Below are 70,892 nucleotides of genomic sequence, written 5' to 3'. Positions count from 1 at the left end.
AAAAACTCAAACCAGCTTTCTCTCACTCGCGTTTTTGCTCAAGAGCTCAGGATTTCTCGATCTCTTTGCTCAGCCCAGATTTCTGTCTGAAATTTGGCACATTTGCTCTCCGGTATGTGACTCCTCCGATTATCCAAGTAGAATTTTGTTTGGTTGAGTATATCTTGAATATTTTGCTGCAGTAGGTAACATGTTTAGTGAGCTTTCATGCTTGTTCTAAGTTGTATAAACGAGTTTTGATGCATGATTAGCACTCTAGCAAGTTCCTATAGTAGTTCCCCTTGATTATATGTCACCAAATCAAATTTTATATTGTTTGTTGAAAAATTTCAGAAAATGGAGTGGAATAGATATCAACTAAACCAACAAGAATTGGAGGTGCAACAAGTCATGAGAGTGAACCGCGAAGAGGGAGTATACCCCTCTTACTACCCGTGCACAGATTTCATGAGAAGCGCAGGAATATTGGAAGATGTTCAGAGTCTAATTTCTCGTGCAGGGTTGAATGGTTTTGTTGATGGAGAACCATGCCAATATGTAAAATTAACTATGTCTGTTGTGCAGGACTTCCAGTTCAATTGGTCGCGATCTAACCCCACGGTTCAGTATAAGATTTATAATAAAACTATCAACTTGCCATTCAATGATTTTTGTACAACAATTAGAGTACCGCAATGGGGATCGTGCGAGAAGATACGGGGATCGCCGCGAGAGCTCTTAAGCCTCTTCGAGATGATTTGTTATGGAAGGAGTTTTTCAGAGGATGGTGGTAAAATTACTAGCATTCAACTCCCAGCTATCCGCTACTTTGCTTATTTCATTACTAAATGCGTTCTTGCTAGAAAAAGTGGTGGTAAACTATCTATCCAAGATTTAGCTTTTCTAGCTGCTGCACTGCAAGGTAGTAAGACTTATAATTTGGGGGCATTGATAGCTTATAGACTTGCTACTAACCGTGAGAAAGGTGGAATTTGTGGAGGTCTCGTCGCCTCTCGTTTGCTAGCTTTGCATAATGTAGAACCTCACCATCTTGATATTCAACTTTCCATAGAAAAACTTGACATAGTCTCTATGATTAAACATGAATTTGTTTCTGCTTCATCTAATTTGGGTAACCTGCTCTACAAGATGACATTTTATAAGAAAGTTTGGAGAATAACTAAGAAAACTGAGAAACTAGTAAGATTGCCTGCGCCTGTTCTATTTAGCCTTGATTCCAGGGAAGATTGGTCAGTCACAGAAGGTGCACTGAATGCACACATAGAGGGAGGAGGCCATCATGGAAGAGGCAACACGGAGGAGGCCGAGGAACACCTCGACTCATCATCCGATGCAGCAAGTTCCTCGCATCAACATGTTGGATATGTGGAGCCTCCACGCTTTTCTTCTGCACAGGAACCTTACTATGACTACGCCATGCATTATCCACCGGCGAGGAACAGCGACCCTCGCTGGGGTTGAACTCCACTTAGGCCAAAAGCCTAAGCTTGGGGGGAGGTATACCGGCATCACTCATTCTTTGCATATTATGATTGCTGGATACTTGTATATACTTGTTTAGTTTGTTTGAGTGGTTTTCTAATGAGAGGGAGATGATATTTGGGGAAGTGCTGCCTGAAAACAGATTCTGGACTGTTACCGAAAAAATTCCCAAAAATAGCCAGAACAGTATTTTGCGAAGCCAATTTTTTTGCATGTTCTCCAGGTTGTTATCTAACTTTCATTAGTTGAACACTTTTCGATTTGAGCAGTGGAAGAATTTATTAAAAATCGGGTACTGTACTGCTGTCAAGTTTGACGAATTTCTGCTGCTTTGTGTTTATGTGACTTTTCTAGTTTGCCGTTTCTTATTTTTGCTTTGTTTCCTTCCCAAAATACAAAAAGACCAAAAATATTTCTGTTGTTTCTCTTCACCATTTGTTTGCTTTGGTTTCTTGCATTTGTTTCGCTTTATTTGCTATAAGAAAACCCAAAAAGATTTTGCTTTGTTCGCTTGTTTCCTTTTGTTCTCGTTTCCAATTCGAAAACACCAAAAATATTTGCTGTTCTTCTTTGGTTCGTAAAGTTCATCTTGAGTTCAATGGTCTTCGGTGGCTGGAGCGTGACTTTCATTTCATATTATCCAAGCTACACAAGTGAAAGGCAATAATGACGATCTACGACAATTGGATTGTGGTGAGAGGCTGGTATGAACTCTATTTGTTTTCATTTTTGTACATATACTCTTCCATGTGAGCATGCTTAGTTGGTTCATGTGAGGTATATGTCATTTGAGAAAGTCTAGTAGTTCATGATCTCTCATGTTTAGCTCCAATTTATTAATATGAGTAGCATGTCATGGATGTTTGTTTGCATTGTTTTATTCATAAGTAAGTATGGCATTGTGGTATCCTCCTCTGAATAATTCATTTATATCGACTTGGCACATGCTCACGCATGCATATGACTGAATAAAAGTCAATTAAGCCTCGATGATTTATATTGCTTCAGAGTTCTTGTATCACTTTTATGCCTCCGTTAATTTATTTTGCCGCAAGCATGATTATGACAAGCATCGCTCTCTTGATTTGTCGCTCCCCAGTCTTTTGCTAGCCTTCACTTGTACTGAGCGGGAACGCTGCTCGTGCTTCCAAACACCTTAAAACCAAGTTGTTCCAAAGTGTCCACCATAAATACCTATGCATGGCATTTCAAACCATTCCAAGTAAATTCTCATGCGCTACCTTTAAAACTTTCAAAATGCTTCTCAATTTGTGTTTATGTTTCATAGCTCATGAGGAAGTATGTGGTGTTTAACTTTCAACCTTGTCATTTACTCTTGACGGACTTTCCTATGGACTAGTGGCACATCCGCTTATCCAATAATTTTGCAAAAAGAGCTGGCAATGGGATTCCCAGTCCCGAATTAATTAATCTAAATAGACACTCCTCCATGGTATGTGATTGTTGGATGGCACCCGAAGGATTCGGTTAGCCATGGCTTGTGTAAGCAAAGGTTGGGGGGAGTGTCATCATAATAAAACTAAAATAAAAAGGCACTCCTTCATGGTATGAGATTGTTGGCAGGCACCCGAGGATTCGGTTAGCCATGGTTTGTGAAAGAAAGGTTGGAATTAGTGCCGCATAAACATAAAAATAATTCATGGGAGCCGCTCTTGGAAGTCCGGTTGGCGAGGTAGTTGGTGTACCCATTACCATTCGTTGACAACAACAAACACCTCTCAAAATAATTTTACTCCTGTTTTAAAGATGAAAAGCTCTAGCGCATGTTAATCCCTGCTTCCCTCTGCGAAGGGTCAATCTTTTACTTTTTGTGTTGGGTCTCCATTCTTTCTTTGAGCACTATCTTGAGAGCACAACTGTCATTCTTAGTATAATATGCTTGTCTCAAAATATGATTGATTGTGGTATAACTTTGATGCTTTTATCTTTGACAATCACTACTTCTAGTCTTTCTATGAACTCCAGAGGTGCCTGGGCATTTATGTTTTGCCGATCAAATACGGGCAAGCGAGATACCACTTTATCATACTCTCTTATGAACATTGCAATCCTGCTTATATACATGATTCATGATGCTTATTATTAATTGTTGGTACATCTCCATGATTGATATAGCTATTAGATGATCTTATTTGCATGTATCTCATTATGAACTGCTTAAGTATTAGCCATAGCATGAGAATATATACATCATATGAGCAAATGTGTTCGTGAAAGTTCTTTTATCGCTCAGTTGTTAACTGAATTGCTTGAGGACAAGCAATAAGCTAAGCTTGGGGGGAGTTGATACGTCCAAAAAGTATCTACTTTCCCGAACACTTTTGCTATTGTTTTGCCTCTAATTTGTGTATTTTGGATGCAACTAACACGGACTAACGCTGTTTTCAAGAATCGCTCAGTGTCTCGTTTTTGTGCAGAAATCCAACTTTCAGGAAAATCCTCGGAATTTATGCAAAAGGCCCTATTTTCCCAGAAAACTGACGGAGCCAGAAGGACAAGTCAGGTGGAGGCCCGAGGGCCCCACACCATAAGGCGGCGCGGCCCAGGGGGGGCCCGCGCGGCCCTGTGGTGTGGCCCCCTCGGCCGGCCTCCGACGCCCTCCTTCGGACTATATATTGCCTTCGACCTAAAAACGCACGGGGAGAAATCGAAGTCGCCAGAAAGCCTCCAGAACGCTGCCACATCACGAAACTCCGTCTCGGGAGCCAGAAGTCTCCGTTCTGGCACTCCGCCGGGACGGGGAATTGGAGGAGATCATCGCCATCATCACCACCGACGCCTCTCCATCAACCAGCCATGTTTCCCCCATCCATGTGTGAGTAATTCCCTCGCTGTAGGCCGAAGGGGATGGTAGGGATTGGATGAGATTGGTCATGTAATAGCATAAGATTGTTAGGGCATAGTGCCTAGTGTCCGTAATTGGTACTTTGATGATATTGTTGCAACTTGTTATGCTTAATGCTTGTCACTAGGGCCCGAGTGCCATGATCTCAGATCTGAACATGTTATTGTTTCATCATGATATTCATTGTTTTATGATCTTACCTGCAAGTTGTATACACATGTCGCTGTCCGGAACCAATGGCCCCGAAGTGACAGAAATCGGGACAACCGGAGGGGATGGTAGTGATGTGAGGATCACATGTGTTCACGGAGTGTTAATGCTTTGCTCCGGTACTCTATTAAAAGGAGTACCTTAATATCCAGTAGATTCCCTTGAGGCCCGGCTGCCACCGGCTGGTAGGACAAAAGATGTTGTGCAAGTTTCTCATTGCGAGCACGTACGACTATAATTGGAACACATGCCTATTGATTGCTTTGTACTTGGACACCATTTTATTATCTGCAAATGCCCTGCTATGATTGTTACATGAGTTTCTCTCATCCATGCAACGCCCGTTATCCGTCCCCGTGCCTACAGTATTTTAATCCTGCTGTTTACTATATTTACTACTGCTGTCTCTGTTACTCTGCTGCTATTATTTCACTACTGCTACTGCCATAAAACTGTTACTACTGATAAACTCTTGCGAGCAAGTCTATTTCCAGGTGCAGCTGAATTGACAACTCCGCTATTAAGGCTTCCAAATGTTCTTTGTCTCCCCTTGTGTCGAATCAATAAATTGGGTTATACTACCCGCGAAGACTGCTGCGATCCCCTATACTTGTGGGTCATCAAACATGCAAAGTACACCATGGAAGCAGCTATGGACCAACCATGCCGGTGGCACACACCGAATCCGGCTAACCCGTCTAACCATTTGACCAAGGATTGTTCTTGGACTAAGTACCTGATGCTAAAAGGTGAGGTAAAAGATGCGCAAGCACAAGGCTGTACCACGATACTACCACCGTCGCAAGATATGTTGCATCAGCACCCCTTACCACCACCACCGCTTAACGGAGCAAATGCTCTACCGGTACAGCCTCAGCCAAACCGGTAGCAGCACCAGCAAGTTCATCAGGTGGGTGATGGCAATGGCCAACCGCCACCGCCGGCACCTTTGGGCCGGAATGTTTACCAAGATCCGGACTTGTGTTGTGTTGTGTTTGTTACTGAGCCAACTGACAAACAGAGCTTATACCGCCGCTCTATGGAAGTGAATGCAGTGATGCCGGCAGTACCAAGGTACATGCTGTGGTCAGATCAGGAAATCACCTGGTCGTTCAAGGATCATCCGAAAATCATGCCCAATCCGGGTGGATATGCTCTTGTTGTGGATCCTATCATGCATGGGCCAACGGCTCGAGTGCGGTTTAGCAAGGTGCTGATTGACAATGGAAGCAACATAAACATTATGTACCGGAACACCATGCGTACGCTGGGAATCACTGAGAACATGCTGCAACCAACTCACACTACATTCCATGGGATCGTTCCGGGTTTGTCCTGCTCGCCCATGGGAAAATTCCGGGTGGATGTGTCGTTTGGTGGACGTGACAATTGCCGGGTGGAAAATGTTCTGTTCGAAGTGGTGGACTTAGACAGTCCTTATCATGCGCTGCTGGGGAGACCGGCGTTGGCATCGTTTATGGCCTCAACTCATATGGCATATCTCAAGATGAAGATGCCGGCACCATCTGGACCCTTGACCGTAGTGGGAAACTACAAGGTCTCGCTGGAAACCGCTTCCGTCGGGTCAAATCTGGCCGAATCGTTGGTGATCGCAGAAGAAAAAAAGGAGAATGCAAATTGCAGTTGCGCTGGCTCAGTCCTCACAGTTGAGCTTAGCTGCAATGAGTGGCAACCTTGGCACACCGGCATTCAAGCCAACCAAGGAAACAAAAGACATCGTGCTGGACCCGGCTTACCCTGAGCGCACCGTTCGTATTGGTGCCGGTCTCAGTGAGGCATAGGAAAGTGCGCTCGTCAACTTCCTCCGTGAGAATCGGAATATCTTCGCCTGGTCTACTGATGACTTGGTAGGTGTTCCGAGGGAGTTGGCTGAGCACTCTCTGAATGTCCGGAAGGATGCGAAGCCCGTAAGACAGCCATTGTGCCGGTTTGCTGAAGTCATGAGAAAAATTATTGGAGAAGAGGTGACAAAGTTGTTAGTTGCCGGTTTCATTGTGGAGGTACTGCACGCTGAGTGGCTAGCCAATCCGGTGCTGGTCGAGAAGAAAAAAGAGGAGAACCTTGAGGCAAAAGCTCCAAAGGTGTGGCGCATGTGCATCGACTACACCAACCTGAACAAGGCTTGTTCGAAAGATCCTTTCCCTTTACCCAGGATCGATCAAGTGATTGATTCCACTACTGGATGTGAACTGCTGTCGTTCCTGGATGCCTATTCCGGTTCCACCAAATTCCCTTGAAAAAGGAAGATCAAATAAAAACTACGTTTATCACCCCGCACGGGGCTTATTGCTATGTTACTATGCCTTTCGGTTTGCACAACGCTGGTGCAACGTACCAGCGCTGCATGCAAAATTGTTTGTTTGATCAAATCGGTAAGAATGTGCAAGTCTATGTGGATGACATTGTGATAAAAACGAAGGTCAAGGAAACCTTGATCGATGATTTGAGGCAAACGTTTGATAACCTAAGAAGGTTCCGGATGAAACTCAATCCAGCAAAATGCACTTTCGGTGTTCCAGCCGGAAAATTGCATGGTTTTCTCGTGTCTAGCCGGGGTATTGAGGTTAATCCGGTAAAGATCCGTGCCATAGAAAGAATGGCAATACCGCAAGAGCTCAAAGATGTGCAAAATTTTACCGGAAGCTTGGCATCGCTAAGCCGGTTCATAAGCAGGTTGGGGGAAAAGGCCCTACCACTCTATGCTTTGATGAAAAAATCCGACACCTTCGTCTGGACCCCTCAGGCAGACACAGCGTTTAAAGAGCTGAAAACAATGCTAGCCACTGCGCCGATATTGGCTTCGCCTCTAGAAAGAGAGCCCATGCTGTTGTACATAGCAGCAACGAACCGGGTTGTGAGTGTGGTAGTTGTGGTCGAAAGAGAAGAGGAAGGAAAAACCGTGCAGAGACCGGTATACTACTTGAGCGAGGTGCTCTCCCTCTCAAAACAAAACTACCCTCACTTCCAGAAAATGACCTATGGCGTGTTCATGGCCGCCACAAAGCTCAAGCACTACTTTGAAGAACATCCCATGAAGGTAGTGAGTGAGGCACCAATTTCCGATATCATGGGCAACAAGGACGCTAGCGGCAGGATTGCCAAGTGGGCAATTCAGGTATCACCATACGTACCGGAATACGAAAGAAGGGACGCCATAAAATCACAGGCTTTAGCTGATTTTTTGGTTGATTGGGCGGAAATGCAATACAAACCGCCGGAACATAAGATAGAGTACTGGAAGATGCACTTTGATGGATCCAAACTCAAGGAGGGTCTAGGCGCCGGAGTGGTGCTTACTTCACCTAAGGGAGATCATCTCCGGTACGTTTTACAAGTGCACTTCAGAGCATTAAACAATGTTGCTGAGTACGAGGCTCTGATCCATGGGCTCAAAGTCGCAAAAGAAATCGGTGCGCACCAGATCATTTGCTATGGAGATTCAGATCTTGTGGTGCAGCAGTGTTCCGGAGATTGGGACGCAAAAGGTGCCAACATGGCCTCATACCGGTTTCATGTGCAAAAGATTGCTGGCTTCTTTGAAGGCTGCGAGTTTCACCATGTGCCGCGCACGGAAAACGAAGCCACGGATACTCTCTCTAAGCTAGGTTCCTCCAGGCAGGAAATTCCTCCCGGAGTGGCTTTGGCTCGCCTAAGGATCATCGATCAAACCGAGTCCGGAATCAGAGTCAATTTTTGTACCGGAGTCACATGTTGTACCAATGGACGTTGACGAAGGAAACCCGGGGACTGTTCCGGTAAACCCGGGGACTGCAGTGTCAAAGCCAGAAGAAACTATGCTGGTGGACAGTATGGAGATAGACGTACCAGTATTCCTAATTCGGGAAGCACCAGCTTGGGTTGAACCTATTAAGGAATTCCTGATCAACGGCACCTTGCCAGTTGACGAAAACGAGTCGAGAAGGATCCAAAGAAGGTCCAAGGCCTACACTATCATCAATGGAGAAGTATACAAAAGAAGTGTTACCGGTGTCCTCCAGAGGTGTGTGGAACCGGAACAGGGAAAAGAAATGCTGGTAGATATTCACCAAGGAGAATGTGGGCACCATGCCTCTTCAAGGGCCTTAGTGGCAAAAGTGTTCCGGCATGGGTTCTATTGGCCCACAGCTTTGGAAAATGCTGAGGACTTGGTACGAAAGTGCAACGACTGCCAGCGGTACGCCAAGCAAAATCATACCCCATCGTCTGGTCTCAAAACTATACCATTGACTTGGCCATTTGCTGTTTGGTGCCTTGATATGGTTGGTCCATTTAAAACCGCAAGGGGCAACATGACACATGTACTGGTAATGGTGGATAAGTTCACCAAATGGTTGGAAGTGAAGCCTATCGCAAAGTGTGATGGACATACGACTGTGAAATTCTTAAAATATGTGATCTTGCGGTATGGATACCCGCATAGCATCATCACTGACAATGGCACAAACTTTCCTCAAGGTGAGTTCAAAAGGTTTTGTGAGGATAATAATATCCGGTTGGATTTGTGCTCCGTAGCACACCCGCAAGGCAATGGCCAGGTTGAAAGGACAAATGCTCTGGTACTTTCCGGTATCAAGCCAAGGCTGATTGAACCGCTTGAAAAGTCACTAGGATGTTGGCTAGATGAGCTACCATCCGTGCTGTGGAGCATCCGAACGAGACCGAACCGGTCTACCGGATACACTCCGTTTTTCATGGTTTATGGGGCAGAAGCCGTAATCCCAACCGATATCATACATGATTCACCAAGGGTTCAACTCTATACCGAAGAAGAGGTAAAAGAGGCCCGAGAAAATGATGTGGACTTGCTAGAAGAAGCGAGAGAGCTGGCTTTGGCAAGAACATCCATATACCAACAGAACCTCAGACGCTATCATAGCCGGAAGGTTAACCCAAGGGTTTTCCGGGAAGGAGATCTGGTGTTACGCCTAGTGCAGCGCACTGAGGGACGCCACAAGCTCTCACCCCTGTGGGAAGGACCTTTCATTGTGAGCAAGGCTCTGCACAATGATGCCTACTACTTAATTGATGCACAGGAATCGAAGAAAGGCAAGGCGGACAGGTCCGGAGAAGAAACTAAGCGCCCATGGAACATAGCATTACTGCGTCCCTTCTATTCCTGAAGTTGTGCTGTAAGAAGTTCTTTTTTGTACCTTAAATGCTATGAATAAAGATGCCGGCACCTCGAATGAACCTCGGGGACTGCCTCTACCGAAAATTGCATGTAATGTGTTTATTTTTTCAGTTTACCGGCTGCTTGGTGAACATTTTTTCTTTCCGGTTTAGTAACGTGCTAAATCTACCGGAGTCTTCGACTATGCTGTTTTCCGCAGACCGGCTTCATGGCAAGCAAGATAAACCGGTAGGAACTAAGCACGTGAAACACGAAGAGGATGAATGGGAACAATCAATCCGGAAAAATTTAACTAACCCCGGTTATACCGGTTTTTTGTGAAAATTTCGAATTATTTCTAAGTTCAAGAAAGTGCTTGCTTGGCAAAAGAACTTTGTGACTCATACGCCAAAAAACCCAGAGAGGTAGGCAGAGACAAAGCAAAAGAACCAAGTGTGCATCGGATTGGATGCCGAAACAATTCCGGAATCTTCACATTGCAAGATCAAAGCAAACGATATGCAAAATGCTAAGTTAGCACGTAAAACTTAACTTAAATAGTTACCGGTAAAGAGATACCGGCATAATTGTTGTAGCACAGCAAAAGGCATAATTGTTTTAACTTACATCTTAAACCCCGGCATTCCGGGGTAGAATTTAACAAGCTTGAAGTTTTAAGGCAACAGATAAGGGGCACAAGATAAGAGGTTCAGGCAATGGGAGGCTGCGCGCCAGCCGCAGGAGCTTCCGGAGGAGCGTCGCCTTCTTCCGGATCAGCCGCGTCCTCTTCGGCATCCTCATCCTCCTCGTCCTCGATGACTTCTTCGTCATCGGAAATTGCATCCTTGACGTCGGGAGGAGGAGGGATGAAAGTGCGCACGTGAGCGAACTCGGCAATGCGGTAGGCACGGTCCTGGCGCTTGGCGACGCGAACCGGATCCTTGTCAGCAGGCGAGTCGCCACGGAGGGCGTGGAAGGCGTCCAGGTCCAGGTCATCATACCAGGAGCATGCGATGCGCAGCGCCGCATCCGCTCCGGCACGAGCAGCTGAGCACCTCCACTCGCGGATCCTCCGGCCTGCGTCCTTCAGGCGCTCAGCAACCAGCGTGACGTTGTCCGGAATCGGCTCCCCAGGCCAGAGCACCTTCAGGACCTGGATCGCAGCATCCGGAAGATCGGCAAGATGCCGGTCCACGAAACGCATGTGCTGGATCCGGGCGGAGAGTGCGACCAGGTAATCATAGCCATCCCAGGGCGCATCCGGGCTCGACAGAGTTTGCGTGGCCCTGTGCTCTGCGACCTTGGCGACAGCATGCGCCCGGGAGTCCGGGAAGATCCCTACAAAAGGAAAAGCAACCGGTGTAAGAACATACCGGTATGAGCTAGAAGCTTTTAAGCAAGAGAAAAAGGAGGAATCACTTACTGCACGCGAGGGCATCGATCTGCATCACCATCCGATCATAGTAGGCTTGATCGGTGGTGAGCTGGGCGATCTTGTCCTGCGCAACCATCCGCGCGGCCGCCTCCTCCTCCAGCTCCTTCCGCAGCCCAGCAGTGGAGTCGGTATACTCCTTCAGAGTTTCGTCAAGTTTGGCCTCTGCTGTGGCTTTGGCCTCCTTGAGCTCACGCGCATGCCGGAGCTCAGCCTGCATGGCCTGCTCCTTCAACTCGCGGTGCGCGGAGGTGAGCTGCTCCTTTTCAGCTGCATCCGGAAAAGTTTTGTTAACAAACGGAAAACCGGTACGATGAAACATGCAAAACGAGTAAAAACAAAGAAGAGATAGTACCTTTGAGGGCGGCGAGCTCGGCGGAAAGATCCTCGAAGGAGACTTCCGGAAGCGCTGAAATGCAAAAAGTTAAGCAAGTGCTGGAAAGCAAAAGCAACCGGTAAAAAGAAGCCGGAAGAGCAAGAACTAACCTTGGCATTTGCTGTGGGCCTCGGACAGCTCCCGGTGCTCCCACAGCAGCTCTTCAAAGAGCTGCTTCCGGGTGTCCGCCGTGCTCTGTTCAAGTTGAGAAGGAGAAAAAAGTTTCGCACTAAGTGCTGCGCTCTCAACCCGAAACTCGGAGACTGGCTATGCCGGTTTTTTGCATTTCTAACAGAGTTTCGCGCTAAGTGCTGCGCTCTCAACCCGAAACTCGGGGACTGGCTATGCCGGTTTTTTGTACTTCTAACAAAGTTTCGCGCTAAGAACTACGTTCTCAACCCGAAACTCGGGGACTGGGGAGATATACATAATCTTCAAAGCTTGGAAAGATTTCGGCAAGGATGTAAAAGAGATTGAGGTCGTATGGCTTACCGTCACGTTGCTGCTGGCATCGTGCCAGGCGTTGTCAAACTCCTTGGCCGCACGCCGCAGCCGGCCAAAGTGTTGGACGGTGTTGCGGGGGCCGGAGGGGTCGACCACTTGAAGCTTGTCCTTGCCAAGGCCCCGCGTCGCCGGCGTCAGATCCGCCCGATTCCACTTCTCAGCGTAATCGAGCAGATGGCCCAGCTCGGCTCCTTGGCGTTGAAACTCCGCAATCCGGCCAATCTGGGCGGAGGCCGCCTCGGAGGCCACCACGGTGGCACGCCCGGTATGCAGGACCATCGTCCGCGAACCGGAAAAGGGATCCGTTGCCGCAGTCTCTGGCGGCGTGGGCTTGGCAGGAGCCGGCTTCCCGATGGAGGTTGCCGGAGGAGGAGTTGGCGTAGCCTTGGCAGGCTCAGGAGCTTCCGGAGCGTCCTTCGCCGGAGAGGAGCTGGCCGGCTCGGAAGAATCCGGCACGGCCTTGGAGGGGGAGGAAGGAGCCTTCTTCTTCTTCTTCTCCGGGACAGGAGGAACCAGAGGTTCCGCCTGCCCGGCATCATCGGTGCCGGCGCCGGTTTTGCTGGCGCCGGTGTCTTGGATTTCTGGAGGGGAGACAAAGTCCCCCTCCGCGCGGTGATCTGAAGGTTTTGGGGCCGCGCGCCCCGAACTTGTGTTGTCCCCCAAAGGGGAGGCAGAAAGGTTGCCAACACCAGATGGTGCCGGGCTTGGCTGAGGAGGAGGGGAGCCCCTGGCGGCGTCCCCCGAGGATTCCGGCTTCATGCCAGAGGCGCTCTTGGAGATCTTCAAGGGAGGCCTGGAAAGATAGAAAAAGAAAGTTCAGAGAGGCAACCGGAAAAAGAGAATCCGGAAACAAAAGAAAATCTGGAAGCAAAAAGACTCAAGAGACAAAAAAGTAAAAGCGGAAACTCACCCGGTAGCCACCAGCATCTCCCGTTTCCGGTAGCGCTTGGTGGTCACCGTCTTCCTGGCGATCTCAATCCGGGAGCGCTTGGCCGGAGGGATCTCACTGGAGCCGGCCTCAGGAGTGGGCGCCTTCTTCTTGCGGCCTTCGGAGGCGAGCTTCTCCATAAACTCGGCCCCGCATTTGGCCTGAAGCAGGGTGGCGCGTGATACGTCTCCAACGTATCTGTAATTTCTGATGTTCCATGCTTGTTTTATGACAATACCTACATGTTTTTCTCGCACTTTATAATGTTTTTATGCGTTTTCCGGAACTAACCTATTAACAAGATGCCGAAGTGCCAGTTCCTGTTTTCTGCTATTTTTGGTTCCAGAAAGGCTGTTCGGGCAATATTCTCAGAATTCGACGAAACGAAGACCAAATATCTTATTTTTCCCGGAAGGCTCCAGAACGCCGAAGGGGAGTCGGAGGCGGGCCAGGGGGCCACCACACCATAAGGCGGCGCGGGCCCAGGCCTGGCCGCGCCAGCCTATGGTGAGGGGGCACCAGGCACCTCCCTGCGCCGCCTCTTCGCCTATAAGACCCCTTTCGACCTAAAAACGCGATACCAATTGACGAAACTCCAAAAAGACTCCAGGGGCGCCGCCGCCATCGCAAAACTCCAATTCGGGGGACAGAATCTCTGTTCCGGCACGCCGTCGGGACCGGGAAGTGCCCCCGGAAGCCATCTCCATCGACGCCATCGCCTCCATCATGCTCCGTGAGTAGTTCCCCCATGGACTACGGGTTCTAGCAGTAGCTAGTTGGTACTCTCTATCACATGTACTTCAATACAATGATCTCATGAGCTGCCTTACATGATTGAGATCCATCTGATGTAATCGGTGTTGTGTTTGTTGGGATCCGATGGATGATACATTATGATTAGTCTATCTATAAATTTTGTGAAGTTATTGTTGCTGCAATATTGTTATGCTTAATGCTTGTCACTAGGGCCCGAGTGGCATGATCTTAGATTTAAGCTCTATAATTATTGCTTAGATTGTATCTACAAGTTGTTTGCACATATTGCTGTCCGGAACCCGAGGCCCCAAAGTGACAGAAATTGGGACAACCGGAGGGGAAGGCTGTGATATGAGGATCACATGTTTTCACCAATTGTTAATGCTTTGCTCCGGTGCTCTATTAAAAGGAGTACCTTAATAGCCAGTAGATTCCCTTGAGGCCCGGCTGCCACCGGCTGGTAGGACAAAAGATATTGTACAAGTTTCTCATTGCGAGCACGTATGATTATATATGGAAAACATGCCTACATAATTAATAATCTTGATGTTCTATCTTTATGCTATTTCAATCCTATCAATTGCCCAACTGTAATTTGTTCACCCAACACTTGTCACTTGTTATTGGAGAGTTACCACTAGTGTAGATCGCTGGGAACCCCGGTCCATCTCTCATCATCATATACTCGTTCTATATGTCATTGGAAGAAGCATCAACTATTTTCTGGTGCCATCGCCTCTGTGTTATTGCTACTGCTGCCGTGTTACTGTTACTATTGCTCTCATATTATCTTTGCTTTCACATCACCCCTGTTACTAGTGCTTTTCCAGGTGCAGCTGAATTGACAACTCAGTTGTTAAGGCTTATAAGTATTCTTTACCTCCCCTTGTGTCGAATCAATAAATTGGGTTTTACTTCCCTCGAAGACTGTTGCGATCCCCTATACTTGTGGGTTATCAGCGCGCTCCACAACCTGTGGGTTGGCGTTGGCTGAAGGAGCGGCTACAGAAAGATGTGATATATGAGAAAGCGAAGGAGCAAGATACCTCCAGTATAGTAACCTCATCATCAGAACTGGAGTCCTTGCCAGAAAAGTTACCGGGACGTGGAGTGTGGGTGCGACCAATCTGCTGCTCTCCCCTTACGTAGGGATCAGCGTCGGAGTCGTCCTGGAAGATCCGATCCGGCGCGTAGGAAGCCGGATGCTCCTGGCCGATCCGGCAGAAGTTCTGAAACAAAAACAACATGTTAGAGCGAAATACACACGGTTATATCAGAAGAAGCTTTCCGAAGATCCCAAGGCCTTACTCGCGCGGAGGAGAGTTGCGGCGGCTGTAGGGGGCCAGCCCGTATCTCCCGCTAGAACTCAACGGGTTCTGGCAAATCTGCTTGGCCTTAAGGACCAAGTCGGTAGGGCTAAGCCGGTGGGTTGTGATCCTTGTCGGGTCCATGGGCCCCGACATCTCGCTGATCTTGTGGGCGCGCCGCTGAAGGGGCAGCACCCGATGCGCGAGGAAGGCGCGAACCAGATCCTCCGCGCAGAGGTTGGTCTCCTCCTTGTTGGTGTCGATGAAGCCGGCGATCCGGATGGACTCTTTGACATCCTTGGGGTTGTGGAGCCAGTTCTTCATGGAGGGCGGCCCGAGAACATATGCCGGAAGATTGATGAAGTCTTCCGGACCGCCATTCCGGACGTAGAAAAAGGTCCTCTGTCAGGTCCGGACAGAGTCCAGACCGGAGAGTTTGTAGAAATTGCTTCCGGAGCGGGGAGACAAGATGCAGCCCCCACACCGGACAAAGGGTTTGGGTTTAGGAAGTTTCTTATGCTGGATAGAATTCTTCCGAAGGTAGTAAAAGAAAGAGAAGTTGTCGACAGAAGGAGTGATACCGCAGTATCCCTCCATGAAGGCAGTGAAGTAAGAAAGATAAAAGATAGCATTGCCCGGAAGATGGTGGGGCTGAAGCTTGTAGAAATCAAGAAAGCGCCGAAAGAAATCCGACGCTGGAAGGCCTAAGCCGCGCTCAAAATGAGCGGCGAAGACCACAACCTCACCCGGCTGAGGCTCTGGCTGGCGCTCCTCGCCAGGGATCCGGCACCAAACCTCTTCCGGAATCCTCCGGGAGCGGTAGAGCCAGTCAATTTCCGCCTGGGTCACATCGGAGCCCATCCAGGCTCCTCGCGTGTAGGAGTCCAGATCTACTCCGGCACCCTGGCTGGAGCTGCCGGCTTCTCCTTGGATACCGGTAGCAGGGGCTGAGCTACCAGTACCAGCCTCGCTCTGGGCGAGATCTGCCTCAAGCCCATCGGAGTTCGCTTCAACCGAAGTCCCTCCGGAAGAAGATGTGGGGATTATAGTGTGGCGGCTACCGGAAGAAGAGTCTGAAAGGAGGTCCTCGGAAGACATTTTCCGGAAGGTTTTGGAATCTACCTAGAAACAGTTTTTCCAAGATCTAGCCCCGCGCGAAGATCTACGAGTAAGAGGAAAAGCAAAAGAAAAGAGGAAGTAAATACCCTACCGGCCCAAGAACTGAAAGGAAAGAAAGAGGCAAACGGGATGGGAACTAACCTGAGGCGGCGGAGGCGCTGACGAAGAAGGTCGCCGGAGGAGCGATGGGCTTGCGGTCGACGGAGAAGGCCGGCGGCGTAGGTGAGCAGAGGGTGCCTGCGGGAACCCGATGCTGCAGCGGACGAGGAGCTCAAAGACCCTCTGCGCGACGGAGAGTCCTGGCGCAGCGCGAGGAACGACAGGAGTTCGTCGGAGTGGCACTTCGGCGGAGAACGGCGGCGACAGGAGCGCAGGGGGCAAGAGGCTCTGAGCGCGATAAGAAGGGGGCAAATGCGGAGAGAAGACGAAGAGGAACCGCTCCCCCCTTATATAGGAAAGAAGAGAAGTGGGACGGAAACCGCTGGGCCGCGGCGGTTCGGATCGTGGGCCGCCACGTGGCGCGAAGATACACGCGCCAAAAATACAAAGACACAGGAAGGCCACACGGATCCGGAACGGCAGCGTGGATCTGGTGCGGCGCCATAAATGCTGGCACAGAAGACGAACCGAAGTGACCACTGACACTGTCGCGCACCAGGCACAGTGCGCATGTCACTGAAAGGCACGGTACTCGAGATATTCTCAACTTCGTCGAGGAGAGGTTTAATGACAAGAGATGCCAGAGAAAACCGGTACAGAGACATAAGTTCGGCAAGGACGCCGAAGAATTTGATCCGGATTCTGGAAGGGTTAAACCAGTACCTTGAGAAAGGAAAACCTGGCATGGTCCGTTGGATAGGATCCACCGGACTATACCAGCTTCGGGGACTAATGTTGGGGGGATGACCCCCGGTATGCCAAAGTCATGCCAAACCGGATGGTTCAGGCCATCAAAGTACCGGTTTAAAGGTTGTTCCGGATAGCGAAAGTTGATTCAGAGAATCATACCGGTATCCCAAGGAGGGGGATACCGGAACTAGCTAAGAGCGTACCGGAATACCGGAACAGGCTACGCTGTAGCACGTCGGCAAAGACCAGTCAAAGATGCTCCCCAGAGCTAGAAGACAAAGATGAGCGAAGCACTTCAGCTTTAATCGAAGCCATGACGCCAAAGGCAAAGGATGACGTAAAAGGTGCCGGAGGATGTCACGGCTTCTGACTAAAGGCATACCGGCATCACCGGTAGCTAAAGTAGCTTTGTAAAGTAGTTTGTCTAGTCAAAGATCCCATTAGGGTTTCTAGGGTTCCTTCCCTTGTAAGCCACCCTCTCCCCTATATAAGGAGAGGTGGCACAGCCCTTCGCGGGCACGATGAGATGTACAATCAAACCTGTATGCACTTGTGATGAAGAAATAGAGAGATCTAGTGCTGTCCTTGTTCTTGAGTTCATCATCTTCTTCCTTCGGTCAAGGCCAAGTTCTTGAGGAATCCACCCGGAAACCTCACCATCCACATCAAAAACCCTCCCCCGAATCCTCTAGCGTCCATTCGGCCCCAAGATAAGCCATCCCATGGCATCTGTCTGTTCACCACGACGACAACACCGACCCACCAATCTTTCTGTACTTGCCATAGGCTAATTAGGATTGGAGATTATCGGGACTTTGACGTAGGCCAAGCCGGAGGTGCCGTACGACCTGCGCGGAGGGAAAGTTGGGTTCGCTCCTCACGCTTGCTGATTAAATCGTGGCGTATGACCTGCGTGGAGGGACCCAAATTTTCTCGTGACGATATGGTGCCCTCACCATATCTGTCACCATTGTTGTGTGTTGGAGATTCCCTGCTGGAGTTGACCGCTGTACACACTTTACATGTATCTGCACAAAAGGTAGTATGTAACTGTTTGGTAGTATTACTGTAGGTCAGAATTTGGTACTTATTCCTGCCCCACGCGTGTATCACCCGTCCTTTTTGGCCCAACATGGTAGCAAGCGGGTACACCAACCCGGACCACACATCCCTTTGTACTTTCCATCGCCTAATTAGGATTGGCGATTATCGGGACCTTGGCGCAGGTCAACCCGGAGGTGGCGTGCGACCTGCGCGGAGGGAAAGTTGGGTTTGCTTCTCATGCTTGCTGATTAAATCATAGCGTACGACCTGCGTGGAGGGATGCAATTTTTCTCGTGACGATATGGCACCCTCACCATATCTATCACCGTTGTTGTGTGTTGGAGATTCCCTGCTGAAGTTAACCGTTGTACACACTTTACATGTATATGCACAAAAGGCTAGTAGTATGTCACTGTTTGATAGTACTACTACATATCAGAATTTGATACTTGCTCCTGCCCCACCCATGTATCACCGTCCTTTTTAGCCCAACATAACAATAAGCGGATACACCAACCCCACCCACCCATCCCTCTGTACTTTCCATATGATAATTAGGATTGGTGATTATCGGGACCTTGGCGCAGATCAACATGGAGATGGCATACGACTTGCACGGAGGAAAAGTTTGGTTCGCTCCTTACACTTGCTGTTTAAATCGTGGCGTACGACCTCTATGGAGGGACGCAAATTTTCTCAAAACGATATGGCACCCTCCCCATATCTTTCACCGTTGTCATGTCTTGGAGATTCCCTGTTGGAGTTGATATGTCACTTTACTTGTATCTATACAAAAGCCTAGTAGTATGTCACTGTTTGGTAGTACTACTATAGGTTAGAATTTGGTACTCACTCCTGCCTCACCTGTATATCACCCGTCCTTTTTAGCCCCAGCCAACCAGAGTTCAAACTCATGTTTAACATGTGTATCTTATAAAGACGGAATATTTTATTCAGTGGAAGGCGATGTTCCCGCTAACATCGAGGCGCATGTGTTGAGTTCGTCAAATTTCAAGAACGAATCCGCCGGCTCAATCTTCCAAAAGTGCTCATAAGGGTAGGGTGTGCGTATGTGCGTTTATAGGGGTGAGTGTTTACGCGTGTATGTCAGCATCTGCGTTGTACTGTGTTTCTCAAACAAAAAGAATCCCCAAAATTCTAATTTTCTCCGGGTCTCTCATGTCTCACAAGTCAACAAACGATCGAGCGGCGGTGGCCACACAAAAGATATATGTGCTGCTGAGGATTGAGGCACTGATCGACGGGCGGCCGGGCTGGGGTGCTGATCGGCAGAAAACAGCCGACGGAAAGCTGAAGATCGAATCCACAGGTTGGTAACAGAATTCACAGATCAATGCCGAACTCACATATGCTGAAGATCGATGCAGGAACTATGCAGAAATGTGAAGTTCCTTGCTGGTAGGACCCTTGGTGGAGGTTCTGATGAATGCAATTGGGCAGATGGCTTTCTATTTATCTCCATATTATCTATCAAATGCTGGTAGAAGCTTTCTTTGATAGTGAGAATGTTAATGTGGTTGATGAGATTGATGAAGAGATGGGATTATTGAAGAAGACTTGGATTATTCCTGGAATTAATCAGATGCCTCACAACCTCTGGTTTACCTGGGCGTTGTTCAACCATTTTGCTATATCGGACCAAGTAGATCTCGAGCCACTGCAGAATCTGTTAGGTGAAAATACAAAAGGTGCGAAAACCACAAAGGATTCTGATTACTGTGACATGATTAATTTGCTGACTCTACGAATGAAGACATGTTTAAAACTAACATGAGTAATCAAGAGAAAAGCGTTCTCTAAATTTAAGGAGCATCTATCTACCAAGAAAGGCATTGCTTCAAACTTTGTATATCCATCTGCAAGTACATGCCATCTAATCATCGACTACATTGGGTTCTACTGGCTGAAATAATGATCTTGTAGTCCTTCCGTTCAACTGAAACTGCGTGATTAGTTACATCGTTCTTGTATGCGTGCTGGCTGCATCTTCCTATGCGTCATATTTGCAAAAACTGTCGAATCCCATGTACTCGTGCTGTGCCATCTTGTGACTCGTTTTGGCGATGCCGACTCCACCTACATACATCAGATTTAAGAGTGTGTTTGGTGTGACACCATATCCCACCGCGAATGGTTGCAGCGAGGCTATTCGAAGGGGGTCAAACTGTTACCTAGAGAAATCGCGCTGACGAATATCAAAGAGGACAATATGAAGATGATAAATGATGCCCGCCCTAACAGATTGATCACCTTCCTCGCGACCCGCTGGCCAATAATCGCAGCAAAAAATGCCACACCGGTGAAGAAGAGAGCTGCACGAAATTCAGATAAGAAATTATTACTCCATGCTTACCATAGAAAGAACCAAACAAAAGGAGATCGACAGTACCATATGGTACAGGGAACCGGTTCAGGAGGTAGTATTCTACTACGGCTAGGAAGACGAAAACATCATTGCAAAGGTGGCTGTAGCACTTGAGACCTGCATCAGATTAAAGAGTGAGAAACCATGATTGAGGCATTGTGTTCTTTCCATGAACAAACAAAGATTTTACCTGCGGATGGATACCAAGCTCCAGGAAGAGAGGCCCCATGACGGTGCCCCCACCGACGCCAAGAAGACCGGCAAGGACACCGGCAGTGATGCCAAAGAAGCAGTATACCAGTAGTTGGTGAGCAGGCTATGGGGGTAATCAGCAGAGGTGGACTAATCAGAACAATGGTGGAAGGGGAGGTGCTTTTCAGACACGCTTCTGGGGTTCTAATGAAGGTGTGGTTTCTGGACCAATTGATGCGGAATTGCTCCATCAGACGGTTCAGGCAGTAGTTGCGGCTGTGATGGCGGTACAGAAGGCACCCGAGGTGAATAATGTACCTGGACATGGCTCGGTTGCTGCTGCACATGCTCCGGTTCTAGCACCTGTAACTCCTAATGTGGTTGTGCAGTCGACCAACAAGGCTGCCGAGCCTCAAGTTGTTCAAGGTAATGCAAAAGATGATGAAGGATTAGGACCCGCAAAGAAGAAGAAGGAGGACAAGGAGACTTGTTTCCGTTGTAAAAAACCTGGACACTTTATTGATGATTGCACCACACCTTTTTGTGATTTATGTGAGTCCATCCATCACTTATCCTCAGCTTGCCATCTTTTGCAAGCTCCAAAACCTACTGCTATTCTGCATGGATATGCAAATGAGGCACTTATGTTCTTTGAGATGACATGTGGTGCTTTTAAAGCAAAAGTGGAGAACCCTAAGCTTGCCAAAGTGTCTGTGGAGGGTGAGGTAATGACTATACCTGAGATTATTGAGCATATGAAGAGAATTGTGCCATATGAAAATTTTTATTGGGAAGTTTATCATTATAAGGATAATATATATAGAGTGAAGTTGCCAAGCAAATATGAAGTGCAGAGGCTCAAGAATTTTGGCTCTTATGTGTGCCCAAACAAGGATACTGTTTTGTTTTTTGATTTCTGGTCTTCAGTGGAGGAGCCATTATATATGCTGCCAGAGGTATGGGTTCGTGTTGATGGAATACCTTCTGACATGAGAGCTGATTACTTGTCTCTGTGGGGGATTGGTTCTCTTTTTGGAAAAACTTTGGATGTTGATATGCCTTTTACTCGTAAAAATAAGTTGCTTCGGATAAAGATTGGGTGTTTGGATCGCACCCTTATTCCTCAGGATAGTGATGTTTTTATCAGGAGGGGTTTCTACAAACTACGTTTTGAGGTGGAAGTAGGAAATGGTATTCAAGAGGTAAATATGACGGAGGCAAATTTAGATAACAATGGGGGAGGTGACCCAAACAATGGTTTGGGCCAAGGTGAGGGACACAATGATATGGAGATGGATGTTAGAGGTATGGAGAATGAAGGAAATGCTAATGACAATGGTCAAGTTGGGAATGGTGAAAAAAATGGGGAAGAAGGGATGCAAGAACAAGGTGCACAAGTGGAGGAAATTTCTATTGGGTCTTTGAAGGTGCCTGTTTCCCCATTAGGTAATGCATTTTCTGATAATATTTTGGCTCAAAAAAATAGTGTTCTATCGCCTATATTGCATGTTACAAATAGTTCACTAAAAGACAAACACTGTTCTGATTCTGATGCTGATTCTATTCCAGGCAGATCCGCCTCGGGATCGCCGAGGACTGCTGCGCCAGGGGCTTTGTCTTCCGTGCTGTCGGCTGACAATCGGACCCGCGCAGCTGAAGGTGTCAGCGTTCGACAGCATAGTGGCGTTGCGGCGGCCAATGTTGCTCCGCCAGCGCTACAGCGAGTGGGCCATGCGGCTGTGGCGTCCCCTCGGGTAGCCAATGGCGTGCAAGGGATCAACCATGCAATGATGAGTGCTGCTGGTAACCTGGTGATCGAGCCTCTGCCGGCCAATGAGGAAGGGCGGGTCAAGCATGCAGGGGACAGGTGGGGCGGAGGTGCTTTTCACGAGCTGGGATCGGATGCGGTCACACAAGCTGGTACAGGGCAGTTTTCGACCCACGTCTCGCCGCAGAAAATCCCAGATACTGCTGTTTCTGTTGGTCTGAACATCGATGGTCAAGCTGGGCCAATGATGAGGCCAGCAGCCCTTTGTCTGGGCGGATCTTCTGTGCAGGGAGCTGGTATGAGTGCGGGTGGGTTTTCTCTGGATTGTTTTGTTCATGATTCGTGTATGTCATCTAATTTCTTGCAATCTGATCCTCATGATTGCCATTTTGCTAATGTAGCTGGTTCGTTGGAACCCGTCAAACAAGTGGAGAATGTGATGGGAAGGCCCTTGATTCATAAGAGACAGGAGATAGCCACGTTTGATTCTCAGGGAATAAGGAGGGATGCCTCCTCTATGAATTCTGCTGGTGAGTCTCCTCGTTTATCTGTGTTTTCATCTAATAATGACACACATAACGCTTCTATATCCATAGTTGACAATGGTTCTGTATCTCATTGTCCTTCATTAGAGGAGATAATCGCATTTGGGGGAATTCCGAAGCCCTCGGGAAATGTGAGGTCGAATACCCGGTTGGGTGGCCAACCTAATGCCGACATGCCTCAGATGGAAAAGGCAATGATGAAGGCGCAGTCACGCGACGATTCATTCTCTTCAGGTCAGTTCACTATTCCCATGCACTCTATTATTAATATCCCGAATTCTGAGATAGTTAAGAGGGCGGATCGTTTAGGTATATCCCTGGGCAATTCACCTGATGAAATAGGTAAATCTATTAAAGGGCTTAAAATGGTGGAAGAAGAACGTATTTTAACAATTCTGGAAAATAAAAATAGCGAAATGGATAATATGAAAGAAGGGCTGGAGACTCTTGTATTGTCAAAAGTGTCCACCCTATGTGAGGATTTGATTGATGATGAGGACATCCCTCTGGACATGGATGATCACTTGGAACATCTTAAGCCAGTGGTGAAGGTTAAAAAAATTAGACAAAGGAAAGTCTATGATACTAGTAATATCCGTAAGAGTACTAGGAAAAGAATTAAAAAACAATTTTCATAATGCAGAATCTAAAAGGTATTAATTGGAATCCTGGAGGTTTTGGTGATACTGCGAAACATTTATTTGTCAAAGAGGCGATTCGGGAACATAAATTAGATTTCATAGCTTTGTTAGAAACTGAGAGATCTAATTTCTCGATTCCTTTTTTGAATCAATTAGCGGCTGGATATAATTTCTCATGGTTTTGTTTACCACCACATGGTCGTTCGGGAGGTATTCTAGTGGGAATAAATTCTGATACGCTTCAGGTGCTAAATGTAAGTACGGGTGACTTTTGTGTTAAGCTCCATATCAAATGTAAGAGAGATGGTTTTGAGTGGATTCTGGTGCCGGTCTATGGGGCTGCCCAAGATGAGCACAAAGCTGAATTTTTGGCTGAATTAGTAAGAACTTGTGAATCAGAATCACTACCTATGTTGGTAGGGGGTGATTTCAATATTATCCGTAAAAGGGAGGAGAAAAATAATAATAATTTCAAAGCGCGTTGGCCCTTTGTTTTTAATGCAATTATTGAACATCTCAATTTGCATGAAATTGCTCTCACTGGGAGACAATTTACATGGGCAAGTAGGAGAAATGAACCTACATATGAGAAACTGGATAGAGTTTTAGCATCAACTTCGTGGGAACAGAAATTTCCTTTAGTAACTGTTAGAGCTTTAACTAGAGCTGAATCCGATCATACTCCAATACTGATTGATTCAGGTGTGAAAGCACACCTGGGGAATCAAGCAAAATTTTCTTTTGAGCTGCATTGGTTGCGTCAAGAAGGTTTTTCTGAAATGATAGTAAAGGAGTGGAACTCAGTTATAGGTGGAGCTAGTCCGATGGAGGTTTGGTTGAATAAACTAAGACATATAAGAAGATTTCTGAAGGGATGGGCAAGAAATCAGAGTGGAAAATATAAGAAAGAGAAAGAGAGATTATTAAATATTATCGATCATCTGGACCTAAAAGCGGAAACAAACTTCTTGGATACTAATGAAAGGGAAGAGTTGAAAAAGGCTAATGATAGTCTATCTAAACTAAGAAGAGAAGAGGAGTCAAAATGGGCTCAGAGAGCGAAGGTCAAGCATATTCAAGAAGGGGGTAATAATACGAGATATTTTCACCTAATAGCAAATGGTAAACATCGAAAGAAGAAAATCTTCCAGCTTGAACAGCAAGAGGGGACTATTGTTGGGGACGACAACCTAAAAGTTTATATTACCGAATTCTATAAGAAGTTATTTGGAGTACCGACTCCAACAAATATTTCTTTATCTGAAGATGAGGTTAATGATGTAACGCAAATATCGTCAATTGAGAATGAAATCTTGACGGCCCCTTTTACTGAAGAGGAGGTTCATCAAGCTATCTCACAAATGGAGCTGAATAAAGCTCCTGGACCGGATGGATTTCCAGCCGAATTTTACCAAACATTTTGGGATGTAATTAAGAAGGACTTAATGGCTCTGTTTGCGCAGTTTACTAGTGGGGACTTGCCCCTTTATAAATTGAATTTCGGAGTCATCACATTACTACCCAAAAAAGAAAATGCGGTTCAGATTCAGCAATACAGACCTATTTGTTTACTTAATGTATGTTTTAAGATATTCACTAAAGTTGGTACTAACCGCATATCTGGGATTGCCCCGAGAGTTATTAGACCAACTCAATCCGCATTCATGCCTGGGAGAAATATTTTGGAAGGAGTAGTCATACTTCATGAAACGATCCATGAACTACATAATAAAAAAATGGACGGTGTCTTATTTAAGATTGATTTTGAGAAAGCATACGATAAGGTTAAATGGCCTTTTTTACAGCAAACATTACGAATGAAAGGTTTTGCCCCGGAATGGGGTAGATTAGTGCAACAATTTGTACAAGGTGGTAGTGTTGGGGTGAAGGTTAATGATGATATTGGTCATTATTTCCAAACAAAAAAAGGTCTAAGGCAAGGGGATCCCTTGTCTCCAATACTGTTTAACATTGTGGTAGATATGCTTGCCATCTTAATTGATCGAGCCAAAGAAGATGGTCAAGTCGGAGGACTAATTCCTCATTTAGTTGAGGGAGGTCTCTCTATACTACAATATGCTGATGATACTATCCTTTTTTTGGAACATGACCTCAACAAAGCCGTCAACATGAAACTAATCTTATGTCTTTTTGAAGAACTCTCGGGACTTAAGATTAATTTTCATAAAAGTGAGATTTTTTGTTTTGGAAAGGCAAAAGAGGAGGAAGACCAGTATAAACAGATCTTTGGATGTGATGCTGGACAACTCCCTTTTAGATACTTAGGGATTCCGATCCATTACAAGAAACTCAAAAATTCAGATTGGTATCCGGTAGAAACACGGTTTGAGAGTAAATTAGGGTACTGGAAAGGGAAGTTACTATCCTATGGGGATAGGTTAGTGCTTATTAATTCAGTATTAACTAGCTTACCGATGTTTATGTTGTCTTTCCTACAAATACCCGTTGGGTTAAGGAAACGTTTGGACTTCTATAGATCTAGATTCTTTTGGCAGTCTGACGAAAACAAAAGAAAATACCGGCTTACTAAATGGAATATTGTTTGTCGTCCCAAGGATCAAGGAGGTTTAGGTATTGAAGTTCTGGAAATCAAAAATAGATGTTTATTGAGCAAATGGCTTTTTAAACTTCTAAATGAGGATGGGGTGTGGCAGGAGTTGTTACATAACAAATACCTAAGACAGAAAACATTATCAGAGGTTCAGCCAAAGCCGTCCGACTCTCCATTCTGGAAAGGATTGATGGGTGTCAAACAGGAGTTCTTCTCCAGGGGTTTTTTCAAAGTGGGTAATGGATTGCAGACCCGCTTCTGGGAAGATACCTGGTTAGGCAAGACTCCTTTGGCACAACAATATCCTTCGCTATATAATATTGTTCATCATAAGAATGTCACCGTTGCACAGGTATTAGGCCAATCACCGCTGAGTATTACATTTAGACGAGTGTTGATTGGTAATAAATGGAATTTGTGGTTGCAATTATGTAGGAAACTAATGGCTGTGCATTTGAATAATGAGGGAGACCGTTTTATTTGGGAATTGACACCAAATGGTCTGTTTACAGTAAAGTCCATGTACGAAGACCTTATGTGTGACCATACCCCCTTTCTGCGAAAATATCTTTGGAAAGTTAAAATTCCGCTAAAAATTAAGATTTTTATGTGGTTCTTAAATAATAAGGTGTTATTAACTAAGGACAACCTAGCTAAACGTCATTGGAATGGGTGTACAAAATGTGTTTTCTGTGGGGAACAGGAGACCATCCAACACCTTTTTATTGAATGCCCTTTAGCTAAACTCTTATGGCGTACGGTAAATTTTACCTATGATCTTCCACCTCCCACCAATATTACTAATATGTTTGGTAATTGGTTAAATGGAGTTGATAGACAATCTAAAGCATATATCCGTATTGGGGTTTCTGCTTTATGTTGGTCTATTTGGAGGGTCAGGAACGATATAATTTTTAATAACAAACCCTCTTTTCATTTCTTGCAGGTTATCCATATGGTCTCCCATTGGGTTCAGCTGTGGGCCCTGCTCTCTCCGGAGGGACAACGAGATGCTATGGTTACTGGATGCACACGTCTCCTGATGGTCGCTCAGGATATCTTGTGCCAGGCTGGTTGACGTCATACTAGAAGGATATGTTGAGTGTCGTCTTAGTATGTTATGTTACTTTTCCGATGGTTGATTGTTGTATCAATCATGGATGTTGCGTGAGTTGTAATACTTTTGCTACCTGATTTTTAATAAAAGGCCGTGTGCATCATCATGATGCAGAAGCCGGGGAATACCCCCATTTCGAAAAAAAAAAGTAGTTGGTGAGCTTTCAGGTTTGCCTGGTTATTTACCCTTGATGATATCACCCTCTTTCCCTGTGCCAGACCTACTGCTTGGTACATGGTCACCCCAACTGACACCGGGATCTGCTCAAATATCAAACACGTAAAGAGACTGTGTTTGTGTAACACGAGATGATAGTAATATTAAGCAGTGATAATCAGGGCCTGGTGATAATACTGGTAGGGGGAATCTCAGTTCAGATGATGCAAGCTGGCAACATGTATTTTTTTCTCGAAGCAAAAATGCAAATCGAAAGAAATTGAAGACAAACAGGATAGGGACCCAAACTTTACACCCGTTGCAAACAGCTCCAAATGGTTACAACCCATGGGAGAATAGTTCCTAAGCTATAATTGATAATAATATGTTCATGCATTTTAGTCAGTGGCATGGAAATTTTCCTGAATCCCATAACAATCTCAAATTCGTAACTATGTGTCAATTTTGTAGGCAATATATTTGAATGATGAGTTAGAGAGAGGCAGCAAAATACCTGGAGTGAGCTCAACACCCAGTACCACGGGGAGCAAATTGCCATGTAGTTCTGCGAACATCAAAATCAACATAAGAAAGACTTTCTGTCAGTGTTACAGTTTCTCAGGATTGTAAAAACCAATGGTGCTTGCCCCATGCGTAGCTACCATTATGGATAAAAAATCCAAAAATACTTAATAATATTTCACGACATACAAGTTTTTTCAGTTCTCTAAATTTCTAATGACATACATTAATGTTAAAGTTGCACTACTCTGTAAATCCTGTCAATGTATGTAGGGGTGTCATCAAAAGGAATAATTGCACGAAAGTTGACACATCTAAAACTCTTAATAAAGCAACTGATCATTGAAAACTTAAAGGGTACTAGTAGATAATTGTACTAGATGTAATGTTACGTCGTAATGCTACATTTTGAAACTGTAACTGTTTTCTCACCTTAGCGACCTGAAGCCCAAGGAATGCTACCCAAACAAAGGCAAGAAGGGCAAACTCCTTCCAGTAAATGTTCTTCCAGATGGATTCCTACATTATCAACCAAAATCAAATCTTATACATCGTACTTGAGAAGATTTTTACTACGGCTAGGGAATGTAAATATTCTTCATTTTAGTTTACCGCTTCATCTGACGGGGTTTTTGTCTCGGTAGGAGGAAGGGTGTACACAACTTCTTCACCTGGCAAATCAAGCAAATATAAGCAACAGTTTTATGTATTTTGATCAAAAAAAGTATTTTGTGAATGATGGTTAATAGCTTTATTCGTTCTTACTAGATAGTTGTGCTTGTTTTGCGGCGGCCTCCTAAAATGAGTTAGCAAATTAAGGACCCTATTAGCATCCTCATAAGGATATGCAATGACAAAGAAAATCTAATGAAAAATATTAATAAAGCCATTACCCCTTTTATGAGTGTCTCCTTCTTCCATGTTTCAACTCCCTTCAGAAAAGATTTACTCGAGGTAACTGAAGTTTAAGTTGGAAATGCATTCTGAAGTTAGCTACAGCCAGATAAGACTTAACTGTCACAGTTTCAAGACAAGTTTGAGAACCTCACATAGAAAAAGGATGATCAAGAGAACGGTGACAAGCCAATCAGGGAATATCACATTGCAAATAACCCCAATGCTGACCCCCAGCATGAGCATGGGCTGTATGAGCAGGGCTAGATCATAGTCTATCACTGGCATGTCCAAAGTTGGGTGTTTCAGCTTGAGGTTGCAGTACACGGTTGAGAGAGCAGCTCCCGTGATCATACCTGTGGAAGAGATTCTCAGAAACAATGACAAACTTAACTCATCTTTGACAGGTATGATCTTTTGTGATGATTTACCTTTTTTTGTTCTATGACACATATTAAGAGCAAATCATGTTAATTAATTGATAGAACATATTTCAGATGTTTCTTGCAGTTCAAACTACAGAAAAAACCTTAGAATGCTCGCAGTCGCAGAACAAGCTACTACTCTTAAGGAATTAGGCAGGGCGATCTCCCTCTCCCAAAAAAACAAAAGGGAGGAGCACTTCCTGACGTTTTTTTCTTTGGAAAAACAAGTGGTACTGTTTTCGTTCGTAAATACCTTACTTACAAGAAATAGTGCAGTCAACAAAATTCTAACTTTGACTACTAATATTTAAATAAATAGATTTCGTAAGTTAAAATGAATCATTATTTTTTATCATGTAAAATTATTTCACAGTAAAAAACTCCATACGTCTATATGTTCAGCAAAGATACACACTGAAGATCGTATGAGTTTCTAAGACATTATCTATTTACCAATGAGGTTAGTACTAGTAAATAATGTCACGTTGTGCAGATAAACAATAGAACATGAAGATGGACATTCATAGATAGATTGCAAATATTACAAATTCAGTGCAAATATTAAGAACAATATACTCATAAAATTAGAAACAAATTAGTAAAGTAAATGAAGTGAATCCTCACATTTTGACATCGCGGTCGATGACTTTGGATCAAAGCCCATGATCAAGGTGAGCATCGGCACGAAGATCCCACCACCACCTACTCCGCCGACGCTGCCAAACGCTGCCCCGAGGAATCCAACGAACGATCCCAACACTATTCGCCATCCAAATTTCATGGGCTACGTAGAGAAGAAAGCAACAAAACACACCAAATTAATTGCAGTTCTCGTGTCATAACGGGTCACAGCCGTCGGAGCCAACTCAAGAAAGATGGCAAGTTTCAACTAGCGCCCTACTGCGTGAACCATATGTAGCTTGGACATGTCATTGGCAAGAATGACATTGTCGACCAAACTGGGCAAACACAAAACAAAAACAGAAGGGATTCTTAATTCTACCATTACATACCGGCCACACATGGTGATAAGTTGCTCCGCCTGAACTGGCCATCTTGCCCATGGTGCTCGCTTCCGACGGCGCTGCTGCAACGGTGCCGCCGGACGAGAGGCCCTTGTCGTCGGCGGCAACAGCGGCGGCGACAATGTAGACTATGCACAGCGCCGCGACGGCGTGCCATCTCCTCCCCATTTCTCGACCCCCTGAAACTCAAAAGCACTGAGCTCCTTGGAGCGCGAAAACGTAGCGACTGTGACGGAGTTTGATGAGTTTCTCCAGATCTTTGCGTGTGCAAGGAAGAAGACTGCCGAAAGCCGGTTATAAATGCTGCTCGAGGGGTGGAGAGTGAGGGGTGTGGAACGTGGGGCAGCATCAACTGAGGGAGAAATATGGTGGGGACACAGGATTATTGCACGAGAGATTAGAAGCATGCGATACACACGTCTTTTAGTCTACATCTTTGTATATTGCAGAGTGTGCTTTATACCATTATACGGTTTTTATAATTGTTCACACTTGTAGAAGGAAAAAAATAGCACACGTTAAAGGATTGGCAAATGCAAATGGTGCTTAGAGCATCTCCAGGAGATCATCCAAATGGACATCTATACGACATGTAGAGGACCGAGTCTAAAAAACCGTCTCCAGCAGCACATGTATATGGACATGGGTCGATAGATGTCCATCCAGCTCTTGGGTGCGTCCTCCACATCTGGGTGACCAAGCCAGGATCATTGCTCCCTCGTCCGCGCGCCTCCCGCGCGATTCCGCTCGCCTACCGCGCGAATCGGAAGATGCAGGCGACGAGGAGAGAGCCGGAGGGCATGGGAGGGAGCCGCTGTCGGGCGCCGTGCTGGGAGGAAGCAGGGGAGCAGGGGCCGGCGGAGGGCATGGGGACGGGGCGGACGGATTTGTGGTCGGGGGCGCCGCCGCGGAGGAGAGTTGGGGGCGTAGCCGTGGTGAGAGGAGGATGGCGAGGGAGGGCGCCCTGCCGGTGCCGATGGAGGAGGCGGAGGTGAGGTTTGGAGGAGGTGAGGTTAGGAAATCTGTTAAATGGTAGTTATAGGATAGTATTAAAATATAGGAGAGAGAATATAGATGTCCTGGTTATGGATGATCTGCTGGAAAACTAGAGACATCTAAAAAGGAATCTTTATAGATGATCCTCTATATGGAGATATAGAGGACCAAATTTGGATGAGCTCCTGGAGATGCTCTTAGGCACCTTCCAACCCAAATATTCTAAGACTTGGTTGGAGTCAAGTTATTATTTCTGTACACCACGTCTGTGAACAGTCATCAAATTAACAGGGTGGAGCCACATGTTTCGTAAGCAAACATATAGTACTACAATACGCCACACGCAGAATCCTGACATATATAGTGACAATGTGAACATATATGAATCCTGAGCTCGGCACGTCTGCGCAGCAACGTGGTCACCAGGGCAAATTTGCTAGCTCGTATCCCCTTCGAACAAGCATGCCGGAAATCAAAGTCCTATTATTGGATGTTTTTAGGAATCTGCTTTTTTTTCGGGTAAAAGAGGATATATTAAGCAGCAGGGATTACATCTTGATCGTAAACCAGAGCCTGAACCAAACAGTCAGGTTCAGAGCCGATCCAAACCATAGTTCTAGATTCTGTTCTTGCAAAATTTGCAAGACAGTGGCTAACCCTATTCTGCGAGCGATCCATTTTTACAAAGGATATATTTCTAGTGCCATTAGCTAATAGTTTGATTTCAGAGATAATATGCCTGATGGAGGAGCGGTCTTGAGACCCGTTGTTAATCGCCGTGATGAGGACAACATAGTCTGTCTCCACTATGATAGGAAGATTACTTCGTTGCAAAGATAACTTCAAACCTTCCGCGACTGCATACGCCTCCGCCTCCAAGGCATCCTCACAATGCAAAAAATGGCGACATGCAGTGAAAATCACTTGACCATTTTCATCGGGTAGCACCATTCCAGTACCAGCAGAGCCATCCTCCAGTTTAACTGAACCATCACAATTGAGTTTAACATATCCCAGTGCTGGTTTCAACCATGCTTTATCTGGAGGTTTCTTTGGCCGGTAGACAACACGGACGTGAGGAAGTTCTAGGACATCTGTGTGTTTTCCTTTAATCGGATCTTCCGTACTTTGGCCTTTTATGTTACGCAGGATCTTGATATAGCTGCACAAGAATCGCTTTGATCCTTCGACTGACGGGAGGGGCTTTGTATGGGTTACCTCGTTGTGAGCATACCATGCCCGCCATAGAACCAACAAGATCGTGTCAATCATTTGGTCTGGTAAATTTTGCAAGATAGTTCGCAGCCAAGACTCCGGGTTCACCTGAAGGTCAGCGTCTGAAGGGAGGCACCATGTCTCACGCATGGTTTCCCATAGTCTGTATGCATGATTGCACTTGAGCAAAGCATGAGCTATATCTTCTCTCTCTGCACCACAAATGGAACAGATTCCTGTGACTTGCATACCACGGTTTAGTTTATTCGCTTCTGTCGCCAGAGCGTTCGATGATGTTTTCCATGCAAAGACTTTAACCTTAGGAGGTACTGCAGCTTTCCAGATTTTTGACCAACATGGATCACGGCCATCAGGACAAGAGCTAGCAGCCGGGAAGACGCATTGTTCAGGAGATTCATGCAACGCAAGCTTATACGCACTACGGACATAGAAGTGTCCTGATTTTTCTGGCTGCCAAGCAAGTATGTCATCCACAAGCCGCTGAGAAGGTTTAATTTTCACGATAATATCTGAATCCACTTGATAAAAGGTCTCCCGTACAAGAGCTTCATTTCAGTTGCCTTGAGCATGTACTGGTCTTAATTCATTTTCTCGGGCCTGGAAGATGTTGAAAATCGGCAGTTCTTTTTTAGGTCCAGGTTGTAGCCGTGCGAAAAGCGACAACGTCGTGTGCGCGGGAGCTCAGTGAGATATGGTGGGAGACGGTGAAATCCAGCGGTGCTTCGCACCAAAGCTGGGTATCACACCTTCTTCATTGGTCACCTCCTCCATTAGCCACCACCCAAAAAACCAATTTGGTGTTCGGCGGGAGGTAAATCTACCCCTCCGGTACATATTCCTTCTACTCTGGCACTATACACTCGTCCTCCTCTACTCCTCTAGAGCGGCAGGGGAGTAAAGCACACTATCCTCTGCCACCAAGATGGGACTGCTGGGCCAATTGCTTACTGCTTGCCACAATTAATGGGCCAGAACACTAACCAAAGTTACTTAATTAGTTTGTCGGCATGTGGAGAGCCTAGTTCATGACCCAGTATGGCCACAACGATGCTTCACCAGTGCTCTAGAAGAGGAGCTCGTCTTCTTTGTCTCCTGCACCAGATCCCGTCGACGCGTGCTGCGAAGGCAGAGGCTCTCTTCTCCTTCTTCTCTGCCACCAGCTCATCCCCCTTGTCTTCCATGGCAGAGGTAAAGCACACTATCCTCTTCTACTTTACGTCGCCACCGTAGATCGATTTAGCTAGTATTTTATATAGGGCCGATTAGCCATTGGTCATGTTATATCGCTTTGATTAGGGGAACTAGATCGAGCTTCCACATCGGGCAACTTCACTCATTGCTATCATTCATGCGTGGATCAATTAATGTTGCTACACAAGAGAGTAGTCAGGAGTGATGTCTTTCCTCGGCTCACATATATTCATATGTTACAACAAAATCAAGAGAGGGTAGCAAACCTGAACTACGGCTACAACTCCTACGATGTAGAGCATCTCCAAATGCTTCAGATGAGAAGAAACATGAGCAATACAACAAGAATATCTAATTATTATCTTACAAATAGAACTCTCTTAATCATTCTTCACATGTTCCTGCAAATCACATTCAATTAATGCCCCTTAGTTTCACCGTTTTTTGATATAATACTCGGTATGACTGAGATCTGCACTAGAGTGAGGGCATCTCCAGCGGTGCGACGCAAACGGACGCCCAACGACCGTTTGTGTCCGCCGTGACCGGAAATGCGTCTGGACCCTCCTCCAGCGGGGCGACGCAAAGTGACCGGGCAGTCCACGGAGACGCAAACCTGACCCAAATATGCGCCAGGTTTGCGTCTCCGCGGACGCTGCGCGGTCGCGCCGAGTGTCTGCCGAAAAAGACGTAGGACCCGCACGTCAGTGGCAGGTAGGCCGATATTATTCCCGCCAGTGGCCATTCCCCGCGCGAAAAATCAAAGTAGACCGGCGCGAGTAATATAGAAGGGATGGACGTCCTCGCCGCCGCAGCCACCACCATGGAAGCCGAGCAAACCGTCGCAGCCGCCGCTGCCCCACACTCCCCGTAGCCACGACCATAGCCAGCATGGAGGTTGCAGCTCCGGCGGAAGCAAAGCGGGCCGCCACCGGCGGCCGGGACGCAAAGCCGAAGGCGGCAAAGAAGGTGCTCTCCAAGGAGGAGAAAAGCGTCGAGGCCGCGAACCGTCGCGGCCGACGCAGGAATCAGAAGGAGAAGACTGCTGCGGCCGCCAACCAGCAGGTTGGTAGATGCAGGTGAAAGCCGGCGTCGCGCAAGTAGCCCTCCATCCGAGCTTAGCGGAGGGGTACATGCTCGTCAAGCGAGTGGGGATCACCGACGTCGCTCCTCCGGCCTCGTTGGTGAGCTCGGTAAGTTCCCAGCTACGTCCTGGAACTCCCGCTCCCTTGCAGGGCCACCCGGCGTCACGGTTCGCCTTCGGTGTGGCGCCGGTGCAGTTCAACAGCGCGTCGCTGCAGTTGAACGGGGCGCCGATTCCCGACCTCAATCAGAGGCCTAGAAGCGGTGACTCATGCCCGGGCGCGACACACAAGACGCGCCAGCTCCCGGAGGAGAGGAGGCCGGAGCCCCGCAACCCGTTCGACGAAATGACAGCGCCTGCCCCGACGATGGACGACCCGGTACGTGAGCTCTCTCAATGTGTGCGATTGTCGTGTATCATGCGTCTGATGTGCGGTCATTCGTAGGCCTATTGGAAGGACCACCGTGAGACAGAAATCTAGGCCATAATCTACGGCGGCGGCTTCGTTGGCGACGACCGGGCCGGGACAGGCCGACATGATGAGTGGGCAGCGACGCAAGATGCGGAGGACATCGCTAACGCACTGTTGTTCTCCACCCAGGCCACTGAAATGCAGCCAACACCCGTGTGCGTCGACGACTTTGACGACGCGCCAACAGAGCCTGTCATCACCACGGACAACGCTACCAAGAAGAAGGGGAGAGCCACAGGACAAGAGGATTCATCGACGATGAGGACAAGTGTTTGTGCGAGGCGTGGCTAGCAACAAGCCATGACTATATAAATGCGCTCAACAAAAGGGCAAGGTGTATTGGGCCAAGGTCGTGCAGGAGTACAACGAGACCAAGATGCACCCGCCCTACCACATCCCAAGCCCTCGCACGGAAGAGTCCCTCATAAAAAGATGGGACTACATCAAACAAGAGACAAGAAAGTTCTGTTTGGCCGTCGAACATACTAAGAAGCACCCCGTAAGCGGCGTTGGCGTTATTTCAGTTGTAAACAAGATACAACCATCATCATTCTATTCTAAATTCATCATTCTATGTGCATCATTGGCGGCTTTGACGTGATTGCAGGTATCCCGAGCCTTGGAGAAGTTTAGGGCAGTGCATAAGAAGGGGTACCATATGGTCCATTGCTGGGAAATGCTCAAGGACGCGGAGAAGTGGAGGACAAGTTTTGCGGCCTACGATGAAGCTGTGAAGAATGGGACAGCGGTCAACATCAATGGCGAAGACGACGATCATGGCCGTCAAGCCCTTCCACCTCGTCCCCACGACTATAAGGCTACCAAGGCAAATCTAGTCCGGGAGGCACAGACCATTGCGTTCACGCAGAGCCTCGAGAACATGATGGCTGACAATCATGCCACCTTGGCTGCTAGGGACGAGAAGAGTCGTCTGGAAAAAGAGGCCGCAACTGTCATCTTCCTCAACCTCACGAAAGAGGTCATTGAGGTGCAAAAGGCAGACGCCGAGGCCAAATTGCGTGACGCCGAGGCTAGGAGGATGGACGCCGAGGCCAAGATCCGTGCAGAGGACACAAGGATCATGCTAGCCGACTTGAGCAGCGTCGACAACGACACCAGGGCCTGCTTCATGAAGAGGCACGCCGAAATCCGCGCGCGAGACGCCTGATCGTCGGCGCCATGCGCCCAGCACCCTGGCCTCCTTTTGGACTTTTTACATTGCTGATCAGGCATTGTTGTGCCCCTTTTGGACTCCACTTTGCGCCTCTGAATGTGCAAAGTGTGATGTACTCATTTCAGACCTCAATTTGAGGCTGTAATTTCGTGCAAACTTGAGGCTAGAACCTCTTTTTTGAATTCTGGTCCGTGCTGAAAATGCGTCACCCCGCTGGCGCGTCCCCCGGACGCACGATCATTTCTGCATCCGCCACGTGACGAAACGGACGCCCGCGGACAATTTAGGTGTCTGGAATGCGTCGCGCGCTGGAGATGCCCTGACATTTTTCCTCTAAATATATAGGAAGTTTGGCCAGGAATATACCCTTTTCGGTTTAAGAGGTGAATGACCTGGGGCTAAAATGCAAGAGTTTTGTAGTAGCTGACTAAAGCATCTCATCACCAGGTCCAGCGGGATCTGCAACAGCTAGTTTTGAACAGTCCCGTTGTGTAGTTTTGAACAGTCCAACTATAATTCGAAAAAATAAATAGCACATACGGCCCAGAGAAGCACAAACCTTTAGTGCGTTAAATATTATTATACTAGTAGTATAACGCGAATTCATTACGCAGCTTTATTACTTGACCGTTGATGAGAAAATGACAAAAGCAAATTCAAAAAAAATGACAAAACCGTCCCAGCTCACAAGACGACGACACACACGAGCTCGATCAGTTGGGCGGCGCGCTGAGCACGAAGCGGCGCACGACGCGGACCAGCTCACCCGCCGCCTCGCCATGTGGCTCGAACACGGAGAACCCGTGGCCCTGCCCTGCAAACTCCACCAGCTCCGCGCGTTTCCCCGCGGCCTTGAGCCCAGCGACGTAGTCCGAGATCCGGTCCAGAAGCATGTCGCCGTCGCCTACCGCGACGAGCACCGGCGGGAGGTCGACACCTTCCAGCGGGGGGCTCTCCGGGCCGAACGGGTTCGCCGCCGGGTGGTCCCTGCTCGCGCCCGCCGGCAGCGCCAGCCTCCACATCTGGTCGTACAGCGCCAGCGTCAGGAACACGTCCGCCGGGCACGCCGCCTCCGACGCCGTCCTCCGCTCGCCCCCGAAGTACGGCCAGAGTAGAACGTACCCGGCGATCCGGACACGGCCGGCGTCCAGCGCGCCCGATCCCACGCGGACGGCCACGTGGTGCGCGATGTTCGCGCCGGCCGAGTCGCCCGACACGAACACGCGCCCGAGGTCCGCCGGTCCCGCGAGGAGGCACCCGTCCATGGCTTGGCCGCGCAGCCAGGAGAAGAGGGCGTCGACGTCCTCGAGCGCCGCGGGCAGGCGGTGCTCCGGCGCGAGGCGGTAGTCGACGGAGAGCACGACGGCGGGGAGCTCGGCGGCGAGGCGGAGGCAGGCGTCGTGGAAGCCGGGCATGGCGAAACTGCCCCCGCAGAAGCCGCCGCCGTGGAAGTAGACCAGCATCGGCAGCTTCTTGCCCGCGTCGGTGGACGGGACGTACATGCGCAGGCGCAGGTTGCGGGTCTCGTCGTAGGTCACGTCCTTCCACGGGACAGGGGACGTGGTCTGCGACGGCGTACCGGGGAGGACGAGGGGGGCCACGGCCCGCTGCACGGTGCCGTCGCTGAGGAGCTGGACCATGCCGAGGCAGTCCTCCACCACGCGCGGCGGCGCGTCACCGGAGATGGCGGAGGCCGGCGAGGGGGAAGAGGCCATCTTGTCTTGGCAATGTAGCTAGTGATGGTGCTTTTGTGTTTTGTGGGTGAGTGGCAAGGTCAGGGGCATTTAAATAGCAGCAACTGTGTACGAGCTCTCGAGTATTGACTCACCCTGTGGCTCGGATGTAAACTTTAGCTTCGTTTTTTATTCTGTTCCCGAGTTCATTCGGGGATCCTATCTACTAGTTGGTTCGCATCAGCCGAGCATTTATCGGTCGTTTGGTTCTTTGAACGCACTCGCGTTCTTGCATAGCACGGATTTTAAAGTATCTCTGGGATAGGAACGTCCGATTTGACGGTTTCTCCAGGGCAAGGTCCTGACGAGACGAAAATCGACAACGCCGTTCGCGCGGGAGCTCCGCCTCGGCATGGCGGGAGAAACCGAAATCCCAGTGGCGTTGCACAGCAAAGGTAGGGGTAACCTCCCTCTTCGGTTACCCTCTCCATTAGCCCCTCCCAAATTTTGCAATCCCCCAATTTCCTTACCGGTGGCGGCGGCGACATCTGCGCACATCTGCGGCGGCTTTCAGCCGTGTCCATCGTCCACCATGACGGAGGTAAGGGGAAACTCCTCTGCTCTACTGTAGTGTTCGATTCATGTTCGTAGAACTAGTTGGGTTCGATAAGACCGTTCGTAATGCATAGATCTTGTTTGAGTAGACCGACCAGCTCCAGCTTGTGCATCACACCGCATCACTCATCATTTGCGTACAAGCCTGGATCCTGATGGTGCACAAGAGAGCAGTTAGGCATGCTGATTTTCCTCGTGTGATATACGGACCTATGTTAAAACGAGATCAGGAGAGGATTGCCAACCTAAACAACATCTACAACTGCAACGACGTAGAGGCCATCCAGATGCTACAGATGAGAAGAACCTCTTTCTATGCACTTGTGGCATCGTTCAGGGAAAGAGGACTGCTGACTGATAGCATCCACACCTCTGTCGAAGAACAAGTCACAATGTTTCTTCATGTCGCCGGTCATAACCAGAGGTTCATAGTCATCCATAACACATTCAGGCGATCCACGGAGACTATCTCTCGGTACTTCCAGCAGGTGTTGTATGCCATTGGGGAGCTCAGAGGTGAAATGATCAAGCCAGCATCAATGAACACACCAACCAAGATCAAGAACAGCTACAGGTGGTTCCCCTATTTCAGGGTGAGTACAAAATCATGTTCCTTGTACCTATCAGATGTGTGCTACTGTCAGAAACATGATTGTGTGCTAATCTTTTTACAGGATTGCATTGGAGCTATTGATGGTACTCATGTCACTGCAAAGGTACCGAGATCAATGTCTGCAGCATTCCACGGGAGGAAGCACTACACCTGCCAGAACGTTCTAGCAGCTGTGGATTTCGATATGAGGTTCACTTACGTGCTTGCTGGGTGGGAGGGTTCAGCTCATGATGCGAGCATCCTGGCCTACAACTTGTCAAGGCTTGATGGGTTGCAAATCCCTGACGGTAAGTTCTACCTTGGAGATGATGGATATGCATGCCGACCTGGAATTCTACCTCCCTTTAGAAAAACAAGGTACCACCTCAACGAGTTCTCTGCGAAGCACCAACCTCTGAATGAGAGAGAGTTGTTCAATCTCAGACACTCAAGCCTTAGAGTCACCATTGAGAGGGTCTTTGCTGCATTGAAGAACAGGTTCAAGGTCTTTGACCAGAAACCGTTCCACACGTTTGACACTCAGGTAAAGCTGGTCCTTGCTTCCTGCATTATTCACAACTGGATCCTAGGTTGGGGCGAGGATGAGTTCTTCGAAGAGTTTGTCCCTCTTGATGAAGTAGAGACCGGCCATGGCGTGGAAGCGGGCGACAATGATGCCTGGAAGGTGAAGAGGCAAGAGTGGGCAGACACAAAACACCACCATCTGAGAAGAAGTGAAGAAGTGAAGAAGAAGTGGAGAAGAAGAAGAAGTGAAGAAGAAGAAGAAGTGAAGAAGAAGAACCTCTATGATTCTCTGTTTCTCGAACCCTTTTCGATCCCCGTATGTTGAACGACCCCGTTATGATAAACTGCAATTCGTAGTAGCTAGGGAGCAACATGTTATGAACTATCATTCGTAGTAGCTAGGGATGATTTCGTGAACTGATTGCAACTATCATGAACTGTGATTTCTGTGTGATGGAAGGTGTGAGCATGATAAGGCTACCCGTCGTAGAGAAGAGGTAACCTTAGGCATGCCTGGATGGTACCAAACATGCCTAAAATCATCTCCATCAAGATTTGGGTTTGGTTGCAGCCGGTGCAGCCCGACCTACCAAACAACATGCCAATTTCGGCCCGTGGCTCGTTCTGGACGCGCAAGTGTGCTTACACCGCTGCGTCAGTGAGCCATGAATCAGGTCCAGGCAACCAAACGCGCCCCTAGAATTCGAGCGAGCTGAGCCAGTTCGGTTCGACTCCTAAAGCTCGATCAACTAGTGAGTTAGCTTGATTCAACTTCTTTAGTAATTAAGTTTTTTAAAAAAAGTGTTTGTACTAAGTTAACTATGCTATTACAAAGTTTATACTGAGTCACGAGTACATATTTTGTATCCGAGGGAGTAGTACAAAAAGCTTAAAATACAATTTTTTTTACCCGAAATCTTCTGAGCGCAGCTGCGCTCAATCGGCGTCTCGAGCGCACGCGCTAAACAACGAAATCGGCTCCTCCAGAAGAACCTGCCCCCATCGTCAACCCTTCACCGTCTCCCTAACCTTGCTTCTCTCCCCGATTTCCTTCCGGATGGTGCTCCCGCGTAGCCATGGTGCACTTCCTCCCGCGCATCGCCAGCCGCAGCCTCGCATCCATGCCTCCGGTTCCCTTCGTTGGCGGACAACCTAGCCGCCAGCCAGCGCGCCCCGTGCCGGTGGAACACCCTGGCATGCTCCAGAGTCCATATTCCCCGTGACGCGCGCAGCCCGGGAACCGCCCTTGGCGGCGTGTCTTCACCGGAGCGGATCCCTGCGTCCGCCTACCCGAGGCGGTGTCGCGACACCTGTGTGGTGCTTCTTCGTGAAGCAGCCGGCTCCATTCGACAATGACCCCATCATAGGATGGAGTCGGTGGCCCCCCGTGCGGCAGTTTTACGGCGAAAAGGTCAAAGGAGATTATCTCTTCGTTATTTTGCTTGAAGAACCGTGGATTGGCAGGAATTCCAAAAACAGGCTACAACCTTTTTTGTGATTTGTGTCTAGGTAGACTTTTTTTCAGATAGAACCTGCATTTTGACTACACCGTGACAAAGTTGCATATAACAACTTTAATTTTCCCTCCACCTTGATTAAGTTGCTTATAAATATTGTTTATCAATGCTTATAAATTGCCTTTCACCGTGATCAAGTTGCCTATATTACTTGAAATTTGCCTTCTATCACGATTAAGTTGCTCTTTTTTCTGTACTGGTTGACAATTTTCGTCCTCCCTGCGCCAATGTATGCCACCCCTGGGACTCGAGGTCCCCGCCCGCAGGAACATATGATCGGATGGATTCGTTGTGAAACTCCCCCGATGTGCTCTAGACTTTCCACGAGTCCCGCGCGTGAGTTCCCCGAGCACCTGTTCAGACTTTCCCTAGTGTCACTCCGGACTTCCGTTGTTGTTGAGAAGTTGCGTAGAGTTTACCTTAGTTGTAATTTTCCCTAGCAAAAAAAATGGTTACCAAATTGTCAAGTTCCCTTTTGCGGCTGTGAAAGTGGCCTACTACTGATGTGAAGTTGCTTGTCGTTGTTATAAAGCTGCCTACCGCTGACAGGTAGTTGCCTACCGCAACACTAAACTTGCTTCATGCTTATGTGAAGTTGCCTCATGGTGCTGCGAAGTTGCCTACCTGTGATGTGAGGTTGCCTATGCCCTGTTCAAAAAAAAAAAAAGGTTGCCTATGCTGTTTTGGAGTTGCCCACAGATGCATTCCATCGTGTTGTCATGAAGTTTATACCCATCACTGCTGTAAGGAGGCCTACACCACTGACAAATATTAATGTTGTTGTTAATGTTAAATTACCTACTGCCGTTTTAAAATTCCGTACCCGCTTTTGTGAAGTTTCCTATATGCCAAGGGGCTTACAACATTTGACAAATATTGCAGGCAATTTAGGAACGGTGAAAAGCAACTAGTTCAACAAAGTTGCGAGGCTGACTCCGCTTGTGTCAGCGAGGCCACAACTAACTCCTGCCATGGTGGCAATTTCGGAAAGCAGCGTTGCCAATGCCAAAGCCGCTAAATTTGGGTGGGGGGGGGGGGGGGGGGGGACGGTGGTGGCATCGAGTGGGAGATGTGCCAGTATGTAAGGCTATGAATGTCTTCCTCGTCGGCAGCGAGGTTTGGGATGCCATGCCCAGCAATGACGATACTACCTTCGGGTACGACCAAACCTTCTTGTATTGGATCATGGACAGATAAATCTGCGACATCCTTTTTGAGATAAATCCAACTTTAGATAAATCTTTTGAGATAATTCTGCTACATCCTTTTTGAGATGCTACTAATTGTGTATTTAAATAAAACTAATTGTATTGGATCATGGACACTAATTGTGTATTTAAATAAAACTTGGACCATTTCCAAGTCGAACCAGTTCAAAATCGAAAGAGTGATACTCCCTGGTAGCACTCACATTACATCAGACTCCGTGGTAGCATTTACATGTACATCAGATTGTACCTTTACACTCTGCTTTTTGGATATTATTATTTCAAACCAGGACTCATGTACCCCTTGTGTTTTTGAGTAAAAAGCTTCATATGCTAAACCAAAAAAATCAAAATTTCCCGGACAAAAGGTGGAGTACATGAACAATTGCATTGGTTTGGTAAAACTGCCAGCAAATCAGCTCTGCATGGTAAAATAATTGGACTTGTTTCCATGCTTCCGCAAAGTTTATAGAAATGAACCATGTGGCATGAATGATAGGTAATTATCCAGACGTATAACTTGATGTGGCAAGCTATGCTCCGGTATGCTGGATGAAAGAAACGAAAAGCAAGTTTAGTTTCTTCCCCAATTCAACAAGCTAGCTAGCCTGACAGGCGATCTTCTGGATTGCAATACACCTAAACTGCATGTTGCGGAATACATTGGGCCGTTGAACCCTTCAGGAAACACCTTTTCCAAAACAAAGATTAATCTGCACGCTTGCTGCTAAACCACAAAAATCAAGATTTCTCGTGACCAAAGATGGAGTATATGTACAATAGCATTGCTTTGGGCAAACTGCCTGCAAATCAGCTCTGCGTGGTAAAATAATCCGACATATTTCCCTTCTTCCCCAAAGCTTATAGAAATGAACAATGTAGCATGAATGATAGGTAATTCTCCAAATGTATAGCTTGATGTGGCAAGCTATGCTCGGTAGGCTGGATGAAAGAGACGAAAATCATGGAGTAACTTAGGATTTATTTTTGCTTCTATCTCGACATAATGGAAAGTGGGATATATCATAATTCAGGATTTTTTTCAAGAATTATATTTCTGTTCGAATTGAAGAATTACGCAAAACTATAACCCAGAAAGAGTACAAGATGGGCTGAAGATGACTGAAACATATGTCGTGGGTTGTACAACCACACCTCGAACCAACCACACTAATATAGGTTTCTTATGGCATTACACGGTTAATAAGAGAAGGATCAATCACCAGATCTAAACATTTTAAATGTTTCTGGGACTAACATGAGGACAAAAGGGAAATTACAAGGCTAATGAATTTCTGAACTCCTCCAATACAAACCGCTCATTCTAGATGTGTGAAGTCTCCGCAATGTGGCTGAAGAGAGCATTGGGAAATTGATTCCCATGTCTGCATTACCCACACTTCAATTAGTTTGCAACATATATTTTAATATAAATATGTTCCAACCAAGTGGAGAAAAAATACAGAATATAAGCATGTGATCCAAGCTGCAGTGGTACCTTGTTCTCATTTACGAAACGGCAGATACCGAAATTTTGACAAACATACTCAAGCTAGTGGGTCAAGCAATGATAGTTGCAGAAAGAAATGTACACATTTAATGCACATATTGGTTCACTTGAAACTGCATTCCAAAGAACATGTAAAAACTTTACTGGAATATGATGATTGCACAAGAGAGTTACTATAATTCATTTTGGGATACGCTATGTAGACAACACGAAATAGAGAGCAGCATGACTTGTCCATGTAAGAGTAATGTCTTGCATTATCAGAAAGATGCCTACATAGTTATATGTTTGTAAAATGAAACATCACTTTCTTTGTTCCCTTTTAGAAGATATTTTCACAAGCTTAATTGGCTTGCCAAAACATCTTATAAATAGGAATGGAGGGATTATTTGGAAACAAATAATCTTACAACTTGAAGTGCTCGATCAGAGCTTTGCTAGCAAGGTCTCGTTTCAAGAAGGCACCTAAAAATTTGGAGATGGTGAAACTCCTGTACTTTGGTGGGTTTTCTGAAGTAGCTAGCTCTGGCAATGGTCCATAAAAGACTGACTCTCCTCTCTTTCCAGGATTGAAAAAGATCCCAACAGATACTCTGGCTTCTTCGCACGGATTCATTACCACTCTGTGTTCCACACTCTTGTACTTATCATTGGACAGTATCTGATAAAAGGATATGTAAGAAAAAAAATATCTGCACAAAAGATATGTGCCTCTCGAAGTTGTGCACCATGTTTACAAATGAAACTTACTAGTTTATATACATGCTGCGTGTTTAATAGTCTAGTCCGACAATTTTTCAAACACTACAAAATAATTTAACAAACAAAACATCATCTTTTTCATTGTGGGCTACTTTCCACCTTCATAAATATAAAAATTATTAATAACATGAAAGAAGATGGTAGTTCGTGCAGATTAACAAAAATCATGTTGAGTGTTCCACCGAATCTGATGAAACAAAAGAAGTTGACCCACATTTACAAATCATGTTGCTTCTGTTGATGGAGGACCGAGTCAATAAAGCTCGTGAATAGCAGGTTACGAATTTTTATAGAGGGTGAATTGTTGAACAATTGTTTAGTTACATTTATTAAGCATGTACCTTTTTGAAATTATTGATGATAATGCAGTCAAGATTGTCTAGGGTGGTGATGGCTATTGGGGCAAGTCTGGTTTTAATGGTTCTTTACGTGATTCAGTCCCAACATGTGCGTTGGAGTTGATCACAAACGATTGTAATAGTTTGTACGAACACTTTGTAATCACTGGCCAGCAGGTTTCTTATGCACTCTTTTCCTTACCAGGATATATAAAGGGTCTGAAAGGTTTTTAATGAGGCGGTCTACTGCTATTTTAATATATGTGTTCTTACCTAAAAAAAAAAGATTGTCAAGGACATGGAAACGTGTAATATATGTTGATTAGTTTGGAGGTTCATAACACAGTATTAAATCGGACCTTCTGGGATACTATTAAATCGGACCTTCTAGATTTGTTCAGTGATTTACACATTGGACAACTAGAATTATTTCGTCTAAATTTTGGTGAAGTTATCTTGTTACCGAAAATTAATGAGGCAGAAAGGATCCAACAATATAGACCCATTTGCCTATTAAATGTAAGTTTCAAAATTTTCACGAAAGTGGCCACCATTAGACTTAATACGATTGCGGATCATGTTGTTTTACCATCGCAAATAGCCTTTATGCAAGGACGTAATATCCTTAATGGAGTGGCGGTTTTGCATGAGACGGTACATGAGATGCATTCTAAGAAATTAAATGGGGTTATTTTAAAACTTGATTTTGAGAAGACGTATGATAAAGTTAAATGGTCTTTCCTTCAACAGACACTCAGGATGAAAGGCTTTTCGCCTGAGTGGCGAGCTCTAATTAATGATTTCGTGTATGGAGGTAGTGTGGCAATCCGGGTCAATGATGACACCGGACACTACTTCCAAACACGAAAAGGGTTACGCCAAGGGGATCCGTTATCTCCGATGTTGTTTAACATCGTAGCGGATATGTTGACGGTACTCATAGAGCGGGCCAAGTCTGATGGTCAAATTGAAGGTGTGATTCCACATCTAGTTGATGGTGGCTTATCTATCCTTCAATACGCTGATGACACAATTCTTTTTATGGATCACGATCTTGAAAAAGCTCGAAATCTGAAATTAATTTTAGCAGCTTTTGAGCATTTATCAGGATTGAAAATTAACTTCCATAAAAGTGAATTGTTCTGCTTCGGTGATGCCCAAGACGATGTAGCTCTGTATACAGAGTTATTTGGTTGTGGGCAAGGCCAATTTCCAATTCGTTATTTGGGTATTCCGATTCACTATCGGAGACTGACAATTGTGGAATGGAAATTAGTGGAAGAAAGATTACAAAAACGCCTCAGTAGTTGGAAAGGTAAATTGTTGTCCGTGGGAGAAAGATTGGTACTCATTAATTCGGTACTAACTAATATGGTACTGTATATGTTATTATTCTTCATCCTACCCAAAGGAATTCTGCATAAACTCGATTATTATCGATCCAGATTCTTTTGGCAAGGGGACAACGAGAAAAAGAAATATCGACTGGTTAAATGGAGTATAGTTTGTAGTCCCAAAGATCAAGGAGGGCTTGGAGTTCATGACCTGGAGGTCAAGAATTCAGCTCTACTGGGTAAATGGCTTTTTAAGCTACTTACCGAGGATGGGATTTGGCAAACTATACTCCGGAGAAAGTATATCGGCTCGAAGACATTATCTCAAGTGGTTTAGAAACCTGGGGATTCACACTTCTGGGCTGGTCTTATGGCGACAAAAAAAATGTCTTTTTTCGACATGGGACTTTCTCCATTAAGAATGGAGCACATATACGGTTCTGGGAAGATGCTTGGCTAGACAATGCACCCCTATGTGAACGGTATCCCGCTTTGTATAGAATTGCGCGTCGCCAAGGTGATACCATTGCAACTGTAATGGCTACTTCACCCCCGAATGTGACGTTCAGACGGGTTTTACTAGGACAAAGACTTGTGGCATGGCCTGGTGCAGCGGTAGAGCCTCACCGCCTGTGACCGAGAGGTCCCAGGTTCGAGTCGCGGTCTCCTCACATTGCACTTTGTGAGGGTAAGGCTTGCCACTAACACCTTCCCCAGACCCCGCACAGTGCGGGAGCTCTCAGCACTGGGTACGTCCTTTAAAGACTTGTGGCATGGAACAATCTAATTCAGCGGCTTGGAGATATTCAGTTATCGCCAGAGCCAGATGAATTTCGATGGAATCTCCATGTAGATGGTTCTTTTTCTGTAAAATATTTATACAATGCGATCCTGCTTTCTGATTTACCAGTTGATAATAATAAGAAAATTTGGAAGATGAAGATACCATTAAAAATTAAATTTTTTGGATGGTATCTTCGTCGCGGGGTTATTCTCACCAAAGACAATCATGTTAAGCGAAATTGGCACGGAAGTACACGATGTGTCTTTTGTCATCATGATGAAACCATCAAACATTTATTCTTCCAGTGCCAGTTTGCGAGATCTATATGGTCAGTCATCCAAGTAGCGTCTACCTTGTATCCTCCGACTAGTGTCACTAATGTCTTTGGCAATTGGCTTCATGGTATCAACTCAAGGTTTAAAATGCTTCTTAGGATGGGGGCGCTAGCAGTTATCTGGGCGCTCTGGCTATGTAGAAATGACAAGATCTTTAATGATAAAAATTGCTCTTTGTTGCAGGTTATCTACAGATGCACAAGTATTCTCCGTTCGTGGTTACCTCTTCAGCGTGTGGAGAACCGAGACCTATTTACGGAGGTCTGTACACGGTTGGAGGATACGGCGAGGGATACTTTTTCCCTACATGGGTGGCAGCATAATCTACGGATAGTAGCTCCACCTACCTCTTAGGCGTCATATGATTCATCGTTCCGATATGTATTTCGCCTATTTTTGTTTTATGTAACTTTGGTCACTTGAGACAACAAACGGCTGTGTGCATCCTGGTTATGCAGAAGCTGGATGTATTTGCTTTTTGAAGTAATAAAAGCATCCTTTATCGAAAAAAAAATAACACAGTATGAACTATTTGCTAATAGTAAAATTCATCCATTGCCCCTTAACTAGCGCAACTCCAACTCAAGATGTGTGTTTGGCTTCATTGACTAAATAAAAATTGTTGAACTGCGCTATATTAAAAAAAAACGAACATGTGGAAATTGTTGAACAAGCTGATGTACACATGTTGTTGATTCATCAGGTTTTGCAGAATTGATAGAATACATGTTGTAGTGTGTAGATAATTCAAATATAGCTAGGATCGATCAAGTTGTTACATACTTTATTTAGAAAGTAAATTCAGTGGCCGGGGAGCATTTGGGGACTAGCAGAGTGCATTTTACCTGCAAGAGATCGCCGACATTGATCACGAGGGCGCCGGGTACAGGTTCCGCGTCCACCCAGTAGCTCTGGCCATCTTGGTTGGTGTGCTTCACCTGCAGGCCGCCGACGCGATCCTGCGCAAGGACGGTGAGCACGCCGGGGTCGGTGTGCGGGACTAGTCCCATGGTGCGATCAGGCTCGGGGCACACAGGGTAGTAGTGGCACACCATGAGTTTCCCGTCGAGGCAGGAAGCCTCCTCGAGCGTCGCCTCCGGCAGACCGAGCCCCTCGCAGAGCAGCAACATCACGGCGCGGGCAACGGCCGTGGCGTGCGCTTCCCACTGGACGATCTCGGAGCGGCAAACCGGCGGGATCCGCTCCGCTTCGCACCGCGTAGGCCCGAATCCCAGCTGGATGGTGTCGCGCCAGCTCGCGGTGGGGGAGCGGAACAGGTCCACGTTGGAGAAGTAGGAGACCCCGCTGTCCATGGCGCGGCCGTAGTGCGCGGCGCGCTCGGGGGCAGGGAACTCGTGGAAGGCGCGCACCGCGGCGAGGGCCTTTGCGGGGTAGTCGGAGGGGACGAGGGCGTCGTGGTTGACGAGGTAGAAGAAGCCCCAGTCGCGGGCGGCCTCCGCGGCGGCGGCGGCGGCGAGGGGCGCGGGGAGGGAGAGGTCGACGACGGGGATGGAGACGCCGGGAGGAGCGAGCGGGACGGAGGCGTAGGGGTCGGGGTGGACGAAGAGGTCGGGGACGGCGGAGACGCCGGACTCGACGAGGCCGCGGACGCCCGTGCGGGAGTCGTCGAAGGCCTTGAGGAGGGCGGCGCGGCCGGAGTCAGGGGCGGCCGCGGCGGTGGAGGATGCCATGGCTGTGGAGTTGCGTGCGTGCGTCAGTTGACTTGGAAAGAAGAGGGATAGAGCCGAGAAGGCTGCAAGTGAGCTTGGCGGGAATTCGTGGGCATTTTGTAGAGTAATTGAGGTCAACGACGCCGTCTGGATACTCATTTTATTTTAGGCAGTGAAAAAGAAAAGAGGATCTACCCAGGAACCCACCATGGTTCATGATGAGGGCATAGCTGCCGACGCATTTCTGACACCATGTATTTTTTATTTTAATTTGTTTGGCTTAGACGCGGATATAAAAAATAACCTTTTTTCAAATTGTCTCATTAATCAGAGAGGAGAGAAGACAACTTTTATGTGGCCAACACCTGAGTCATGCGTTAATTTAGGAGGAGAGCGAGGGACCATCCCGAACCCACACGTGCGGACATTTGCATTGAGCCGGTGGAGATGCTCTACATGCCTAAATTTATCTCTACTTGCCTATCGGGGGATAACCCCTGGTAGGTCAAGATTATGGCAAATAAGCCATGATAAGATGATTATAAACCGGATTAAAGGATAATTCGGATTATAAAAATTTGGTTTAATAGAGTTGGATGATACAATCCGGTATGCCAGAAGGGGTATGCCGGAGTAAGGGCAACCGGAGGTATCTATGTCGGAGAAGCACCCAAGAGAAGCACGATCTGAGGATAAAAAGACAAGAGTCTGGTTTATACCGGTTATGTTAACTGGGATCAGGCATAGCCTCAGCGGTGGTATGTCGGCATTCTGGTCAAAGATTCCCTCCGGGACCAAAGGACACGAAGAGCTAAGCACTTCAGCTTTAATCGAAGCCCTGAGGCCAAAGAAGTAGATGACGGAAAATATGGCGAGAGAGGTTATGTTAACTGGGATCTAGCATAGCCTTAGCGGTGGTATGTTAACTTTGGGTCGCGCTAGGCGTCGGCCGACCGATCCTATCCCCGGATCGGTCGCCGGACCACCGTTCGTTCAGCGGATCGAACGCTTGAGAATTACCCATGGATAGGTCGCTATCATGCTGCATGGGTGGTGTCAGGTGGCTTTTGAGGTTGGTCGTGCCGCGTTTGTCTCCTTCTGCGCGCCTAGACTTGCATGCATGGGTGAATCGCAGCGGCCTGTGTGCAAGCTTGCTAGAGCATGGCAGTCTTCACATGAGTGGGCTCCACCTTTACTACTTGCCTTCTATTAGGCTAGTTATAGTGCTAGTATCATAGCTAGTATCATGCACATTGGTCCCACAAAAATGCTGATGTGGCAGCTAATTAAGGAGGAGAGAGAAGATTAGAGTAACATAGGTAGATACTGTATCATAGCGCATATCACGAGAAAAGTTAATGCCAAATAAATCTTGTGCACAAATTTGTATTGAGATTCTAAAAAGCAATAAATATAACATGACTACGATAGATACTAACCACTATAGAGATAGTATCATACACAAGTATCATATGCATGATACTACTACATGATACTTACCACTATGACCAGCCTTACAATTAGGCAGCTAGAACCGGGAAATCCAAATCGACTCATGGGTTGTTGTGTGGATATACATTTTGAAGTGTCAAAAGATTTTAAAGTAATTTTTTGCATGTACATCTAGACATTCTATGTTCACGCACAATTTTTTAGGAAAAAAAATATTTTTTATGTCTCGTGTAAAAAAGATAAATTTTGATGCCCAACTACGTATAGGACATTTTTTTTTATTTTTTTATACATGCTACATAAAATGTTGTTTTACCACAAAAACTTGTGTGCGAATATGGAATGTCAGGATGTACACAAAAGAAATTCAGAAATTTTTAACATTTTAAATTTTGTTTTTAAAATTATTTTGTATAATTGGTGCATATGCACCTATGAGCCAAAACGCCACCTCCAGCTAGAACCACTCTTACTTATCCGAATGCACCAACTATTTTTTACAAAATTCATAAAGAGTGGGAACAAAACATCATATATTTGTGAACAATGCAAAGTGGTCTAGTTTAGTACAGATTTAATTACAATAAAAATCACGGAGGCGGCGTTTTGGCTCTCAGGACCAGATGGTCATATTATCTGTACCATGGAATTCGTAGTTGAGATCTGTGTGTGTCAGACGTTGGCAGTTGTTTCTGTCGCGCATAAAATGCAGTACTGTGGCACTGTTTGTACAATCCTTGACATACGTAGTGGATTTAATGCGACAGTTGTGGCTTCCGTCCACGCATCTGACGATGATTTTTGTGTGCCGGTAGTACAGAAATACAAAAAAGGTACAGGAAAATGCTCTTCCGCTTGCACTGTTGGTCCAAGATTTTCTCTCGCGTGAGTTCTTGTTGTTTCTTCAGAAGCCCAGGTATCAGTCTGTTTTCGTAGTGAGTGTACATTGTTCATATTATTAGCCAAATGCTCAATTGATTTTAAAGAACTATCAATATTTTCTCGCTAGGACGACGACACGTTGGCCTACCATAATGAAGAGGCCAAAGACAACAGCAATGAATTCGTCGACTTTGTCTTCTACGAGTGACAGAAGGCCATGGTGGAGGCCCGCGAGTTCCAGGTACCGGACACGATGGCCGATGATGAGATTGCGCGGCTCGGCGTCCTCGTGTCGGAGGTGGACCGACTGGTGCTTCCGCTGCTGTCCTGGTACGGCACCAACATCATGTCGTAGGGCCCCACGGAAGATGAGGCCCTCCAACAGGCGCTGCAGAACTCGGCCCCATACCCGCCACCGCATCCACCTCCGTCGTTCAACCCGTGGGCTGCTCCACCTCCGTCGTTCAGCACCGGCGTACGCTCCGCCGGCTGCCAACTGGTTGTGGCCAATACCAGATTTCCTCGTGATCGACAACGAGGACGAGCAGTAGGCTAGGGTAGCAGGCGGTACATTTATTTATTTTTATTTTCCTCTATGCACTATGTAAATTATGTTTCTCTTCATACCGTGCAAAAAACGAAAAAATTGTGTCGTGCGCTGGGGCACCCCCGGCGCAAAGGAACACGCGGTTGAATTCGACCATTTGTGCCAACGCAAATGAAGGCGCGTGACCACTTTCGAGTGTCCATTTTGCGTCTTCCTATTGGACATGTGTTAAGAAAAAAGCTTGAAGAACTACCACAGTCTGGTTCATGAGTGTACACGTGATGAAAAGGAACCAACACCTATCCACCAGTTTGAATTTCTAGGCGGCACTTAACAATATCCAAAAATCCTAAATGTGTTATCATCTACAGGTCTACCCCATCTACAACGCAATGTCAAAACATAATGCAAGCGGCGAGGCGAAACTCGTATGTCCACGTAGTGAGTTGTACCTCTGTATAAGAAGACAGTCAATGGGGAGGGGGAGGCAATATGCAGCATAGACAGTTCATAAACTTCATCACCTTCCAAAAAAACTAAGATGGCTTCCAACGCGAGCAGCAACACGATTGCTTTGATAGTTTTGTGTGGCGATCGATTTGTATTGGTTTGTGGGGAGAGGAGGTACTACAACTTAACCGAGCTCGTATGTTTTTTATATTTTTTGCATTTTACCTAAGATATAGAAGTTTTTGTTTTGTTTAGCAAAAAGTTACATGAGGTTGAAGGTCCTGTACACGGTACAAGAAAAATGTGCACGTCATGGTCTGTTTGGGCTCAAACTGTCGACTGGAACAAGACAGGTGCTGAGCATGTGGGACCGTGCACTGTTCAATGAAGGACTATATGCGTGAATACACACTAGAATACGCGGGACCAGCAGGGATCACAAGAAAGCTTGATGGTGGAGATAATATGATCATCTGGACCTCAGACCCAAAACGGATTTCCGAAAAATCACACACTACTTTCTACAAAAATGACAAACGATTACAACAAAATCTACTATATATTTGTGAACAATTCAAAGCGGTCAAGCAAGCATAAATTTGCTGCAAATTAAGTTACAACTAAAATATTTAGCTAGCTAGGCATCCAAAGTCAACCGGCAATAGCGAGGAAACAGCTGGTGTGGCAGCTCATGCACGCTGACCTCACGTGGGTATGAGGCCAGCGTTATGCTGAAGGCGTGCGGGTGCGGCAGATTGACCCACGCCAAGGAGCGGAATCTACGCGCGGCTTGGAACCATCGATAAAACTCCCCCAGATCAGATCGGTCGCCTGAATACAAGTGTTTTCCTTATACTTTCGCATCGCTCAAATCGGTTGTGATCGCATTTCTGGCCGCACCGTTGAGCAACGCCGTCACCGTGGTACGTAGAGCACCAGAGCCGTCGAGCATCGCCAGTTCGCCACCACCAAAGCTGGTCGCCGGGGCGGGGCACCTTCTTCGCGCGCGTCCGGCCACCATGGTCCTCCTCTCGTCACCACCGGCACCGGTCACATGCCGGCACCTGACTGTCTCCGAACACCGCCGCCCGACCAGCACGTCGGCCATACGGCGAGGATTCTACCGGTTACAATGGGGAAAGGATAACAAGTCTTCCCAACTGCACACTACCCACAAACGTCCGTCTCGGCTCCACCCCCTCTACTCCCCAAAGTCAACCGGCGCACGCAACCCGACGACCATGGCGTCCGCCGCCGCCGCCGCCCCTGACTCCGGCCGCGCCGCCCTCCTCAAAGCCTTCGACGAGTCCCGCACGGGCGTCCGCGGCCTCGTCGAGTCCGGCGTCTCCACCGTCCCGGACCTCTTCGTCCACCCGGACCCCTACGCCTCCGTCCCGCTCGCTCCACCCGGCGTCTCCATCCCCGTCGTCGACCTCTCCCTCCCCGCGCCCGCCGCCGCCGCCGCAGCCGCCGCCGCCGCCCGCGACTGGGGCTTCTTCTACCTCGTCAACCACGAGTCCCTCGTCCCCGCCGACTACCCCGCCAAGGTCCTCACCGCGGTGCGCGCCTTCCACGAGCTCCCTGCCCCCGAGCGCGCCACGCACTACGGCCGCGCCATGGGCGGCGGAGTCTCCTACGCCTCCAACGTAGATCTGTTCCGCTCCCCCGCCGCGAGCTGGCGCGACACCATCCAGCTGGGGTTCGGGCCTGCGCGGCCCGACACAGAACGCATCCCGCCGGTGTGCCGCTCGGAGATCCTCGAGTGGGAAGCGCACACCACCGCCGTGGCCCGCGCCTTGATGGCGCTGCTCTGCGAGGGGCTCGGTCTGCGGGAGGCGGCGCTGGAGGAGGCCTCCTGCCTGGAAGGGAAGGTCATGGTCTGCCACTACTACCCCGTGTGCCCCGAGCCTGATCGCACCATGGGATTGGTCCCGCACACCGACCCCGGCGTGCTCACCGTCCTTGCGCAGGATGGCGTCGGCGGCCTTCAGGTGAAGCATACCAATGAGGACGGCGAGAGCTACTGGGTCGATGCCAAGCCTGTGCCAGGCGCCCTCGTGATCAATGTCGGCGATCTATTGCAGGTAAAATGCACTCTGGCAGTCCCCAAATGCTTGCACACCAGAATTTTCACTTCTAAATGCAGTCTGTACCAACTCGATTTAAGTTATACATTTGAATTATCCAAAGCATATGTTCTACTACCAATTCTGCTCAAAACAGATGAATTAGGAACAAGGTGTACACCTTCGAATGCTTTCTAAATGTGTACTAATTAACTTTAGCTTGTGAGCATTTGGATGTTTACAACTACAGATTGACCATCACATTTACTGTCACATTAAGAAAGAATGTTAGAGAAACCTATTGAGGACAATTCAAGTAGGTAACTACCATGTAGCGCAGGCCCAAGGATGCTTTCAGGTCATAGTTGGTGTCATTTTCGCCTCATGTTGTGCATCCACCTGAAGTATGTATGTGATGCTGAATGTTGACAGAAGCTGTTGCTGAAGATTATTGCTCTGTCCTCATTTCCGTCCATCTCCTTTTTTGAAATAAAATCCTCTATCTCTTGGTTCTAATATATACTTGGCTTGGGCTTAGTACTTGTGTTCTTAGACTGGATTGATTCTGTTTCCCATTCACTAGTTTCAGCAAGACTGAACATTAGAATCGTGACAACTGAATGCTTTTACCTGACAAATTCATGCACAAGGTATGAAATCCATGAAAAAGAATCCATTCACTGAAACACAGCATAATATATTAATTTTCTCAAATTCTCTAAGATGATATTTCAGTAGCCTGATGATGCGTACATTCTTGTTTTATGTTGAATCACATAAATACATGCTTAGCCATTTGCACATCACATGTGCATAATTTCAAACGTAGCGCGGTTCAGCAGTTTTTTTTGGAGTTAACGATGGAAACACAGATCTTTAGCTGAAGTACTAAACTGAGCGCAACACGCAAGTAAGATGCAATGAATGGAATTTGCTATTACATCGTTGTTCAAATTGTGCTATGAAACTCTAAGCTACTCAAGTTTACATGTTTCCAAGTCCTAGATAATCTTGACTACATTATGATGATTATTTTTGTAAACTAACTTGCTTAATAAATGTACTCCGTAACTAAAAAATTATTCAACAATTCTCTGTCTGTAATAATTAGTAGCCTGCTATTCACTAGCTTTACGGTGAATCAATGATGCACATCAGTTCAAAAGAAGCAACTTGATTTGTAAATGTGGGACCATTTTATTTTGTTTCATTAAGTTTAAATGTTTAATGGAACACTTAACATGATTTTTGAATGATCTTGACCCTACCATCTCGTTCCATGTCATTAATAATGTTATTAAGCTGAAAAGTAAGTCCTACCAAATCCCCAATGATAAAGATGATGTATTATTCTTTAAGTTCCTTTTCGTGTCTGTTGAATTGTTGGGCTAGATTATACTAAAAATGCAGCACGTATTTGAAGTAAGTTCTGTTTGTAAATAGTTTGGGGGAGGGGGACTGGCCCCCATAGCCCCCACACTGGATCTGTCCATGGTGCTCAACTTTGAAAGTCAGTTTCATAATATATTGCTGCAGCTAATTTTTTTTTACATGTCTTATCAGATAATGTCCAACGATAAGTACAAGAGTGTGGAACACAGGGTGGTAATGAATTCATGTGAAGAAGCCAGAGTATCTGTTGCTGTCTTCTTCAATCCTGGGAAGAGAGGGGACTCAGTGTTTTATGGACCATTACCAGAGCTAGTTTTTTCAGAAAACCCACCAAAGTACAAGAGTTTCACCATGTCCGAATTCTTAGGGGCCTTCTTTAAACGAGACCTTGCCAGCAAAGCTCTCATCGAGCATTTCAAGTTGTAAGATTAATGGTTGTCAAATAGTGATTAACTTTACATACATGTAACTATGTAACCATCTCACTGTCAGTGACGTTTTCTGATAATGCAAGACAGTTGTTCTTACTGGGCTAAGTCATGCTTCTCTCTAATTTGTAGTTTCTACTAGTCCAGCACAAAATAAATTCTAGTCTTTTTATTGCGCAATCATCAGATTATTGCCATCTAAATGTCTTGGCTTATGGAGCTGAGTGTGGCTCAAAGCTGCCTAGTCTACCATCAACAAGCCTGCCCCAACCAGCCTGCATACTTTGCTTGGTGATATGCTGTTTCCTCTTGTAAAGTTTCCACATGTTCTTAGGTGTGCAGTTTCAAGTGAACCAACATGTACATCATACCATATGTGTGCATTTCTCTCTGCAACTATCATTGCTTATTGACCTACTAGCCTGAGCATACCTGGCACAATTTTGGTATCTGCCGTTTGCTAAATGAGCACAAGGTACCTCTGCAGCTTGACTCACATGCTTATATTCTGTATTTGTTTCTCCACTTTACTGAAACTAATTTCATATGAAAATATATTTTACGAACTAATTGAAGTATGGATAATTCAGATACGGGACATTGCAGGGACTTCACACATCTAGAATGTGAGACTTCTTTGGGAGAAGTTCAGAAACTACTCTTACTAAGTTTCTTTTCTCCTCATGTCAGTTCCTTTTTTCTCGAAATATAGGCAGAAGCACAAATGGAGCAGGTCAGTATCAGAAACCTGTAAAATGTTTAGATGATTGGTGATAGATCCTTAGTAGACGTATGATCTGGAGATAGATTAGTTTGGTCTGTCCGAGTCCGAGGTGCAGCTGTACAGCCCATGACCTATATTTCAGTCATCTTCAACTTGTTTGGATGTTTTTCTTATTTATCATAAAAGGTATATAGTTCCTTGTAGGCATTCTTGTTTTCGCCACTCAAATATAAGGTATTCCCATTTTCTTGTACCACTTGTGTATTTAGTTGCACTGTGCTGGCTACTGTTGCACTACCTTGGTGTAAAGATGTCTAGGTTTCCCGATTCATACATATGGCTTTGGCCAATCCACCGATCTTGCCTCTGGTTGGCATTCTCTATTTTTTACAATCTGATTTTGAAAGAAAGATTTGTTGGTATATCATTTCTGCCTTAATTCTAGTTCCTATGAATCTCCATTCGACTGTTAATAACCTTAGTATGGTATGCTTTCAATCCACTTCCATTAATATGTCTTATATTCTCAATTTCTCCGCTAAGATATAAGGTATTTCTGTTTTTCCATATCAACTGCATATCTTGTAGCATTGTGCTGGCAACTGCATTTTTATGAGGAAAATTTAGGTACTCTGCCATCTAATTAGATAGAATAGAAAGTTATTACAAACAAAAAAAAATTACCGATCGGTGTCCTGGGTGGTGTTGGCTACTGTAGCACCTTGGTGCAAGGTTGGTCTGAGATTTCTTATTTGTACACATGGCTTTGGCCATCCACCCATCTTTCCTTGTTTGACTAACATTCTCTACTTTTTCACTCCATCTGGTTGTGAGTGAAAGATTTTATGATGGTACCACTCATGCTTTCATTATATTTCGACTGAATCTGCCTTCTACTGTTGATAGCGTTACTATGGTGCCTTCGGACTACTTCATTAAATCTGCAAAATGGAGGAAGGTACAAATGGTCCAGAAGAGTCTGAGAGTGGACATGCCTTTGTCGCATCTTTGTATTCTTCCTGGGTTATAGTTTCAAGTAATTCTTTAGTTCGAAGAAAGATATAGTTCTTGAAAAACAAAACCCAAACTATTAGTATGATATAAGTGATACGTGTGGAGAATAACCAGTCATCCATGCCACTTGGTTCCTTTCTGTTAACAGTTGCAGGCAGTTAGGCCAAACCAAATGCTACTGTTGAATTGTACTGTACGTAATTGATCCCTTAATATGCTGTCACCTGATAAAAAATAAAACTATTTTTTTGTCTTTTCATATTGTGAATTTCAGCAATGAGGGGTTCCATGTTTTCTAACACTTGTTGGTTACCAATTTGCTGGACCAGATATATAAAAAGGCAAGAATAACGAATTCTCTGAAGAAACTCGTGAAGAAGCTGTCTGTGTGAAAGACTTGAACTAAGAGCAGATAGGAGGAAGGTTGACGTGGGTACGTTTCAGACTTTCAGGTTTGACTTGTTTGCGTTTATTATCAGGCTGGGCTCAAGCAAATTTGCGTTTGTTCCCAGTTCTCATAGGGCCTGCTCATGGGCCGCAGCATGAAGGTGTTTACTCCGCCAGATGGCTGCTATAACGTGGTACAGTAGTATTTATCTTAGCAAAATGGCTACACTTTGAATTGACTGTCATGTCTTTGCCATATTGCTCCTAACATGTCATTCTTCTTAAATCTACAGGTGGCTTCTATCCGTTGTTATTCAGTGTACATGACTGCATACTGACTGGGTTGCTTCTGTCCTTTGTTATTCAGTGTCCATGACTGCATAATCTTTATCTCTTACTCCACTAGAGGGTCATTTAAGTTATCTATCTCAACATACAAGCTATCCACATCATCCATTTTCTTAGCTATCCAATTGTCCATGTCATCCCCCAGTAACATTCATTAATACTCTACAGGCAAGCCACATCATCTATTTTTAAGCCATCCAATTATTCACATCATCAACTTTTAGCCGCCAACTACATAACCATTTCAAGTCAGTTTTTTTAAAGTTAGCCTCTTGACTATTTACGCCAATTGAATCATGCATGTTTCTACAAACATCCTATTCCAATCAACTTATATCCTTTTGTTTTTTACAAAATAGAGTCATCGGAGAAATTCCCACTGCAGCGCGCGGGGTATCATTCTATTTTATTTTTTGAACAAAAGGGGGGTTCAGAGACCTCAGTGGAACTCTCATTCAATAACCACGTGGCAGGTACAAATTACATGTAGGCCCAGACATAAACTCGCCCTAAAGAACCTATGATTGGAGGATAAGGCCTGCGTTTTTGTGAAAAACACCCTAACAAGAAACAAGAAAAAGCAATTGAATCGGTGGGTGTCACTGCCACCGATAGCCGGCGTCCTCTAGGTGTCGCCGTCGAGGAACAAGGACGGAGTGCTCGAACGCCCCCTTTCGGTGAAGATCCGCCGCTGCTGGCCACCTTCAAACCACCGGGGATGAACCACTTGGTGGCTAGGAAGCGTCGAGCTCCAGTAGCACGAGCGGAGAAGAGCCTCCACGAAGGAGGTTGAAGAAACGCCGCCATGTCGGCAGAAGATCGCTAAGGCAAGGTTGCCTTTCGCGTGGATGAGCTCGTCGTAGTAGCACCTCGTCGGCAGAGACCAGCGCGGTTCGAAGCGGGCTGCAACTCCATCTCCTCCACTCCCCACACCTCCATGGCGGGATAGAGAGAAGGAAACCATGGAACAACACCTCTCGACGCCGCGCTCGTCGCAGAACTTGGATCAGGATCCTGGAGCGAAGAGCGACCAACCACTGCTTCTCTCCCCCTCGCCACCAAGGTCGGCCGGGAGAAAAGAAGCAGTCGATCTCATCAAGACTCCTCGGCTCTCCCCCCCGCCACCATGGCTGGCTAGGGGAGCTTCCTAGTCTTGACTTCCAAGCTCGCGGAGTAGATCCTCCGCCAGCAGCTTATTGAAGAAGATGGCCTCACTCCTGCCTCCACCGAGCTCCATTCAGGAGCCCAAGAATCAGCAGCAGCGAGCCTAAGCGGCGGATCTGGCGGCAGATCGCGCCTCCATCTTCCCTACGTGGCAAGAGCCCAAAACACGGCATCAAGCCGAAAACAGTAACAAAGAGAAACCTAGACTACTCCTAGACTCCTCCGGCGCCAGCCAAGACACACTCCGACCAGCTAATCCGGCGGAGCGACCGTCAGCGGCCCGGTCAAGGGAGAAACCCTCTCAAGTTTACTGTGGACGAGCGAGAGCAGGGGAGGGGGAAAGTGTCTCCGTCTTGCATGACTGCATAATGATACCACCTTACGTTCTGAGAACTAAAATCTACCACTCTACTGCATAAATTTTGCAATTCACGCCAATAATCGATTGACCACAAAATAACAATTTTACGAAATGATACCACCTTACGTTGTGAGACCCATTCATTAGCGCCGAGGTGTAATGGCTGATGTTGGCTACTAGCTAGCCCCGAAGCATCAGCTGGAAGAATAAATTTAGGCAAGTTATCATTTTTTTTGCAGGGAAATATGAGAGTTTTTTTCAACTAACACCACACCTGAGTCATCAGACTGAATGCTGACAACCAGATTTCTTGGTTTTTCTAGATGAAGAAGTATTATACTATGTGTACACGAATTAAAAAAAAAGACGTTTACATAGTATTCGTGTATTAAGTCGACAGAGGTGTACGTACTCCCTCCAGAGGGGGGTATAGTAGTAAATGGTATGACGGCCATTGATGATTTATAAAGTTTCAATTGCTGTCACTCCAAATTGTATACAGGCAGCGTCGTTGACCTTGATTACTCTACAAAAGTAGCCCACGAACTCCCGCCAAGCCAACAGTATCTCACATGCAGCTAGCCTTCGCAGCTCTATCCTCTACTACTTTCTAAGTCAACCGAGGTCACACACGCAACTCCACAGCCAGCCATGGCATCCTCCTCCGCCGCGGCCGCCCCTGACTCCGGCCGCGCCGCCCTCCTCAAGGCCTTCGACGACTCCCGCACGGGCGTCCGCGGCCTAGTCGAGTCCGGCGTCTCCGCCGTCCCGGACCTCTTCGTCCACCCCGACCCCTACGCCTCCGTCCCGCTCGCTCCTCCCGGTGTCTCCATCCCCGTCGTTGACCTCTCCCTGCCCGCGCCGCTCGCCGCCGCCGCCGCCGCGGACGCCGCCCGCGACTGGGGCTTCTTCTACCTGGTCAACCACGAGGCCCTCGTCCCCTCCGACTACCCGGCGAAGGCGCTCGCCGCTGTGCGCGCCTTCCACGAGCTCCCGGCCACCGACCGCACCGCGCACTACGGCCGCGCCATGGGCGGCGGGGTCTCCTACTCCTCCAACGTCGACCTGTACAGCTCCCCCGCCGCGAGCTGGCGCGACACCATCCAGCTGATGTTCGGGCCTACGCGGTGCGAAGCGGAGCGGATCCCGGAGGTCTGCCGCTCGGAGATCGTCGAGTGGGAAGCGCACGCGGCGGCGGTTGCGCGCGCCGTGATGGCGCTGCTCTGCGAGGGGCTCGGTCTGCGGGAGGCGGCGCTGGAGGAGGCCTCGTGCCTGGAGGGGAAGCTGATGGTGTGCCACTACTACCCGGTGTGCCCCCAGCCTGATCGCACCATGGGACTAGTCCCGCACACAGACCCCGGCGTGCTCACCGTCCTCGCGCAGGATGGCGTCGGCGGCCTGCAGGTGAAGCACACGGATAAGGACGGCCAGAGCTATTGGGTGGACGCCAAACCTGTACCCGGCGCGCTTGTGATCAACGTCGGGGATCTCTTGCAGGTAAAATGCGCTCGATCTGGTCAATTCCTAAAGGGCATGCTCCCAACTGAATTTAGTTCTAAATACAGTCTGTAACAACTCGATTTAAGGTATACATTTTTAATCATCTACAAACTACAGTATACTATATTCTATCAGCTCTGCTCAAACCACATGAATAGGAACTATAAACACTTTGTAAATTACTGTACTTTATTCGACTTAATTGTGTACTGATTAACTTTAGCTTGTGAGCATTTGGATGTTTACAACTTCAGATCGACCATCAGATTTACTGTCACGATTATAAGACATAAATATTGACAGTTCTTCACTGTAGCACATGAGTGGTTTTAGTGTAGTGTAGGTCCACACAGATGCTTTCAGTTCACAGACGGTGTCATTTTGGTCGCATGCTTCACGGTTGTGTCATACCAATTATGTGATACCGAGTCTTAACAGAACCCCGCTTCTGAATATTGTTTGCTTTGCCGATTACATTTACATCTATCTCCTATTCCCAAGTGAAATCCTATCACCCGTATCAAAACTAATGTACTTGGCTTTGTCTTAGTACTTGTGTTCTTTAGACTGGACTGGGATTCTGTTCTAGCAAGACTGAATATTAATGTCGTGATGACTGGATATAATGTTTTTACCTGCCAAATTCATGCAAACAGATATGAAATACCATAGTTTTTTGAAATTCAGCCTGATGATGTATACATCAGCTAGCTTGTTTTATGTTGAATCACATGAATACACACTTTAAACCCATTTTCACCATCGTCAGAAAAAAGCCATTCTCACATGTTCATTTTTTTTTAACATAGCGCAGTTGAACACTTTTTATGGAGTCAACGAAGCCAAACACACTTGGAGTACTAAATAGAGGGCGTTGCACTAGTTAAGGGACAATGGATGGGTTTTACTATTAGAAAATAACTCAAGATTACTTGTTTCCATAATCTAGACAGTCTTGACTGCATTATCATAAAAAAAATTCAAAAACATATATGATAAATAAATGTAAGTAACGCCTATATTAATTCTTGACCTGCTATTCACTAGCTTTGTTGTGAAAAAATATTGACTCGGTCCTCCATCAACAGAAGCGACATGATTTGTAAATGTGGGTCAACTTCTTTTGTTTCATCAGATTCAGTGGAAAGCTCAACATGATATTTGTTAATCTGCACACTACCATCTCCTTTCATGTTATTAATAATGTTATCAAGATGGAAATTAAGCCACAATGAAAAATATGTTGTATTGTTTGTTCAATTATTTTGTAGTGTTTGATAAATTGTTGGACAAGACTATTAAACATGCAGCATGTACATAGAGTAGCAAGTTTTTTTTTGGTAAACATTTTGCACAACTTCAAGAGGCACATATCATATCTGCAGCTAATTTGTTTTTTTTTTCTTACATATCCTTTTATCAGATAATGTCCAATGATAAATACAAGAGTGTGGAACATAGGGTGGTAATGAATTCACATGAACAAGCCAGAGTATCTGTTGGGATCTTTTTCAATCCTGGAAAGAGAGGGGAGTCAGTCTTTTATGGACCATTGCCAGAGATAGCTACTTCAGAAAACCCACCAAAGTACAGGAGTTTCACCATGTCCGAATTTTTAGGGGCCTTCTTTAAACGAGACCTTGCTAGCAAAGCTCTGATCGAGCACTTCAAGTTGTAAGATTATTTGTTGCAAAATAATCCCTCCATTCCTATTTATAAGATGTTTTGCCAAGCCAATTAAGCTTGTGGAAATGTCTTGTAAAAGGGAACAAAGGAAGTGATGTTTCATTTTACAAACATGTAACTATGTAGCCATCTCACTGTTAACTCTTACCAGGACAAGTCATGCTGCTCTCTATTTCGTGTTGTCCACATAGCGTATCCCAAAATAAATTATAGTAAGTTTCTTGTGCAATCATCATATTCTTTGTATCGCAATGGTTGGCTTATGGAGCCAATTGGGGTCTCAAATCTGGTTTTCTGCCTTCAATAATCCTGCCCCAACCAGCCTGCATACTTTGCTCGCTCATATGCTGTTTCTTCCTGTAAAGTTTTCACATGTTCTTAGGAATGCAGTTTCAAGTGAACCAATATGTGTATTATATGTGTACATTTGTTCCTGCAACTACCATTGCTTGACCTACTAGCCTGAGGATTTTTGTCAAAATTTTAGTATCTTCCGTTTCGTAAATGAGCCTCTGCAGCTTGGCTCACATGCTTATATTCTGTACTTCTTTCTCCTCTTGGTTGGAACTTATTTATATTAAGTTAAAATATATGTTTCAAACTAATTGAAGTATGGGTAATGCAGACATGGGAATCAATTTCCCAATGCTCTGCTCTTCAAGCCACATTGCGGAGACTTCACACACATCTAGAATGAGCGGCTTGTTTGGGAGGAGTTCAGAAATTCATTAGCCTTGTAAGTTCCATTTTGTCCTCATGTTAGTTCAAGAAACAATTAAAATGTTTGGACCTGGTGATTGATCCTTCTCCTATTAACCATGTAGTGCCAAAAGATGTGACCTAGATTAGTGTTGTTGATCCGAGTTGTGGTTGTACAGCCCACCACATATGTTTCAGTCATCTTCAGCCCATCTTGTATTCTTTCTGGGTAATAGTTTTGTGTAATTCTTCAACTCGAACAGAAATATAATTCTTGAAAAAAAATCCTGAATTATGATATATCCCAGTTTCCATTATGTCGAGATGGAAGCAAAAATAAATCCTAAGTTACTACATGCTTTTCGTCTCTTTCATCCATCGTACCAGCACTACAGGAATGGCGTACTCATACGCTGACGGCCAAAAGTCGGGGCCGTCGGTGTATGGACGACCAAGCCAGCCCACCAAAAGGGTCGTCGGCGTAGCAATGCTCTCGATGTAGGAAACGCTACGCCAACGGCCATCGGTGTAGGCCTGTGTATGTGACCCACCAAAGTTAGGCCGTGATGGCACTGTCACGGAGTCACAGCTACGCCGATGGCTGCCCTTGGCATAGCCTTTTCCCCCTTTTTTTTATCTACGCCGATGGCCATCCTCGGTGTAGCCTTGAACTTTTTTGCCCTCATGAACCCCCTGGATCAACTTTTTAAGTTTCAAATGAGTGACAGGAAATGATAAAAATTAAAAAAAATAAAATTCTCCTGACGTCCATGTGTTATGTCATCTAGTTGCAAGAGAATTTAACAAAAATCAATTTTGACTTTTTTTTTTGCAAAATTGCGTCATGTATTGGTAAAACGGCTTTTCTGGTTGCATATGAAGTTGCAAAAATGTTTAATTTATCAAAATGATCGTGGAAAAAAGTTACATCTGGTTTCACCATGATTTACCTTGTTAGCATTTTTTAGATTCTCAAATTTCCAAATAGAAATACGAAAGCAGGAAGATTTTAGTGTTTTCTAGAAATTCAGGATTTTTTATGTTTTTTAAATTAAATTAATAATTGCATCATGCATAAATATTATTATTACTAAACCATTGATGCTTATTTAAATAACTGTTTAAAATTTAAAATAATAAAGAATTGTGATACCACGGTCTAAGGGTTAATAGGATTGATATGGTGGTATTATCAACAATATTCCATTTCTTATATGGAACCTTAACCGAAATGAACGAAGATGTTAAGCGTGCTAGGGGTGGAGTAGTATGAGGATGGGTGATCATAGTGGGAAGTTTGATCTAAGATTAAGTATAGTTAGAGTTAAAATGATCCATGTGAGAGATTAATTTTTTTTATTGTTTTTTGAAAATAAACGATCCATGGAGTAGTGTGAGAATGGGCTATTGTCGGCGCATACTGGCTATGGCGAGGGCCGGGTCTACGCTGACGGCCCATGTGGCTCTGTTGAGGTGGATCTTTCCTGAAGAGATATGCCGAGGGCTGCCTTCGGCGTAGCCTACACTGATGGCCCCAGTGTGGCTACGCCGAGAGTTTTCGGCCGGGTGTTTCGTGCCATTCATTTAGTGCGGAGCTAGCTTGCCACATCAAGTTATACTTCTGGAGAATTTCCTATCATTCATGCCATACGGTTCATTTCTATAAACTTTGGGGGAGCATGGAAACAAGTCCGATTACTTTACCATGCAGAGGTGATTTGCAGGCAGTTTGTTCAAACAAATGCTATTGTTCATATACTCCACCTTTTGTCACGAGAAATCCTGATTTTTGTGGTTTACATATGAAGTGTTATGCTCGAAACACACAAGGGGTCCATCGAGTCCTGGTTTGAGAGTGTAATAATATCCAAAAGGCAGAGTGTGAAGGTACAATCTGATGTAGGAGTACATGTAAATGCTACCACGGAGTCTGATGTACACCTGAATGCTACCACGGACCATAACTCTTCAGATTCGAACTTTAAATTGAAAATGCAAGCTGTATTTATTGGTATTATAGACGGGGATACTTTTACTTGGTCAAACCTATCAATAAGGTTACTCAGAGGAGGATAAGTCTGCCATGAAGAGCTACATACATCTCCTTTTCTTAGATTTACCAATTTGTCATTGTCCTTATATTGATTCTAGTTTCATTGTCAAAAAATGATTTTAACTTGTGCATATAATAAGAATAGTTTATCTGCAATCACTTTGGTAAGTGTAAATAATCACTATATCGAATAGTCAAGGTGTCGACGGCCAGAAGCCGTCGGCATAGGCCCATTTAGCCGTCGGCATAGGCCTTGTCGATGGCTGCCTTCAGCACACCATCGTCGGCATAGGCCGTGTCGACAGCTGCCGTCAGCACACCGATGTCGGCAAAATAATACGTCGGCGTACCCAAGTTTACCATCGGCATAGGCTATGGCCGTCGGCTCTGCCATTGGCGTAGCCGTGTCGGCATAAAGGTTAATGACCCTTTGTTAGTTTTTCCAAAAAAAAGGAATCATTTTTTGAATTGTGATAGTTTAATCTCTAAGCATGCTTAATATCAAGTTGAATTACTTACTAATAGTAAATCTTTTCACTAGGTCACCCATTCTCAAATTGTTCTCATCCCAGCACACTTAAATTTTTCGTTCCTTCCGGATGAGCTTCCTACAGAGAAATTATACTTTGTTGACAGTAGTACACTTCTTTATATTTGAGTTCCAAAAAAATATTTGACTAAACTACAATGAATAAGTAATTATAATCTTGAATTCAAATAACAATAAACTGAATTTTACTTTTATTTAAAAATAATTTTACCAAAATCTAAAACCTGAAAAATCTCCTATTTCCTTTTTGATTTTGAGGAATCTAGAAAATTGGTAAACAGCTGTAGGTACATTTTCATATAAGAACCATTTTCATCGGAGGTCGTATACTAAATCGTCTTACCAAAACATGATGCCATTTGGGGGCTTGTGGGGGTGGTGGTGGTGGGTGCCATTTGAGGGCGTTTGAAGTTTGATTTTTTTGACAGCTTGGTCGTCGGCGTAGTTGTGAGACGTCACTTCGCTGTGACGACATGGTCTTCCGGGGCTGCATTCTCCCTCTATGCTGACAGCTTTCCTACGCCGATAGCTAGGACGGTCCTGTGCCAATGGATTTTTTTTCTTTCCCGATGGCTGCCGTCTGCCCATCATATCCTACACGACGGTTTACCTGGGCTAACAGCCGTGCTGTTGGGCTGCCCAGCCCGGGACCTGTACCGAGCCATCGGCGTAGATTTTGGCCATTGGCACCTTGAGCTTTTCCTGTAGAGAATCCACACATACATTGTAGTATGTGCGTAATACGAAAACAATGAGCTATGCCTGATGTAAACATATATGTAAATTCGCACCACGATCCAGTATTTGTGGATAATTTATTTGTCAGTAGTTGTTTTGGCAAATTAATTGTACGTTCACCCATTTCAACGACATGTACCTCTTCAGCGGGCGGAGAATCGAGACCTATTTACGGAGGTCTGTACACGGTTGGAGGCTACGTCGAGGGATACTTTTTCCCTACATGGGTGGCAGCATAGTCTACGGATTGCAGCTCCACCCTCTCCTTAGGCGTTCTACAGTTTATCGTCTCGAGATGTATTTCGCCTTTTTTATGTTTTGTTCGTTCTGGAGACTTGAACAGCTGTGTGCATCCTGGTTATACAGAGGCTGGATGTAATTGCTTTTCACAAAGTAATAAAGCATCCTTTATCGAAAAAAAATTTCAACGACATGCATTATGGATCGGAGGGAGTACTGAGCCAGTCAATAAGCAAATGAATTGTCACGATCTAAGACGGACACACGCTTAATGTATTTTGATGATTGCGACAAGAGCTATGTATACCATCCCACTCAACTGATGCTTTCGGTGCACATATTCTTCCGAATCTTATTGGCCGGATCTATTAAGCATGTGGTCTTGTCAAACATGTGAGTGTTACTACACTCCAGACTCCACGTAATTAGTAGAGTATGGTGAGTTGTGTTGGCTGTTGGCTCTCGATGTGATACCAATTAGCCCTATATGATAGTTACGTACACAGCTAGCAGTCTGAACGAGCAACCAGAGAGAGGATACATAAGCTGGAGTGGCCGGCAGCGGCGGCAGGGCAGGGCCGCCTTGTGATCTGAGCAGAAGCAACAAGCGTGCACATTAATCTTTGTTCTGGGAACGGTAGTAGCTCGTGAAATCGTCAAGACTCCAATGTACTATTCCGCAACATGCATTTTAGGGTGTAGTGTAATCCGGAAGATCGCCCGTCAGGCTCGCTAGCTTGCTGCACTGGGGAAGAAACTGAACTTGCACGGCCACACAACGGCGCCGATCCATCCATCCATGGATCTGGCCGTGAAAGCTACGGGGTCCCGTCCCGGCCGGTAGTTTGGCGTGAAGGGAACAGCTTACCGGCACAACACGGAGTTATGAATCTCTGATCTATTGCCTAACAATCGGCAACTGATCATGCGCGCCCGGCCAATGCTCGATCGGGAAAGGTAGCTAGGCTTACACTGCTGTAGCAAATCGGCGATCTGCCCGTGGACCGTGGACACGTACGTACGTACGCACGTGCTGGAGGCTCGTGTATGACTTTGGTTGAGCGCGATCGGATCCATGGATCGTGCACGTCAAGGCTTCTCGGCGCTGGTGGGCTAAATCGGAAAGGAGATAGCAGGGTTCATGCGTGTGTCGTAGGTTAACACAAGAGTAAGCTGTACCTCTTTAGTTTTTTAACAAGTTAGCTAAAGAAATTTCACTAAAGAGGGTACCCTGATATTGACTCACTTGCATCTGTAATTTCCGACGTACATGTACAAATTACCTCCATTCCGAAGGCGCGCAGACATTTCAAATCAAACTTTGACCGAAAGAATTGAGCTACAATATATTAATCATATTAAAAATACACTTTCTAATAATAAGAATGTTATACCAATAATCTTTATATATTTAGACTAATTCTTGCCCCAAGATAAAACTTAAAACACATACGTCTTCTTCACTGGAATGGAGTGAGTATATTGTTCAAGACATACAAGCTGATGTAACTTTTTTGCATGAAAAAAATAAACAATGCGAGCTTTGCATGTTATACAAAAAGGGTGCGTGTAGCTTTTGATTCTGGCTTCAAGGCTTACATAGGGGAGAAAATAAAAGTGAAAAGTAATGAGATGCAAAACCATCTTTTTTTATGAAAGAAACATATTGATACCGCAAAACCATATGCAGTAGACACTTCTGTTTTGACAGGATATTCAGTGGGTACTTGTCGATGGTGTTAACCCCTTTTACGTCCAAGGAGCTTGGTCTTGGCTGAAGGCTAGCTAGTGTATTGGCGTCGTGGTTCAGGTCGCCAAACTTCCGAATCAATGCTCCGGTGTCCCCCCCCTCTCTAAACTTTATTCTATTTAGACGGCTAGGATCTGCTGATACCCCTTCGTGGGTTGACTTAACATGTGTGTTTGGTTCATGGGCAAACATGTACGGGATGGGATGGGATAAAATATGTTTAATTAACGATTAATAAAATATATAAATATGCCATTAACACACCGGTTAATATGTAATTAACGGGTCCTTTTCCCTTTGTGGTGGAGGCCGGACCTAGCAGGCGGCCGCCTACCCGTGCCTAGTAAGGTCACTACCCGCACATACTTAGCGAGGCCGTTTCTTCGACTGGGTGTGGCGCAGACGTAGCAAGCTCGTTGCTCGCCACGCCATGGAGGCCGCCGCCAAGCTAGGGAGCCACGTTGAAAATCAAGCCCGCCGCTTACCGCGCCCTGGAGGCCGCCGATGTCGAGCTGGGGAGCCACGCGGAAAAGCAAGCCCACCGCTCGCCGTGACATGGTGGCCGCCGCTGAGCTGGGGAGCCACACATACGACGGTGGCAGGTGTCGGAGTCGCGTCGACGGCCTTGGATTCTCAGGCAGCTAGTGAGATTAGTCATGAAATTCACGGATCATATGGTTCAGCCTTTCTCAGAAATATTCGACTTTTTGGATGGGATCATCCACATTTTCTGGTCACGAACCAAACGCACGTTTACCACCTGAACGTCGTTCGCCAAGGGGGGACACCGGAGCACCCCATCAAAGAATAGGAAAGGAAACTAAAAAGGCGCAAGCTGTGCATGTTCGTCTCGCACTGACCCGCGCGCACACGGCATCTACCAGCGCGAGCATATATAGCCCACGAATGCGAATGCGCCGGGTATCACTATACCACCCATAAGCTAGCCGTCGATCGCAATTCGCAACTGCGTATCTGACATTACTCCGTTCAACTATTCCCCTCTCCATCGACCATCGATCGCCGGAACCACGCATGGCCTCCAAATCGGTGGACACAGCAGGTAACTAACTTCACTTATATTTGCCACTGACATTGAAGTAGTGCTAGAATTCCATCCGGCCGGCTTCCGCCGTTCATGTCTCTGTTTTACGCTCTGTTCGGCGCTCACGGCGGTGGTTCTGCGCTCAGGGGGCAA

General features: G+C 46.3%; 6 protein-coding genes and 1 pseudogene across 7 annotated transcripts in view; 4 read left to right on the top strand and 3 right to left on the bottom strand.

Annotated features, from left to right (window-relative positions):
* Positions 1-19,692: 19,692 nt before the first annotated feature.
* Positions 19,693-30,665, bottom strand: LOC127317369 (sulfite exporter TauE/SafE family protein 3-like; annotated as a pseudogene).
* A 6,328-nt stretch (positions 30,666-36,993) lies between these two features.
* On the bottom strand, positions 36,994-38,223 carry LOC127317370 (strigolactones hydrolase CXE15-like). The gene has a single exon (XM_051347932.2). It carries the CDS (start codon positions 38,113-38,115, stop codon positions 37,114-37,116), a length of 1,002 nt encoding a protein of 333 aa, XP_051203892.1. The 5' UTR covers positions 38,116-38,223; the 3' UTR covers positions 36,994-37,113.
* Positions 38,224-38,843: 620 nt separating this feature from the next.
* LOC127316002 (protein ALP1-like) lies at positions 38,844-40,271 on the top strand. Its single transcript, XM_051346428.1, has 3 exons — positions 38,844-39,281; positions 39,363-39,965; positions 40,266-40,271. The coding sequence occupies exons 1-3, from the start codon at positions 38,844-38,846 to the stop codon at positions 40,269-40,271; spliced, it is 1,047 nt and encodes a 348-aa protein (XP_051202388.1).
* Positions 40,272-43,648: 3,377 nt separating this feature from the next.
* Positions 43,649-49,334, bottom strand: LOC127317371 (1-aminocyclopropane-1-carboxylate oxidase homolog 4-like). Of its 2 annotated transcripts, none has more exons than XM_051347934.2 (2): positions 48,439-49,334; positions 43,649-43,915 (listed from the first exon to the last, which is right to left on the bottom strand). In XM_051347934.2, exons 1-2 carry the CDS (start codon positions 49,282-49,284, stop codon positions 43,850-43,852), a joined length of 912 nt encoding a protein of 303 aa, XP_051203894.1. In that variant the 5' UTR covers positions 49,285-49,334; the 3' UTR covers positions 43,649-43,849. The 2 variants fall into 2 exon arrangements, with proteins under 2 accessions (XP_051203894.1, XP_051203893.1); XM_051347933.2 differs by lacking the exon at positions 43,649-43,915 and adding an exon at positions 44,304-44,701.
* A 4,025-nt stretch (positions 49,335-53,359) lies between these two features.
* LOC127317372 (1-aminocyclopropane-1-carboxylate oxidase homolog 4) lies at positions 53,360-56,588 on the top strand. Its single transcript, XM_051347935.2, has 2 exons — positions 53,360-54,678; positions 56,224-56,588. Exons 1-2 carry the CDS (start codon positions 53,614-53,616, stop codon positions 56,476-56,478), a joined length of 1,320 nt encoding a protein of 439 aa, XP_051203895.1. The 5' UTR covers positions 53,360-53,613; the 3' UTR covers positions 56,479-56,588.
* A 4,427-nt stretch (positions 56,589-61,015) lies between these two features.
* Positions 61,016-63,893, top strand: LOC127317373 (1-aminocyclopropane-1-carboxylate oxidase homolog 4). The gene is made up of 2 exons (XM_051347936.2): positions 61,016-61,975; positions 63,402-63,893. Exons 1-2 carry the CDS (start codon positions 61,130-61,132, stop codon positions 63,654-63,656), a joined length of 1,101 nt encoding a protein of 366 aa, XP_051203896.1. The 5' UTR covers positions 61,016-61,129; the 3' UTR covers positions 63,657-63,893.
* A 6,716-nt stretch (positions 63,894-70,609) lies between these two features.
* Positions 70,610-70,892, top strand: part of LOC127317375 (probable peroxygenase 5) — a 3,068-nt gene continuing 2,785 nt past the window's right edge. Inside the window, exons 1-2 of the mRNA XM_051347937.1 lie at positions 70,610-70,757; positions 70,886-70,892. The exon at positions 70,886-70,892 is cut by the window's right edge and continues 122 nt beyond it. Coding sequence (XP_051203897.1) covers positions 70,730-70,757; positions 70,886-70,892 — 35 coding nt within the window. The 5' untranslated portion in view covers positions 70,610-70,729. The remainder of the gene's footprint in view (positions 70,758-70,885) is intronic.

This window comes from Lolium perenne, chromosome 7 (genome assembly GCF_019359855.2).
Source record: "Lolium perenne isolate Kyuss_39 chromosome 7, Kyuss_2.0, whole genome shotgun sequence".
NCBI lineage: Eukaryota > Viridiplantae > Streptophyta > Magnoliopsida > Poales > Poaceae > Lolium > Lolium perenne.
This window is presented reverse-complemented; position numbering and strand designations above follow the sequence as displayed.

Excerpts from the sequence above, each read along its gene's own strand:
- LOC127317370 (XM_051347932.2), bottom strand. The coding sequence starts at position 38,115 with ATGGCCTCTTCCCCCTCGCCGGCCTCCGCCATCTCCGGTGACGCGCCG.
- LOC127316002 (XM_051346428.1), top strand. The coding sequence starts at position 38,844 with ATGGTGCACAAGAGAGCAGTTAGGCATGCTGATTTTCCTCGTGTGATA. Across the intron at positions 39,282-39,362 it reads GGTGGTTCCCCTATTTCAGG|GATTGCATTGGAGCTATTGA; the intron begins GTGAGTACAAAA and ends ATCTTTTTACAG.
- LOC127317371 (XM_051347933.2), bottom strand. The coding sequence starts at position 49,284 with ATGGCATCCTCCACCGCCGCGGCCGCCCCTGACTCCGGCCGCGCCGCC. Across the intron at positions 44,702-48,438 it reads ATGTCGGCGATCTCTTGCAG|ATACTGTCCAATGATAAGTA; the intron begins GTAAAATGCACT and ends TCCTTTTATCAG.
- LOC127317372 (XM_051347935.2), top strand. The coding sequence starts at position 53,614 with ATGGTCCTCCTCTCGTCACCACCGGCACCGGTCACATGCCGGCACCTG. Across the intron at positions 54,679-56,223 it reads ATGTCGGCGATCTATTGCAG|ATAATGTCCAACGATAAGTA; the intron begins GTAAAATGCACT and ends ATGTCTTATCAG.
- LOC127317373 (XM_051347936.2), top strand. The coding sequence starts at position 61,130 with ATGGCATCCTCCTCCGCCGCGGCCGCCCCTGACTCCGGCCGCGCCGCC. Across the intron at positions 61,976-63,401 it reads ACGTCGGGGATCTCTTGCAG|ATAATGTCCAATGATAAATA; the intron begins GTAAAATGCGCT and ends TCCTTTTATCAG.